Raw genomic sequence first — 72,089 nt, 5'->3', positions numbered from 1 at the left:
AGATTCCTGATCTTCCTAAAGCTGAAGTAGATGTTCTACCTGTCAATCCGATGAACGAACGTACACTGCTGATTTTCAAGTCCATGTCCAAGTATAAGGAATCGGATCCAATTAGAAAGCTTATTGGTCATCTCGATGTTCCGACTTACGAGGCACCGCAGAACAACAAATGGCGTCGAGATGCGAGTGATTCTGATGATGAAGAGCCAAGGTTAATCGCTTTGGCTAACACGCAGCTCGGGGCCAAGCACGGAATCAAAGCATCAAGCAAGAGATCTGCTGGCAGTTCTAGTGCTGCAGCACATGTTGAAGTTGATGTTAATGTTGCTGCGGAAGAAGTTCAGGGTGTATTCATCGAATCTGATGTCCGTAGTAATGTGGTTGGTTCTACGGCTGGTGGGACTGGTGGTACTGTAGTTGGTGAGACAGGCGGTAGTGCAGGTGGAGATGGTGGCCCTGCAAGTCAGTCAGGCGATGTTGCGACTGACAAAGGTAAAGGAAAGGCAGATGAGCCGAGGAGATTGGTGGATGAAAGTAGTTCGTCTTCTGAAGATGAAGGCGGTTCTGGTAATGGTGGTTCGTCTTCTGAGGATGATAATCCTCCTCCACCTGGGATGCGTAAGGTCTATGATAATCGCGGGAATCTCCGTGGTCTTGAACGAATAGAGAAGACGGCTAGAACCGGAGAATCTGACAAAGATGAGGATTATATCCCTGCCGCTCCTGGTTTGATTAGAAAAAGGAAAGCAAAAAGACAGGGTATTCGTGCTTCAAAGAAAACTGCTGGTGATGCTCCTATTCCTGTTTCTATTCAGCATTCAACGGCTCCAGAGCAACAGCTACCTCCTGTTAGTGATCAATTGACTGCATCAGAGATGCTGGAGTTGATGTCTTCTTCTCAGACGTCTTCTGGGACGCGCACGGTGACTGTTGATCAACAGCCGCCTGCAACTCCCGTCTCAGGTACACATGTCCGACCTCCTCTTGTTATTACTGGTCCAACAGGTGCTTCTGGTCAGGCTGGTCAGTCTGGCTCCTCAGGACCTGAGCCTTCGCGACCGACTCTGGCAGAGACTTTGTCTGTTTTATCTGAAGCTGAAAAGATTCAATTCCTGATCGAACAAGTCAGTGAATTGGGTTCCATAGTCGGTCGGCATACAAGAACGATTGAAGAGTATCGTGTGCAGCGAACACGGGATGTGGAGGCACACAACAAGTTAGTCTCAATTGTTGATGCCCAGAATCTTAAGATAAATGCACAGGCTTTAGAGATTGAAAGGTTGAAAGAAGCCAACAGGGCTCGTGATAGGGAGGTCGAGATAATGAAAAGGCATAGTACTGTGTTGGAGAATGAGGCAAAAGCACTAAGGCAGAAACATGAAGAGTTGTCAGATCGGTATAAAAATCGTGATGATAAATTAATAGAAGCCTTCAGGCCTGTCCACGCAAACTTCAAGAAGATTGATTACAAAGTAGGTACGCTGTGGAATGAAAGGTGCAATGCATTAGGCATCGTTCCCTCAAAGCGTGGAGATGACAAGGATGATGATGCAGCAAATCCGGATCAACCAGCTGCCTCAGGTTCCGGTGCAACTGCATCCGGTGCTGCAGGTGGGTCTGGCACATCTCAAGATGCTCCTACTGCTCCTTCAGCAGCTACTACTGGCCCATCTGAGCAGACCGAAACGCTAGAAACTTCGACAGGGCTTGAACATGTTAGTCTTGAACCAGAAGCGTTTGCAGATCTCCCTGAATCCTCAGCTATTCATCAGTATCATCCAGTCACGGGTGAACTGTTAGAAGAGGGAGAACATGTTACCGAAATGTCTGATGAGCGGGTACTGGCTCTGAAAGAGTTGGATGAAGTTGATGTGAACATGATTGATGCCACTCCATTGGTTCCGGACCAAACCGATTTCTCTACAATTGATGAAATCTTCATCGGTTAGGATCTGGAACGTCCTGTCTATGTTGGGCAAGATAATGAGGAGTTTAATGCTCTTGATGATGAGTATGTGGCAGAAAAGACAACAGAATTTGCCAATCTTTCTTCAGATTCTCCTACAGCTCAAGAAAACCGTGAGAAGACTGTGAACGAATGGCGAGCGGATTTCCTAGCTAGGAATCCTCCTCCGCTCGCTCTGTTGGATCAGGTTAATTACATGAGACTGGAAAAGAATCAGGCTCGGGGTCGTATTATTAGTTGGATGTTCATTAAGGAACTTCACTGCATGGTTGTGAAGCGAGAATGCGGTCTTCAGTACTTCAGGTCTCTTCTCAGCATTCTGTCACTTCCTTACTATGATGTTGCAGTTTTGGCTCAACTAAATGTTATTAATCGAGTCGAAGAAAAGATGGTGGATCTGTTTGCAAAGAAAATCACGTTGGAAAGAAGAAGGGGTTGGAAGGATCCGCTATACAAGCCGCAGTTTCCTCGATACGAGCAGATCAGATTTACACTTGATCCAGATACAAACACTGCTCGTTATCGACTGGTTTATGATCCTCCAAAGTTGATGAAGAAGATACCTTTGCTGAAAATGAAGACTGACTTTCTGGGAAACTTTTGTTGCTGGGTCTATGATGCGGATACTGGAGAAGCCGTGATCTTATTCCGAGATAGTCAAGAGAACTTTCGAATAATAGATCCGATGTGGATTACTAACATGTCCAGGTCGGATATTATTGTTCTTAAGGATCACGAGATCAACTACCTGGTTAGAGATCATGAACAAGCAATGAAGTTTCAGAAGACGGCCTTGTACTGCTTCAATCTACTGGTTAATGCGGGAAGTGCATGGTCATCGCATCACTTGACAGTTGAAAGGACGTCCGAGACTTAAAGACACGAAGATCGAGACAAAGCTACAGCCAAGGGGGAGTTTGTTGGTGCACTTGTGTCTGTACTTTGTCTGTATTTTGTAATGTTATAAAACGATGTCTTTTGTTAGTCTTGTTTACGTCTTTTGTGGTTTGTATATGTGTTTGAATGTAAGTTTGACCAAGTCAACCATCCTCCTGGTTTGACTTGGCCAAACAGTCAACACTTAGGTTGTAACATATGTTGTGTCGAAGGATGTCATCGAAGGATTGTTTATATCCTTCGATGACCTCGAAGGATAACCTTCGATGGATACAAATGGACCTCGAAGGATATACCATCCTTCGAGGTATATGTGGATCCTTCGGAAGGTTTCTGGTCGATAGATGATCTTTCGACCAGGCATTCTGATCCTTCGACATATCAATCTGTTATGGGTATATATACCCATGTATGGGTTTACTTCACAGGAAGACATAAGAAGACATCCGATAGAGTTGTATGTGAGTGAACCAAGTCTTGTAGAGAGTATTTTCAGTTTGGTCAAGGGCTGTAACCGTGTCCACTGAAATACAAGGGAAAACTTTGATATCTTGTGTGTCTACTCTTTCTCTTGTAGCTTGTGTTTCTCTTATAAACTATCGGTTTGCATTCTAGCTTGGATTCCGCACTTGCTAGAGTGTTAAACATAACAAGGATAAGGTTTAACCTCGACCTCCGGGGGACCTACAGATGCCCATTGGTCAACTAAAACAACATTTGTTGCTAAGTAGAGACAATTTTTCTTTATTCTTTAGGATGCAGAAACACCCATTAATTTGAATGAATATCCATGTACAGACAATGTTTTCTACAATATATAATGTGCCAATTCTAATAATCAATTTCACAGCCTAAACAAATGCCCATAGCAACTTGTTCTAAGTACTAAAGTCAAAGAGTTGAAGCACTAATACTTGATCAGGATCAGTTTTATATGAAAGGGTTTCTTTTTCTTCAGTTGCAGCTGGCAGCTATACTTCATTCAACAACTCATCATTTGTACCATCAATTTCACTAACTAATCTACTAATAGTGAATCCATCACATCCCTTAATATTAAAGTAGGACCCTCGTCAATGTCATAATTGATAAAAAAACAATTATAATTTTTAAAATAGAGAATTTATAGCCAAGCCATACCTCATTGAAAATCCTTACACAAGGTATCACTTACTCCCTTAACAATCTCTTCAGAAAAAAAAAACATCAAATAAAAAACTAATAAATAATAATCAAATATGAGCACTCCCTAGCACAACCCAGCCTCTTGAGATACAAAACAAGTCAGCAAAATAAAAGAAGAAAGTATACCTGGATGTCGCAAAACGCAAAAACCCCAAACACTGACGCCTACATGAAACTTCAATAATTCACTCATATACAGATGCATATTGTCGGGTGATCAACTTTTCAGTAATGCATTGCAACCTGTCTTTTAATGACTTCCAAGGTTAGTGTGCCTAGTATAAGAATGACATGATAAAACCGAGATATTGTCATACTAAATTAGTTGTGATTTGCAGCCATTGTTACACAATAACTTGAATTGGTCAAGAAAACAATCCGACTAATAAAACTACATGTCCCGAACTCATTTTGACCCATAACCCAGGCCCCACCAACAGTAACTTTCATGCATATAACTTATCACAAACATAACTAATGTGCATCCACCAATGTAGAGAATAACAGTTATTTATGATGACTGAGATAGCGTTCCAAAATCATGTCATAAACATAATGTCAAATGAGGCTCTGTTGATTTGCTTTTTCTTACCTTCATGAAGACCGGATTTTCCATACGCATCAAGCCATCAAGCATAACGTTAAATGAGGCTCTATCTGGTTCACAACCCACATGTTGCATAAGCGCAATTATTTCTGCAACACCACAAGGGAAACCTGCCCAACTAATGGGAAACCGTAAAGAACATGAAAAAAAACAAGTATTAATCACGTATTCATGCCAAGGAGACGTAAGTAGATCACAGAGTTGAACATAGCTTATAATATACATAACCAATGTGAAATCATGAAAAAATGCTGGAAGTGAATACATCTTTAATCTAAACTCTATTCTTAACACATTTGGTTCGCATGTTCCAATCTAAAATGGGATTTTATCAGTTACCACAACCACTATGAAGCCAACATCGACACCACCCCTCCACCGTTACACCTTTGCCACTGCCACCAACATCTTCACAACGTCCAGCCAACACCACCACCTAAACCACCAAGCATCGTGGGACTTCGAAGCCGAAATCAGAACAAAATGCACAAAATCCTTGTGAGAGAGAGAGAGAGAAGACACAAACATGCAATGGAATCAAAAATAAAACAAGGTGAAACTTTTACTAAGTTATGTACCAAGAACAGGGGAAAAAAAGCTTAAAATGTAACTTCTAGAATCTGATTCTCTTTGTGAACAACTAGATAACTAAAAACAAACTAAGAGAGCTTCCCACAACTTTTCTAAGGAAAGCATTCCGTCGAACACCTTCAAAGCAAACAATTATGTAACTCTTAAATTCCTTAAACAAATCCTTAATTAATACAAAACAATGTAGATTACATAAGAATCTCATAAACCTAAACAATGTACCAGAAATTCGAACAACGAAATACCTGAATTCAACCATGGTTGATTTACACTTCGACATAACCCTAAATTTCAGAAACAATAGTTATCAAGCCAATCAACCAATCACTCAAATTGTCCCTTCCTTGACTATATAACCCCTTCAGAATTATCCCAAACACACGCATATGGCTCATTTCACAGAATTCCTGCCCAAAGTTGTTCTAAACACCAAAAATCAGTACCTGAAACGCAGAACGCATGGAATAGCAAGAAATGTGAGCCCTAGAGATAATGAAAACGTGATAATTAATATATATAAGAATACCGTGTATTCTAACAATAACAAGAAGATGAGAAACAGATCAAGCAAAAACTACAGATCTACAACTTCTCAAATATCTAAAGCAACATACACTAATTCCAACTTTAGTTTCAACAAAAATCCAATCGTGAGGTCGGTAACTCTAAAGTGAATTCGACAATTGTAAGCATTATGTATGGATTTTCACAGCTAGCCTGGTAACCTACAAAAACATTTACCTTTTTTTGTGTGTTCTTGATACTTACTACACTATATACCCACAATAGCCCTAATTTGAAAAGAAGTATAATCCAGACACGTAATCAACACGGGAACCCAAATGTCAAAACCAAGAACCTAAAAATGTAGAGATATGGAAAATGCATGGAGGGGAGGAAGAATATGAGTTACATTAAAAAAACCCAAAACCTACAAGAACCCTAACGAAAAACTACAAAACCCCAAAACATACAGACGTGAAGAAGTATGGTTTGATTTTACACAGTTAGAAGTCATTTATTTGGAATAGACAGAATGAAACAAGAAGCATGCCCCAGAATGAAACAGACAGAAGTGTTCGATCCCCTTTGATTACCCCTTTGCATCAATGGAATTAGAACCTCAATTAAAAACAAATGTCGGGTAGCGAATATAATTTAGTCGAACGTAGCTTTTAAGTTGAGGGATAAAGGAAGCATATAAACTAACAGAACGAGAAAGATGGAGCACGTGGGGGATGAGAGAAGGCAGGAGATGGTGAAAGGGTAAGGGAAGAAGGTTTGAATTTTCAAATGCCTTAGGGTTTCTAGAGCTTGGGCCTCCAAATGGGAAATTATGATTATATTGTTCTCCGATTATTATAGTACTAATACTACTATTAATATTAATCACTTGTACATTAATGCATCATCTACTTGTACATTTTAATCTGTACGTTAATACTGACCAAGACAACTACTGAAACGTCGAAAAAAATGAGTAGGTCGTCACAGTACCTTTGGATTTTGTTAAAACATTATAGTTTATAAGATATGACAAAAATACATAAAAAGATATATAAGTTTGTTGCGAAGGTGGAAAGTGTAACTAATCATCCATAATTTTGTTAAAACCTCAAGGATTTAAGTGTAATAAGTTTAGGGGCTAAAAAAATAAATAGTGTTTAAAAGACCAAACTACCCTCATTTTAGGGGTCTTTCTATAAATAAAGGGGGGGGGGGGTTCTTATTTTTTGGGTATCTTAAAATGCCCCTCCCTTATGCATTATAATATAGTATAGATAAGTTATAAGTTTGGTCGTAAAAGCAACATGCCCTAAAGTTATATGAACCAATCAATCTCAACCTTTATCATGTCCAGTCCCTTTTATGATTATTTACTAGCCATCTGGTATCGATTACGGCTAGGGTTTTGTGTTGATTTCACCGGTGGGAGAGAGAGGTGAGAAGAGACAGAGGAGTTTAGGTGCGGCGGGGGTTTCCGGCGGGGTTTTGTGCTGACAAGACTGAAAGCTGGAAGCTCTGAGAAATTATTGATTCTTTTCACCTTAAATCCCTGAGGTTGCCTGTTCCATTGGCTGACAGCAAGGTGTGTTTCATATATGTTTGTTTACCTTATAATTGTAGGGTTTTAAAAAAAATCGTGTGACTTGGATAACTTTCAAACCATTACATTGGTTGGGGTGAAACGTCGCAACCCCTTGTGAAAGATTGCAACAGATGACAATTACAAGCGGTGCAGTTATACAGATTCATCAGTGGGAAAGTACAAACTGATTACCGAGTTGCAACTGATCCAAGTTGTGAAACTTGGATCAGTTGCCATTGATGACATTGGCAACCGAAGCTCAGTCGTTGCTGATGCATAGATGCTACTGATCACTTGCCACCGGTACTGATCAGTTGCCACTAAAATGATACTGATGATCAGTTCCAGTTGTTCATCAATCTCCAAGCCATTTTCCACTGATCAGGCATATCTGAAGTAAGAATTAGCCAATATAAAATCCAGTTATCGAAAATAGCTTAATGTTATAAAAAATCACCAACAATATTCAATTGGCATGTGTAGTCCTTGCTTTTAAAATGTGCTCATCAGGAGCGCATAATGCGCGATGCGCTGATCGCATCAGGTGATGCTATGCGTTGCGATTACATGATGCAAGGATGATGCGCTCAGGGGCGCAGCTTCAATAGGCGGGAGGGGGCGGCCGACCCCCCAAACTTTTCGCTCAGTAGTGGAGAGTATGTAGTTTTCGTATAGAAATTTTTGGGTATATATGTTTTTTTACCCCCTGTCTTATAGAAAATTTTGGGTATATACATTTAATGGGTTGTTGTTAGTTTGCAATGAACGGATTTGCTGGGAGCTGATCCTTTGGAATCCAACAACCAGTCGCTATAAGTTTTTCTCTGACGACTACTTTAATAATAGTCACGATCGAAACTCTGATAGAGGTGGAATGTATTTTGATGAATCCAATGATCTGAAAGTGCTTCACATCACATGTTACCGTAATGTGGTTACTGCTCGTGTTTACTCACGACGTCGTGAGTCATGGAGAATAATAAATATCTTGAGCGTAAATAATTATGGTTCAAGTAGTTATTCATGGTCTCACGGAATTTATTCCGGTAAAACCATATATTTCATGGTTTCAAATTATTGGTATCCACTAGGTGAGAGGAACATAGTTGCTTTCGATATTCTTTCTGAGACTTTCAGAATGCTTCGTTTTCCCGAGAGTATCGGAGTCAATCCTTGTCAAGGGCATTTTTTTGACCATTGTAAAGAAGCTGCATTTGATTGTTGTTGGAAAGTCTGCCGAGCTAACTGCTGATTTGCTCAAATATGAAGAAGAAGGCTGGATCAAGGTGTTTGCTTTCAATAATCCTCGTATAGTTGATTATGTAGAAAGGTGTAACACCACGTAAAAACGTGTCTAATTATGTATAGACATGTGTCCTGAACTTTAAACATGTGGAAAATTTAGTTTGAAGGACTGAAAATGTCAACATGCCAAACTTGAGCCTCTGATTGACACTACATGGATAATATATTCTTAATCGAAAGATTAATTGAATATAAGAAGCCGTTTGGGTATATATATGAAAGATAATAAAGCTACGGGAATTATACGTGTCAACATGTTAATTTTACCTCTGAGTGACCTTTTTAAACATTTCCCAAAAGCTTTATAAATTGTATAATACACCTTTATGAATGGCTATTAGAGAAGTTATAAACTTCGACTAATTGATGATAGTTTATGCAACAATTCAAGAATTTGAAATTCATATGCAATACCGACGAATCTTCATGTATGGCCAACTTCTATAAACTCCAAGGAGACACATTGCATGGCATGGTAATCTGAGTATACAGAACTGACGATATGGACTATTATACTAAATTATTGTTCAAGATTCGGTCATGGAAATACATGGTCAAGTGTATGAAAGTTTTAAAATTTTTGTCCTCTGGTCATCGGTTACGGACCGTATGGCCCTAGGCTTACGGTCCGCAAGGAGGTAACTGGGCGATGCAATTCAGGTTCGGTTACGGACAGCATTCATTCGGACTTACGGTCCGTAAGAGCTGAATACGGTCCGCAAGGCTATTAGCTTACGGTCCGTAAGCTCGTCGCTGGGCAGAATTTTTGGACAGATGTATGTTCAGCTGTTAAACCGACTCTAACTCATGTAATTCGAAACAAGGGACTTTTGGATGGTTTTTATAAACCACTAGGACACCTGGAGTGATCCTAGGTTGTCCAACAACAGCTGCAATGATCTAAGGACTTGGCAATTCACTATATAAGGGGTACTAGTGTTATGTTCTTGGCACATCATTTGCAACAACTTCTAAAGGACCTGCCTCTGGAGCTTGGAAACACTAGGAAAAGAATTTGAAGTGTAGAAAAGACAGCTTGGACCTGTAGTAAGCTCCTAATCACTTGCTTAATCACTTTAATTAGCTTAAGTAACTAGAAGTCAAACTTATCGTAATTTAGGTTTGACTTTCGTTTAAATCTTATATGGTCCAGCCACCGACCAAATTGAAAGTGGTTATGGAACCATTTTAGTGTAGGTGGTTAACCCTTAAAATGACACCTCCTAATTATCTCGTTTGACTAGTTAATTGTCGGGTCAAAGTAGTAGAATGTTTGCAAATGATTAAAATTAATAAAACAAAGATTCTAAATTATATTTTAACATTCTAATGACTTGGTAATTAATATCAAAACATGTTTTATCAATCCTAACCCGGCAATTAATAGTTTAAGGTCAGTTTATAACCAAAAGTCGCAAAAGCTTGACTTTTACTTTGACTTTCAGTTCTGGCCCATTTAAGCTTAATTATCCCATGTTTTAAGCTTCCATTAGGACCACATTACTTAGTAGTATAACCCTCTGGAGTTATATTGCATGGTGCCTAGTGGTTTGAATTATATGCACTTGGTCGTAATTATGCTTAATAATGCCATAAACGCCCTTTTTACCTACAACTGAGATTTTTAGCAATGTGAATGGACTAACACCTTTGCTACTGATATTTAGACATGTCCTGAAAATTTGACATCAGTTTGAGGTCTAGAATAGGAGTTATGCTCAATAGCGTAATTAATGAGCTTTTTATTATTTAAAAGGCGTAATTAGCATAAAGCCTATCTAAACCCGATTTTTGATACCAAACTTTTTACCTACTGATGTAAAATAATATTTTGGGATTTTTGAAGATTTTTATTTATTTTTAGTTGAGCATAATATAGGATTATAGCTTGAATTCGGTAATTGTCGGTTTTACCCTTTTTGTGCATAAAATGAGTTTTACATAACATTTTAATGCCAAACCTTTTTCTACTGATCCTATAAGATAAATAAAGTATTTTGAACTTTATAAACTGATCAAAAACTCAGATTTCCTATTTTAACCCAAATATCCCTTAAAATCGATTTTTATGCGTTTTTAGCACCTAGTATGGGTCAGAACTATTTTGGCATATAAAACTTATTACCCACTGATGTTTTTAGTTAACTTATGTAATTATACAGTAAGCCAAAGTTTTTAAACTCAGAAGTCTATTCTGACCTTTAAAGCCTATGTGAAATTACCAAAATGCACCTACGGTGCATAGATTACTTATATAAGATAAATTTCACATATATAAAATACCCTACTGTTATAACTCATAAAAAATACATATTTTTGTTAATTAGATCAGACCTGAAACTCAGTTTAATATTAAACTCTTTTATGGGCATTGAAATTACCAAAATGCCCTTATGGGACTTATTTTGGTTTAAACTACTTTTTGGGCATATATGTTAACATATTACTAATGTATTAACATATTTTGAGCATAATAACGATTAAGACCTGTATATAATTCATTTGGTTACCCGTTACGCGTTTGTGCGATCGGATCGGTTTACGTGACTAGTTTACGTAAAATAGCCGAAACGGGCTTAACCTTATCATTAAATTCTCAATTTCCAGAATGTATTTAGTTTACCCATATTATACAAGTATCCAAGCTTGTCGGGTCTAAATTACATTCTATTCCGGTCTCCGCTTAATCTAGCGTTTAGAACCGTAAGGTTTCCTTCTAGTTAGCCGGTCTAAGTCCTTGACTTAATTAAAGACCCGTTAGCATCCTAATAGGTTAATAAACCTTCTATACAGATTAAATAGCTTCCGGTAGAAGGTGCCTTCAAAAAGCTTTAGGAATTTTACTGCTAGCATCAGGTAAATACTTTTTACTTATTTTCCCTATACGGGCTTTGGGATACGGTATTTTAATAATACCGCTTGGTCGGGTATGAAATCATTTAATCGGATTGTGATTAATAAATTTACATAACCCGTTTTAATCTGTTTTGTTTGATAACATAAGCATTGGAGGTTAAATCGACCGTGTCCTGGATATCCTCGGCTCATTTCATTTGAGAATGGCCACGACATATGCACGGGGTGGTGGCATACACTTGACAGATGCAAATGCTAAATAATATATATAAACCCACATGTTGGGGATAACTCCTTTGTGGGTTCTATAAGTGGTGAGTCGGTTAATCACGACCGGCTTCCAACCGGCCCCAATTGTATGACAAACATATAAATCAGTATACAAGATTATCTTTAAATAATTGTCCCAAGTTATAAATGGTTTGTGCCATGTGCACTTATGTAACACCCCAACCCGGATAGGGCTGACGTGTCACTATCATAGATATCAAAAACCAAACGCAATCCATTTAACGAAGAAAAGTTGAATTGGAAAGATAAACAAAGTCTTGAAACAAACCAAGAATCCTAAGTTTTAATTAATTCAAAATGTTGAAATAAATAAAAGTCTTTATTCTTGAACCGCATTTTACTCTCATCATCACTAGTTCCCAACCTTTCCCGGATTACCTGTCAACAAAATAAGAAAGTACAACAAAGAAAACTACGGCTGAGCCAAAGGTTGCCCAGTAACGGAAAAATCAGATAGTACAAGTAAAGAAATGACATAAAGAAGAAATAAGAAATTTTTATAAACACAAAGCCAAAACTGACGCGTGAACAAAAACTGATCATAATCTGAGGCAGAACATATTCAGACATACAAAGCATACCAGGCAATATTATAAACATAACAGATCAGACACAGATATCAGAATACGTGACTACAAATAATAACAAACCAAGTCGCGTGAGGCGGAATCACCCACGAGCCTAAACAACCAAACAGGTACACAGCTAGCTAGTCCATGCACCTATGAAACGGTGAGTACGGTGTACACCCATTGTTCCATCTCCACAAACCAAACCAAACCAAACCAAACCAAACATGCCCGGGTGACAGAGTACAACAATTAAAGCTAACGAGAACATGCAACAATGATTACAACTGCTAAAGTCTATTGCATGCTACTATGAACTTCTCAAATAATAAATGTGAAATGAAGCAACTAACGGAAACAAACAAAATCCGTACTGCAAAGTAACGGATATGATAAAAAAAATACTCTGATGAGAAGACCAAGGAATCCGTACCTTGATTCAGCAAAGCAAAGCAAAAATCCAAAACCGTTTCCTCCTTAAATATATTGCCAACCTAGATCCCGTATATTTTATCTTGATTAGTTTTGTTAAAATTCATGTAAGCTAAAACATCGTTTATTGAATTTCCCGACGGCCGCAAACTAAACATTCCCAATAATAAAATATGTAAGATATCACATTGTGTTAAAATAATCCAACCAAATTTTACACAATCAAAATATGGATGTTAACCATTACTAATTTGTTCCTAAGAGAGGTTTTATAACATAATAATTATAAAATTTCATGTACACAGGAACACACATACTAAACACACACATACCATAACACACATGCACACAAGCACACCAACAATTCACATGCACTGTACATGTAAACTCACGTAAACACTAGCACACACATCACACTTCCACACACCCCATGCAACACATTCACACAACATCACATCATACCTAATTATATATATATATATATATATATATATATATATATATATATATTAATACACACATCATACAACACATTCACATATTCACACCTAATTATATGTATATAAATACATGCACATATCACGCAAAACATACAGACACACACACATCAATATACATACGCACACATTCAACTCACACACCCTATTTGCACATACACACGCTTTCACAGATGATGACACACAAACCCGATACTCTCGATCAACATTCTATCAAAATAACGTGCCGCCGGAAGTTCAAGAACCCAACCCATATCCCATGCTGAAGTTACCGGAACAGAAAACGAAAAACATTAAAGTTGGTCGCCTACCTCTCCTGATCGGAAGAACGAAACAACGGTGGTGGCGGTCCGTGATGACAGAAGGTGGCGAACGATGGTTGCGAGGACGACTAAAACGGCGTGATTGCGGGAGTATCCGGTAGAAAGGTGGTGATGACTGGTTCGCGATTCCGGTGGTTCAAATAGCAGCGACGGCTGGATTCTCACCGTAATGGTGGTTCAAAGGGGTGCAACGGCGAGTGGCGGCTGCCAAAAATTGTCGGAGTCGGTCAACAAAATTACGAACACAGTTTATAAAGGAGACGAAAGGTGATCTCGGTACCTATTCACAAAACGGCGAACACAAAAAGGCAGATGGTGGCGGTAGACGGAGGCGTACCGGCGGGTTGTGTGGCCTGGATCACCACGGTGAGTGGCTGCGGGGAGGTGGTTGTTCCGAGAAGGTTTTCTTGTGGGTTGAATTGGCTTTTGAGGTTTGGTAAAAAGAATGGCTATTGGTGAGGGAATACATATTGCCAAGATTATGTTGCCATAGTTGGAGATGCTAGAAAAAGGAAAACCGTGTGGCTCAATAATCGAAGATTGAGAATTTGAGTGCAAGTGATATGAATGTTTGACTAATTTATTATATTATCATATATCTTTCTCCTTATTTATATACCTCTATATATATATATATATATATATATATATATATATATATTTTGTTGGCTATCCAAAATAGACACAATGAATTCTAAACATGATGATTGCAATAATTTCCTGTACATACACATTTGTTTTAATAAGTTTAATGTTGTTATTATTGTTATTTTTTTTTACATTTTTTAACGGTTTTAGAATTTACAAGAATCGACTAATATTAGGATCACATAATATCCGACATTATAACATGTCATAACACATATTGTATTTATTATATTAGGGTTAGAAAAGTTTCGTATGTTACAATTCTACCACCCTAAAAAAATTTCGTCCTCGAAATTGCTAAGCACAAATAACACACGAAAAGCAAACATAGTGGACTCTGAACATCTTATAACCATATAAACAGGTTTCTGAGATGGCATATCACTGGATACCAAAACGGATCAGACAAAAGTTCAAACAACATAAAGTCAACGAACCCAAAATAGAACAATATAAAGTCAACTAACCGGGACTACGAAGAGCTAAGACACGAATAGATTCAGATACTGGGAGCGAACGGATTCGGATGGTGAGACTACATAACAAGTCTAACTAAATGATATGAAACGCATAACAGACTCTGTTCGAACTGGATAATGTAGGTATCATCAAAATGTATTCTAAACTAGTAACCTAGTCATCAAGTACTTAGCAATTAGTAGTGATATCACATATTGTTGCAAGAGTGTCAATTAGAGCATGCATATCACATTAACTAATACGTAATTAACCAGAAATCGTACCTGGGGTATTAGCTGCATCGTTAGCAGCGAGTCTGGCATTTCCCATAGTATTAGCTCTAGGGTTAAACTTAGGGCACTCTTTAACCAGGTGACCTGCATCTCCACAATTGAAACAGAGACGCTCCGCTCAGCGACAAACCCCGCTATGAGGTTTCCCACAAGTGGCACAAGGAGGGTCACGATATTGTGGCAGGTTTTGTTTGTCTTGCTGTATCTGATTGTCGTAATTCCTGTCAGAACGGTGCCTGCGGTCTCGAGTTTGATCATTGCCACCTTGAAAAGAAGAATTACTCTGGTCATCTTCCCTTGGTCGCTTACGATTATCATCCAACGTCCTCTGGCGATGTTTCTTATCATTATCCAAGTTTTTGACCGCATCAACAATCTCATTAATATCAGCGAAACGAAGATTCAGAATAAACTTCTTATCACGGTCACATATAGCCCACTTGAAAGTGTTGGTTTGCTGCTCTAGCGTACCTGCAGTCGAACCCAGAAAATTGACCAAACGACAGAAACGAGTTTTAAACTCCATAATTGGCTCATCGTCCCCCTGCATGATAGAGGAATACTCTCTTAGATATTCACTGCGATCAGCATCAGTGAAATACTGCTGATAGAACAATGTATGAAACTCATTCCAAGGAAGTGTGGTTGCATAATTATCTCCTCCACGAGCATTCTTCAAAGTATTCCACCACCTATGAGCATCGTCCTCCAATTTGTAACTAGCAAGCCTGACTTTGAATTCGTCATTCACACCCAACACTTCAAAATTTTTCTCGATATGAGCAATGCAGTTTTCCGCCTCGACGGGAGTAGCAGCGGTACTAAACGATTTTGGCTTTAACTTTTGGAAGCGATCAAGCCAATCATGAATGGCAACAGGAGGGTTAGCATTTCCGCCTTGAGGGCCGTTGTTGCTATTACCCCCTTGTGGTCCGTTGTTGTTATTACCTCCTGGTGGCCCGTTGTTGTTATTTTGTTGAAGCTGTTGCAACAAGTTAGGAACCAAACCCGCGATAGCCGTATTGACAGCGTTAGCAATGAGGGTCTCAATAGGGATGTCGTTATTCTCGTTACGTCGGTTGTTCACACTTCTTCTACGAGGCATCTGGAAGGAGATATGTGTGTGAGAGGAGAAAATTTCAAATTACGTGAAGAAAAAAGAGAGATATCCTAACCCGATGTCTACCCATTAACTCACACGTTTAATTATTAATGTTAAAGTTTTCTACAGGAAGGAGCCTGGGCTCTGATACCATAACTGTAACACCCCAACCCGGATAGGGCTGACGTGTCACTATCATAGATATCAAAAACCAAACGCAATCCATTTAACGAAGAAAAGTTGAATTGGAAAGATAAACAAAGTCTTAAAACAAACCAAGAATCCTAAGTTTTAATTAATTCAAAATGTTGAAATAAATAAAAGTCTTTATTCTTGAACCGCATTTTACTCTCATCATCACTAGTTCCCAACCTTTCCCGGATTACCTGTCAACAAAATAAGAAAGCACAACAAAGAAAACTACGGCTGAGCCAAAGGTTGTCCAGTAACGGAAAAATCAGATAGTACAAGTAAAGAAATGACATAAAGAAGAAATAAGAAATTTTTATAAACACAAAACCAAAACTGACGCTTGAACAAAAACTGATCATAATCTGAGGCAGAACATATTCAGACATACAAAGCATACCAGGCAATATTATAAACATAACAGATCAGACACAGATATCAGAATACGTGACTACAAATAATAACAAACCAAGTCGCGTGAGGCGGAATCACCCACGAGCCTAAACAACCAAACAGGTACACAGCTAGCTTGTCCATGCACCTATGAAACGGTGAGTACGTGTACACCCATTGTTCCATCTCCACAAACCAAACCAAACCAAACCAAACCGAACCAAACCGAACCAAACCAAACCAAACATGCTTGGGTGACAGAGTACAACAATTAAAGCTAACGAGAACATGCAACAATGATTACAACTGCTAAAGTCTATTGCATGCTACTATGAACTTCTCAAATAATAAATGCGAAATGAAGCAACTAACGGAAACAAACAAAATCCATACTGCAAAGTAACGGATATGATAAAAAAAATACTCTGATGAGAAGACCAAGGAATCCGTACCTTGATTCAGCAAAGCAAAGCAAAAATCCAAAACCGTTTCCACCTTAAATATATTGCCAACCTAGATCCCGTATATTTTATCTTGATTAGTTTTGTTAAAATTCATGTAAGCTAAAACATCGTTCATTGAATTTCCCGACGGCCGCAAACTAAACATTCCCAATAATAAAATATGTTTTTTTTTGGGGTTAATACTCACAACGGGTTCTTAATCGTCACAATCTATAAAATGTAAGATATCACATTTTGTAGTTTAATAATATAATCCAACCAAAATTTACACAATCAAAATATGGATTTTAACCATTACTAATCTGCTCCTAAGAGAGGTTTTATAACATAATAATTATAAAATTTCATGTACACAGGAACACACATACTAAACACACAAATACCAAAACACACATGCACACAAGCACACCAACAATTCAGATGCACTGTACATGTAAACTCACGTAAACACTAACACACACATCACACTTCCACACACCCCATGCAACACATTCACACAACATCACATCATACCTAATTATATATATATATATATATATATATATATATATATATATATATATATATATATATATTAATACACACATCATACAACACATTCACATATTCACACCTAATTATATGTATATAAATACATGCACATATCACGCAAAACATACAGACACACACACATCAATATACATACGCACACATTCAACTCACACACCCTATTTGCACATACACACGCTTTCACAGATGACGACACACACACCTGATACTCTCGATCAACGTTCTATCAAAATAACGTGCCGCCGAAAGTTCAAGAACCCAACCCATATCCCATGTTGAAGTTACCGGGACAGAAAACGAAAAACATTAAAGTTGGTCGCCTACCTCTCCTGATCGGAAGAACGAAACAACAGTGGTGGCGGTCCGTGATGACAGAAGGTGGCGAACGATGGTTGCGAGGACGACTAAAACGGCGTGATTGCGGGAGTATCTGGTAGAAAGGTGGTGATGACTGGTTCGCGATTCCGGTGGTTCAAATAGCAGCGACGGCTGGATTCTCACCGTAATGGTGGTTCAAAGGGGTGCAACAGCGAGTGGCGGCTGCCAAAAATTGTCGGAGTCGGTCAACAAAATTACGAACACAGTTTATAAAGGAGAAGAAAGGTGATCTCGGTACCTATTCGCAAAACGGCGGACACAAAAAGGTAGACGGTGGCGGTAGACGGAGGCGTACCGGTGGGTTGTGTGGCCTGGATCACCACGGTGAGTGGCTGCGGGGAGGTGGTTGTTCCGAGAAGGTTTTCTTGTGGGTTGAGTTGGCTTTTGAGGTTTGGTTAAAAAGAATGGCTATTGGTGAGGGAATACATATTGCCAAGATTATGTTGCCATAGTTGGAGATGCTAGAAAAAGGAAAACCGTGTGTCTCAATAATCGAAGATTGAGAATTTGAGTGCAAGTGATATGAATGTTTGACTAATTTATTATATTATCATATATCTTTCTCCTTATTTATATACCTCTATATATATATATATATATATATATATATATATATATATATATATTTTGTTGGCTATCCAAAATAGACACAATGAATTCTAAACATGATGATTGCAATAATTTCCTGTGCATACACATTTGTTTTAATAAGTTTAATGTTGTTATTATTGTTATTTTTTTTTCATTTTTTAACGGTTTTAGAATTTACAAGAATCGACTAATATTAGTATCACATAATATCCGACATTATAACATGTCATAATACATATCGTATTTATTATATTAGGGTTAGAAAAGTTTCGTATGTTACAACTTAAATCAATTTTCATAAATGTTTTCAAAAAGAGTCAGTTAAATTGTATTTACCAGTGTAAACTGACGTATTTTCTTAAAGACTGATTGACAGGTACCTCTCGTAATAGGCTGGAGCTATAGGGTGTCAATAGAGGATCTTGCAAATCCATAAGATACCTGAAGTCTGTTGTTTTTGTTTTCTTTGTACATTTATGATCCGCCTGTGGATCTTATTACATTCCAGTTTGTATATTCATAAACTCGAACACTCAGACAATATGGTTTGTAATAGTTTATTCACCAAGCCTTCCGCTGTGCTATAATATTGCATGTATTGACAATGATGATATCAACTATGTCACGATACTCCCCGCCGGGCCCACCGGTAATATGTGGAAATATCGGGGTGTGACAGGTTGGTATCAGAGCCAACATTGAGTCAATTAAACACTAACCTTTGTGTTTAATCTCAATGACACAATAAGCACATTCCTTAGACTCTCGAGTCTAGGCAAATGACCTAGGATTTATTCTTAACTTTTCTTTGCTGTTTATATTTTATTTTGTTTTGATTTCTTGTTTTGACAGGAAGTTCATCAAAAATGCCTCCCAGAGTTAGAGGAAGAGGAAAAAGACCCATGCGAGGGGGACCATCGGCAGCTGGACCATCTCACCGACGCACTCCGCCTGTGTCCCTTTCCAGCTCTGACTCTCATGATCTGTGGGGTCACTCCTTTGAGCCGGCGAGACATTCTGTCTCGTTAAGCTCTTCACCTTCTTTCCATCCATCTTTTGGGCCGCTTATCTCAGACGAGCCCCAACACTCGCACCACTCTTATCAATCCGATCACTCTCACGAGTCTCACCAATTGTACCACTCGTTGCATTCCCATTCGTTTCACCATTCGGATTCTATCTACTCGCCGGCGCAGTTCAATCCGAATGACTATGTTAACGACTTCCTTGGCTACAACCCTTTGGGCCCTGAGGACCATTTTTCTCAGGAAATGGAGATGGACGACGACCCAGATCCGGAGATGCAGACCGGAACATCGGGCCACCCAATAAGCATATCAAGTGGATCTCCATTTCAGGGATCACCATACCGTGGGCCCGATTCGTTTCAAGATAAAATGGCCACTTATGATTGGTACTTTACTCCATCATACCATAGCTCTCTAGCTCAACCTCCTTTGATTGAGCCCCAACTTCAAGCAGTTTCACCTCCACCACTTCCTGTTGAGGAGCCGCCTAAGCAGCCACCGCGGCCACCTTCCGAGCCTCCGAGGCGAAGGAGGAAAGCACGTATATCCGTGCGAGGAGGACCTCGTTTTAGTTCTCCTCAGGGTTCGAGTTCTTACCCTCCTATCCCAGAGGACCCCCAAATGGGTGGGCCATCGAACGCGGCACCGGAGATCGATCCTCCGCCAGCTTCTTATGCTCCACCTCAGCCGCCTATGGGTTTCGACAACCCTATCCCGACTTACCCAGGTTCCTCTTGGTACAACCCTTTTGAAAATCCATCGGGATATCCATCGGATTATGGGACTCATGACCCGTATCTTACAGCTGCGGAATATCATCATCCTTACCCTTCTTCTTACCCTCCAGTTTATCCAACTGGATACCCAGTTCAGGGTTATCAATACCCACCTTACCAGCAACCTCCTCCTCCCCAGCAGCAGCAGCAAACTCAGGAGATCCTGGAAAGGTTAGACAAGGTTGAACATGAGACTAGAAAAACCAAGAAGGAGCATAGTAGCTTCATGAAAGGCCTTGCAAACCTTATTAAAGGCAAGAAGAAGTAGGGAATTGTTAATTTTCTTGTATTCTCTTTAAATCAAGTCCTTACGAGGACATTATTTTATTTTCTGTACTAAAGTCCCTGTGTGGACTTATTTCCGATTTCAGTAGCCCCTGCATGGGCATTGTGTTTTTCTAAGACCCGTTTAGGGCACTTGTACTAGTTTTCATGTTTAGTGAAGTTTATCTTTGGTTTTTAAATATGTATTTTATTACATCATGTTATATCTTTTCAATTTATAATTGATCAGCTAAAGAAATTCTTAGAGGTATAACCTAGCCAAAATAATAACTGTCTATGATGGTATAACATTTTTAAGACAGTAAATCTCTGTTAACCTCTGAAAACATGTTAACATTCCTAGCTGTGCGGTATGAGAAACCACACAAGCTTCCAAATGTACTTGGGTTTTCCAAGTCACCTATATGCAGCCTAAATGATCAATGCGAATCATGGCTAATAAACATCAATATGATGTATACACCAAGACATCCATTAGAGATGTATGCTTATAAGCAAAGGTGTAATAATGACAATGAAAGTTCCATTTATAAACTTCTTGTCAAAAAGGCGATGAACTTTGTTCGACCCTTATAAGATCGTTGATCCAAGGGATCATTGATTATATTCTAATCGTCCCCGTGACAAGCTTTCTAAGCTATTTAAATGTCCTTTGAGACGAGCCTAATGTTAAATAAAATGTCCTTACGACACTGACAGTGTGAAAATTTTATTTCCCCTGTCTAATAAGTATAAAGAATATTATATTCTAGTGATTAATTACTTATTACTTAAAATGGTCTAAATGGTTTAATAATACCATGACCATCTAGTCATCAATGCGATGATCTAATGTGTGATTTAAATATGTTATTTATGTTTGATATAGTATTCAGAAATGCTGGCTCGGATGAAGCAAACAGTCATCCTGCAGAAGGCAACACCAGGATTAATATCACTGGTGCCGAACTACAAGCAATGATCACCGCAGCAGTTACTCAAGTGGTAGATGCTAAGTTTAAAGAGCCGAGTGTTGTTCGGTCTCAAACTCATTCGAGAACCCATTCTCAACCTCATACTCACAAGAAGAGTGAGTCTCAGCACTCATCTAACCAAGGTAGTGAACCCAAGAGGCAGATAGTCCTCGAGCCGACTCCTAGGTTCACCAAGGGTTGTACCTACAAGTATTTTGTCTCCTGTAAGCCGAGGGATTTTACAGGAGAAAAGGGAGTGATTGATTGTATGAAATAGTTGGACGAGATGGAGACTGTGATAGACATCAGCGGATGTGCTAAGGAGGATGTGGTTATGTTTGTATCACAATCTTTTAAGGGCGATGCCTTCACATGGTGGAAAGCTCTAGTGCAGTCCACTGGGAAGGTTCATTTGTACAATCTCTCTTGGGAGAAGTTTGTTGACTTGGTTAAGGACACCTATTGTCCTCAGCACGAAGTCGAGCGGATAGAGACTGGTTTCCTTACCTTAGTGATGAAAGATCTGGATTGTAGATCCTATGTGACTAGTTTCAATTCTATGTCGAGGCTTGTGCCATATCTAGTCACTCATGAGCCCAAACGCATTGCGCGTTTCATTGGTGGTTTGGCCCCTGAAGTAAAGGGGAATGTTAAGGCCTCTAAGCCAGCCACTTATAGATCTGTCGTGGATCTATCATTGTCCCTCACTTTGGATGTGGTGAGGAGTAGGGCGAAGAAGGCTACTGATGAAGGGAAAAGGAAAAGAGAGGATGACAAGTCTCCTCAATCGAACAAAAAGGGCAAGGGGAACTCTGGTTCCAAAAAGGGGCAGTCGAATGATAAGCCCAGATGCAAGACATGTCACAAGAGGCACTTTGGGAAGTGCAACCAGGATCCACAGGCCAAACCATGTGGGATTTGTAAGAAGAAAGGGCACAAGTCTGTTGAGTGCCGAAATATTAATGATGCAACCTGCTATGGTTGCAATGAAAAAGGGCACATCAAAACCAATTGCCCCATGAATGCAAAGAAGCCCGAGGAGGCAAAGAAAAACAACGCAAGAGTGTTCCAGATGAACGCGAGGGAAGCGGTGAACGACGAGAACGTTATAACAGGTACCTTCCTCATCAATAATAATTATGCTAGAGTCTTATTTGATTCTGGTGCTGCTAAGTCTTTTGTAGATCATAAGTTCTGTAAGATACTGAATTTACCAATTAAGACTCTAGACATAAAATATGAGGTAGAGCTTGCCGATGGTACCTTAGAAACGGCTTCAACTCTTCTTGATGGATGTTCTATATCCATTAAGAATTATTCTATCCCGCTATCCCTCTTGCCAATGAAATTGGCTGGTTTTGATATAGTTTTAGGCATGGATTGGTTGTCGCATAACCAAGCCCAAATTGCCTGTGATAAAAAGCTAGTTATTATCAAAACCCCTTCTGGTGAATCAGTCACTATTCAAGGAGATACAGAATATGGATTGCCTAGCAATGTGTCTATTCTTAAAGTGTCTCAGTCTTTGAAGAGTGGATGTGTCATTTACATGGCACAAGTGACTGTGAATGATCCAAAGCCGAGGATTGAAGACATTCCAATCATCTTAGAGTATCTTGATGTTTTTCCTGATGAATTACCTAGATTACCTCCTGAGAGGCAAGTAGAGTTCAGGATAGACATTCTTCCAGGATCTGCACCTATTGCACGAGCCCCTTATCGTTTAGCGCCTACAGAAATGAAAGAGCTCAGAACTCAATTGGACGACTTATTGGATAAAGGTTTCATTCAACCCAGATCTTCACCTTGGGGAGCTCCAATTTTATTTGTGAAAAAGAAAGATGGGTCAATGCGCTTATGCATTGATTACCGTGAACTGAATAAGGTAACGATCAAGAATCGTTATCCTTTACCCAGGATCGATGATTTATTTGATCAGCTTCAAGGGGCGAGTTATTTCTCAAAGATTGATTTGAGATCTGGGTATCATCAACTTAAAGTGAGGACTGAATATGTACCGAAGACAGCATTCAGAACAAGGTATGGACATTTTGAATTCATAGTGATGCCTTTCGGACTCACTAATGCGCCTGCAGCATTCATGGACCTCATGAATAGAGTCTGCAAACCATATCTAGATAAGTTTGTCATTGTCTTTATAGACGACATACTTATTTACTCTCGTAGCCAAGTTGAGAACGAAAAGCACCTTCGGTGTATCTTAGGATTGCTTTGGCAGGAGAAATTGTATGCTAAATTCTCCAAGTGCGAATTTTGGCTTCGCGAAGTCCAATTCCTTGGACATGTTGTTAGTAAGCATGGTATCCAAGTTGATCCCGCCAAGATAGAAGCTATCATGAATTGGGAAGCACCAAAGACACCTACAGAGATATGCAGCTTTCTGGGTTTAGCTGGATATTATAGAAGATTCATTGAGAACTTCTCAAGAATAGCTGCACCATTAACTTCCTTGACCCGTAAGAATGTGAAATTTGACTGGGGTCCAAAGAAACAGGAATCCTTTGAGATTCTAAAGCAAAGATTGAGCAATGCTCCGGTATTATCCTTACCAGAAGGAGTAGAAGAGTTTGTTATATATTGTGATGCTTCACACACCGACATGGGGTGTGTACTTATGCAGCGAGGCAAGGTGATCGCCTATGCATCACGACAACTAAAAGTGCATGAAAAGAATTACACCACCCATGATTTAGAATTGGGTGCCGTTGTATTTGCACTAAAGTTGTGGAGACATTATTTGTATGGAACAAAATGTGTGATCTACTCGGATCACAAAAGTCTCCAACACCTGTTCAATCAGAAAGAGCTCAATATGAGACAACGCCGTTGGATGGAAACTCTGAATGACTATGATTGTGAAATACGCTACCATCCAGGTAAAGCGAACATGGTCGCTGATGCTCTAAGCCAAAAGGAATGAGTTAAACCAATCAGGATCAATGCCAAGAGCATTGAGTTAAAGAATTGTCTGAATGAAAGACTATTAGCTGCACAGAAAGATGCTGTTTTGGAAGTTAACTTTCCAAATGAAAAGTTAGGTGTAATTGCTGAGCAGTTAACATCTGGGAAGGATGGAATCCTCGGAATGAATGGAAGAATCTGGGTTCCTATTCAAGGAGGACTTCGAGATGTAATCCTCCAGGAAGCCCACAACTCCAAGTACTCAGTTCACCCTGGAGGTGACAAGATGTATCAGGACTTGAAGACTAATTATTGGTGGATAGGTTTGAAGAAATCTATTGCCACACATGTAGCTAAGTGCCTGACATGTGCTCAGATTAAAGCTGAACATCAAAAGCCTTCAGGTCTACTTCAACAACTAGAACTCCCTACATGGAAGTGGGAGATGGTAACCATGAATTTCATAACCAAGTTACCCAAAACAAGGCATGGAAATGATACCATATGGGTTATTGTTGATAGACTGACTAAGTCAGCACACTTCTTACCCATTAAGGAGACTCATAGCTCCGATAAGTTAGCCTAGTTGTACGTAGATAAGATTGTGGCTCTTTATGGCGTACCGGTGTCTATTATCTCAGATAGAGATACTAGATACACATCTCATTTTTGGAAAAGTTTCCAACAATCTTTGGGCACACGTTTGAATTTTAGTACTGCTTACCATCCTCAGACTGATGGACAGAGTGAGCGTACAATTCAAACTTTGGAAGACATGCTTCGTGCATGTGTTATTGATTTAGGTGGTAGTTGGGATGACCACCTGCCATTGATCGAATTCTCCTATAATAATAGCTATCATACAAGCATTCAGGTTGCGCCTTTTGAGGCATTATATGGTAGGAAATGCAGAACGCCTGTTTGCTGGGCAGAGGTAGGAGAAGCTCAGTTATCAGGACCCGATATAGTCCTTGAAACGACGGACAAGATTGTCCAGATCTATGATCGCCTGAAGGCTGCCAGGGATAGGCAGAAAAGTTATGCGGATAAGAGGCGAAAACCTCTAAATTTTGAGGTAGGCGATAAAGTTTTACTAAAAGTATCACCCTGGAAGGGTGTGATGCGTTTTGGTAAAAAGGGCAAGTTAAGCCCTAGGTATATTGGACCATTTGAGATTGTTGAATGTGTCGGCAGTGTAGCTTATAAGCTAAACCTGCCAGAGGAGCTGAGTGGAATTCATAATGTATTCCACATTTGTAACCTGAAGAAATGCCTAGCCGATGAATCTCTAGCCATGTCCCATAAAGACGTGCAGATTGATGAAAGCTTAAGATTTGTTGAAAGACCTATATCAATCGAGGATCGACAGGTTAAAAGGCTCTGAAGAAAACATGTACCTATAGTAAAGGTCAAATGGGATGCTCGCAGAGGTCCCGAATATACATGGGAAGTCGAGTCCACTATGAGACAAAAGTACCCTCACTTATTCCAGTAAATCTCGGGGTCGAGATTTCTTTTAAGGGGGTGAGGATGTAACACCACGTAAAAACGTGTCCAATTATGTATAGACATGTGTCCTGAACTTTAAACATGTGGAAAATTTAGTTTGAAGGACTGAAAATGTCAACATGCCAAACTTGAGCCGCTGATTGACACTACGTGGATAATATATTCTTAATCGAAAGATTAATTGAATATAAGAAGCCGTTTGTGTATATATATGAAAGATAATAGAGCTACGGGAATTATACGTGTCAACATGTTAATTTTACCTCTGAGTGACCTTTTTAAACATTTCCCAAAAGCTTTATAAATTGTATAATACACCTTTATGAATGGCTATTAGAGAAGTTATAAACTTCGACTAATTGATGATAGTTCATGCAACAATTCAAGAATTTGAAATTCATATGCAATACCGACGAATCTTCATGTATGGCCAACTTCTATAAACTCCAAGGAGACACATTGCATGGCATGGTAATCTGAGTATACAGAACTGACCATATGGACTATTATACTAAATTATTGTTCAAGATTCGGTCATGGAAATGCATGGTCAAGTGTATGAAAGTTTTAAAATTTTTGTCCTCTGGTCATCGGTTACGGACCGTATGGCCCTAGGCTTACGGTCCGCAAGGAGGTAACTGGGCAATGCAATTCAGGTTCGGTTACGGACCGCATTCATTCGGACTTACGGTCCGTAAGAGCTGAATACGGTCCACAAGGCTATTAGCTTACGGTCCGTAAGCTCGTCGCTGGGCAGAATATTTGGACAGATGTATGTTCAGTTGTTAAACCGACTCTAACTCATGTAATTCGAAACAAGGGACTTTTGGATGGTTTTTATAAACCACTAGGACACCTCGAGTGATCCTAGGTTGTCCAACAATAGCGGCAATGATCTAAGGACTTGGCAATTCACTATATAAGGGGTACTAGTGTTATGTTCTTGGCACATCATTTGCAACAACTTCTAAAGGACCTGCCTCTGGAGCTTGCAAACACTAGGAGAAGAATTTGAAGTGTAGAAAAGACAGCTTGGACATGTAGTAAGCTCCTAATCACTTGCTTAATCACTTTAATCAGCTTAAGTACCTAGATGTCATACTTATCGTAATTTAGGTTTGACTTTCGTTTAAATCTTATATGGTCCAACCACTGACCAAATTGAAAGTGGTTATGGAACCATTTTAGTGTAAGTGGTTAACCCTTAAAATGGCACCTCCTAATTATCTCGTTTGACCAGTTAATTGTCGGGTCAAAGTAGTTTGTCAAACTGGACAGAATGTTTGCAAATGATTAAAATTAATAAAACAGAGGTTCTAAATTATATTTTAACATTCTAATGACTTGGTAATTAATATCAAAACATGTTTTATCAGTCCTAACCCGGCAATTAATAGTCTAAGGTCAGTTTATAACCGAAAGTCGCAAAAGCTTGACTTTGACTTTGACTTTCAGTTCTGACTCGTTTAAGCTTAATTCTCTCATGTTTTAAGCTTCCATTAGGACCACATTACTTAGTAGTATAACCCTCTAGAGTTATATTGCATGGTGCCTAGTGGTTTGAATTATATGCACTTGGTCGTAATTATGCTTAATAATGCCATAAACGTCCTTTTTACCTACAACTGAGATTTTAGCAATGTGAATGGACTAACACCTTTGCTACTGATATTTAGACATGTCCCGAAAATTTGACATCAGTTTGAGGTCTAGAATAGGAGTTATGCTCAATAGCGTAATTAAGGAGCTTTTTATTATTTAAAAGGCGTAATTAGCATAAAGCCTATCTAAACCCGATTTTTGATACCAAACTTTTTACCTACTGATATAAATAATATTTTGGGATTTTTGAAGATTTTTATTTATTTTTAGTTGAGCATAACATAGGATTATAGCTTGAATTCGGTAATTGTCGGTTTTACCCTTTTTGTGCATAAAATGAGTTTTACATAACATTTTAATGCCAAACCTTTTTCTACTGATCCTATAAGATAAATAAAGTATTTTAAACTTTATAAACTGATCAAAAACTCAGATTTCCTATTTTAACCCAAATACCCCTTAAAATCGATTTTTAAGCGTTTTTAGCACCTAGTATGGGTCAAAACTATTTTGGCATATAAAACCTATTACCCATTGATGTTTTAAGTTAATTTATATAATTATACAGTAAGCCAAAGTTTTTAAACTCAGAAGTCTATTCTGACCTTTAAAGCCTATGTGAAATTACCAAAATGCACCTACGGTGCATAGATTACTTATATAAGATAAATTTCACATATATAAAATACCCTACTGTTATAACTCATAAAAAATACATATTTTTGTTAATTAGATCAGACCTGAAACTCAGTTTAATATTAAACTCTTTTATGGGCATTGAAATTACCAAAATGCCCTTATGGGACTTATTTTGGTTTAAACTACTTTTTGGGCATATATGTTAACATCTTACTAATGTATTAACATATTTTGAGCATAATAACGATTAAGACCTGTATATAATTCATTTGGTTGCCCGTTACGCGTTTGTGCGATCGGATCGGTTTACGTGACTAGTTTACGTAAAATAGCCGAAACGGGCTTAACCTTATCATTAAATTCTCAATTTCCAGAATTTATTTAGTTTACCCATATTATACAAGTATCCAAGCTTGTCGGGTCTAAATCACATTCTATTCCGGTCTCCGCTTGATCTAGCGTTTAGAACCGTAAGGTTTCCTTCTATCTAGCCGGTCTAAGTCCTTGACTTAATTAAAGACCCGTTATCATCCTAATAGGTTAATAAACCTTCTATACAGATTAAATAGCTTCCGGTAGAAGGTGCCTTCAAAAAGCTTTAGGAATTTTACTGCTAGCATCAGGTAAATACTTTTAACTTATTTTCCCTATACGGGCTTGGGATACGGTATTATAATAATACCGCTTGGTCGGGTATGAAATCATTTAATCGGATTGTGATTAATAAATTTACATAACCCGTTTTAATCTGTTTTGTTTGATAACATAAGCATTGGGGATTAGATCGACCGTGTCCTGAATATTGTAACACCCTGAAAATATAAAACTTTATATTAGAATTATAAAGTTTAAATAAATGAGAATTTATCAACTAGGAATTTATAACCTAGTTAACTAACAAGTCTAAAAATAACTTACAATGGGGTTAAAACAACAAAACGTTATGTTAAATAAATTGAGGGGCCAATACTGTCAAAAACTGAGCTTAAATTACAAAAATAGTAAAAACAAAATCAAACCCCTCATTTGAGAGGTCTGATCGATCAGAACAACCACAGGGCGACACCCCCACTCTCAAACCCTAATTCACAAGAAAAGCCATAAATTGAAGGCCTAAATCAACTAGAAATCGAAATCTGAGCATAGAATCGTGATCATCTCGTCAAAGGGATCATAAGGTATGTCAAATTAGGTCATTTTGATTCAACCCAAATTCTTGCATATGATTGAAATTTGAATGTTGAACTTAATTAGGTGATTGTAAACATGAAATTGGGAGTGATATGGGGTTTGGGGACAAACCCTAGATGAATTCTTGTCAAATCTTTGCATGATGGTTGTATGGATCGAAATCACCATAGTGGGTGATTAATATGTTAGTAGAACTTGATAAACACTAGGATTAAGATTCTTGTCTAGTGTAAATTGAAATTTTGAGATAATCTCTAGAATTATTGATGTTAAAAATATGTATATGTTGTCAAATTGAAGTTAATTTGGATGATAATTTCAAGTCATGAAATTGGTTTAGATCATGTAGAAATTTGACCCGCTAGGTGTTTGATGAAACGCCTAAATTAGGGTCAAAATGTTAAAGGTTTGGTAAAATGCAGATTTGAATATGTTAAGAAAATGATGCGTTAAAACTTTTGAAAGAGTTCTAAACTTGTTATGAATTGAACTCTTTAGGCAAGGAATCCGGAACGTCGAGCGGACACGCCGGAGGGGATACACGTGGAAAAGGAGTGCTCTAAAGGTATGTGACATTGTCTCGTTAAATTCTGCATATTTATTTGGGTTTAGAGTATAAATAAAGTCGTAGATTAATAGATACGTTTGATGTGTCTTATAGTGACGAAGATCACTTGACCATCAAACGGGTCAAAATAAAGATCGAGATTTAGACTTGATTTGTTAATAAAGTGATAGTTTTCACTAAGTAGTCAAACAGGTCGAATTGATGTAATCAAAAGGACCATAGAGATAATAACTAGAAAGTCTTGCATTTTGAAAGGTGTTGGACTGCACCACAATTACGAATTTGCCCATGATACTTCTAGTTGTGAATCCGGGATATTGGGTCAAACTATAGAAGTAAGATGTAAATGTTGCTCGAAACGGAACATTTGGATTCCGTATGAAACAAGCTCTTAGTTCTATGGGAACACAAAGCCACGAATGGCGTAGATATGCCAAGGTCATAAGCCCGGGATATTGGGTAAGTATGCTAAGTGTATATAGAAACTAAAAAGTGGTACAATACAACCACTGTTAATGGGTTGAATAAACGAAACAGGGAAATCGGGGACAAATCGTGAGTATCTCGGTTTCCGTGATGTGAACTTTACATGGTTAGATCCGTAATTTTATTACGGACACATGGGAAAAAGAATCGGTAAAAACGGACTAGCAAGTAAAAAGTTATGAGAGTTTAAAGTTGGAAAATGGTCAATTTCCGGAGCTGGGCATAAGTGCAGGATTTTAACCTGCACCTGCTGGAAAACGGGTTCTTCCGCGCCACGCGGAAGATCCCTTTCGATCCCCCGCGACACGCGAACGCCGTCGCGACACGCGACGGCCTACATGTGTTCTTCCGCGACACACGGGAGGGCTATAACTGGGAAATAATATTTTATTTTATATTTTGACGCAGAATCTCGTTTATGCATTTCATTTAAATGTCAAAACTAACATTTTGATTGGTTTTGACTCTAGGTGATGATGGGAACTAGCCGGATGATGATCAAGCACGCTATTAAGAACCGAACACGCATTTTGAAAGCTTCCGCTTTAATATAACTTTATCTAGATACAGTTGATGATGTTAATGACTTGTTACTCTTGTTTTTGAAGTTTTAAACTAGTCGATAGTTGTCTAGTAATTGTCACTTGAAACTTTATTTTGTAGTTATGTAATTCAAGGTATCTTTCATATTAAAATTTTTAAAAATAAACGGGTGTTACAGATATCCTCGGCTCATTTCATTTGAGAATGGCCACGACCTATGCACGAGGTGTAGGCATACACTTGACAGATGCAAATGCTAAATAATATATATAAAGTCACATGTTGGGGATAACTCCTTTGTGGGTTCTATAAGTGGTGAGTCGGTTAATCACGACCGGCTTCCAACCGGCCCCAATTGTATGACAAACATATAAATCAGTATACAAGATTATCTTTAAATAATTGTCCCAAGTTATAAATGGTTTGTGCAATGTGCACTTAAATCAATTTTCATAAATGTTTTCAAAAAGAGTCAATTAAATTGTATCTACCAGTGTAAACTGACGTATTTTCTTAAAGACTGATTGACAGGTACCTCTCGTAATAGGCTGGAGCTATAGGGTGTCAATAGAGGATCTTGCAAATCCATAAGATACCTGAAGTCTGTTGTTTTTGTTTTCTTTGTACATTTATGATCCGCCTGTGGATCTTATTACATTCCAGTCTGTATATTCGTAAACTCGAACACTCAGACAATATGGTTTGTAATAGTTTATTCACCAAGCCTTCTGCTGTGCTATAATATTGTGTGTATTGACAATGATGATATCACCTACGTCACGTTACTCCCCGTCGGGCCCACCGGTAATATGTGGAAATATCGGGGTGTGACAATAGGCGCCGAAGTACTAATATAATTGAAAACAACAAATGGCTGATAACAAGCATTTGGGGGGATTGGTTGAAGTTGATCTGAGCAATGAAGTTTGAAATATCTCCAACATATTGACAACTACAATGGTCCGAAAGGAGCTTTATTTATCGAGACTACTGTTTCGCCCATCGATTAGAAATTATTATGCTGTATTTTACTGAATGGTGTTTTGTTTTTCGAACTTTCTTTATTATATAGTATTTTTATACTAATTTTGGGAGGAAGCAAATAGCTTTAGAATGACTCACATCTACAATCAAAGATAGGATTTAGACATATTTTATATAGTTAGCTCTTTTTGACACTTTCATATTTTATATAATTAGTTGGTTAAAATTATTAACCATGTTTGTTATTTAAATTAGAGCTAATTACATAGTTAGTCCTTGTGTTTTGCACAATAGTTTAAAATCACATTCTAGGGTACTAACTTATAATTTTGTAACGTTTGGAGGTATTAACGTTATTTGTAGGTTTAAAATCACATTCTATTAGTACCTAAATATGTTATTTTGTGCAAACCACAGGGACTAATTATGTTAATACCCTAGAAGTTAATACCCTAGAAGGTGATTTTAAACTATTAGTATATAAGTATGTTCTTTTGTGCAAACCACAGGGACTAACTATGTAATTAACTCTTTAAATTAATTAAATAAATATTTAGGGTTGAGAGTTTAAAAGCTTGTAATAGTGGCAAAGGTCTGTTTATCTTTTCAAAGCTCTGTTGTTGTGAACAGATGTTTGAAAATAAAACAACGGTTGATACATATGTTGACTTTAGTCAACAGATAGATGAAAACAGATGTTTGAAACCACCGTTGGGTTAAAACTGTGGTTTAAAACCACTGTTGGGTTAAAACAATGTTTTGTGGAGGTTGAAGGTGGTTGAAACGACTGTTGAGTTAAAACAGTGTTTTTTGGAGAAAGAACATGCTTGAATGCAAATGTTGTTTTGTTCACAAAGATTAATAAATCGTATATTTTTGTATTTTATATACTCTAAACTTTAAGTATTTACCGACTGACTTATCTATTTATAAATATAACCATATTCACCATTTATATATATTATGCGTGGTTTTCTAAAAGTTACCCGTGTTTACACACGGGTCTTACCACTAGTAACTATAATAGCAAAAAAATGTAATTGAGAAACGCAAAAGGTATAACTTAATGCGTGCAGGACACGAGAAACAATTTTTAAGGGGAGTGGGGTGGTCACAAGTAATGAAATTCCATCACTCACAAACATCCAATCATGTTCCGCCATGTCAGCAACCACTATTCTATCACTCACAAGCATTCTTTAGTTGCGGTGGTCATCACTAGTGATGGGATTCCAACGTACAAGTATTAATACACAATGTACAAGTCATACACATATAATCAACAATTGTTCAACGCGTGATATTATCAACGCGTTAAAAGTTCCACTCATTATTTTTGTGGGTGGCGACGGTGTGCTAATCTCCATCACTCGTGACACCCCCACTCCCCTAAAATGAAAATGTTGTGATTTTCCCTTATTTTGTGTGGTTGAAAGAAAGAAACGGATATGGTGAATACTGTACTAGGGGCATGTTTGGCTAAGCTTTTTAAACAAACTTATTGACTTGCTTTTTCAAAAAGACAATAAGTCAAAATATTGTTTGGTTAATTGAAAAGTCCTTTTTAAAACAACTTTTCACTAAAGAGAAAAAGTCATTTTTGAAAAGTCAGAAATTTGTGACTTTTTAGAGTTTTTCAACTCAATTACAAATTTACCCCTTACCAAACAACTTTTTTACCCTCTACCTAACAACTTTTCAATATAAGGAATGTCTTTTTTAGTAATTTTGGCTTTTCTCACCTAATAAGCTAATCCAAACATTTTTTAAAAACTATTTTTCAAAAAGTCACAAGTCATAAGTACTTTCCATAAAAAGTCTTTTTTGAGTTAAATAAGTTAGCCAAACATGCCCTACCTTTCTTACCAGTATAGCTTGCGATTCCTTGGAGCTCATCTTTTTCTATGCTATTCTTGTTCGGCCATCAAGATGTCGGAGATATTAGCTCTCATAACACACTTTGAACATCTCAAAATACAGCTGGAACCTATAAAATCAGCAACCAACAACTTTGCAGATGAAAATTGCATTGGCAAAGGAGGGTTCGGGAAAGTCTACAAAGGAGAACTCCTCCATCACAAGGGTCAGAGCATTGTTGCTATAAAGCGTTTAGATCGTAGATTTGGGCAAGGAAACCCAGAATTTTGGAATGAGATTATTATGCTTTATCAATACAAACATAAAAATATTGTGTCACTATTAGGGTTTTGTGACGAGAGTAATGAGAAGATTCTTGTATACGAGTATGCATCTAATGGAAGTCTAGACTTGTCTCTTAACAGTGATAACCTAACATGGATTCAACGTTTGAAGATTTGCATTGGGGCGGCACGTGGACTAGCGTACCTTCACAATCCAGGTAAGACGACCCAACAAAGAGCAGGGCCGTCTCCGAAAATTCAAAAAAAAATTTGGCCCTGTGCGAGATAAAAAATTTGGGCCTTGTTCGCAAATCCCCGTGTGTTCAAATAATCAAAGTCTAAACACTAATTTCTAAACATTCGCAAATCGGGGAAGCAAAATTTTAATATGCACGTCACATGTTTAAATAAAAATAGGGTTCAAGTATCATCTAAAATCGATATGACAATTAGCACACTTAGTTATAGGATCGTTAATAAATCCAAGCTTTATGTCATAAATAAATTAATACACCTAATATTAGTTTCGCACAATTGAGACAAACAAAAATAACTAACACTTTAATCCTTTCAACAAAATGAATTATGTAAACATATCCAAATTAGTTTGGCAACACAAACCCTAATAAAATAAATAAATCTACAAATTTTTGAAACTTACAAATTTAAACATGAGAATATGTAAAGTTTATTTTTATGTAACTTTTTAAATGAGAAATAAAATACTACAAATTCATGGAGAGAAAGTTTATACATTGCAGCTTGCAAATTCATGTGGGTCTATGGGGCCCTTCCCCATTTCCCTATTAGTCTATTACCCTATTAACAAGTTAATACAAATAACCCTTTAGCCCAAATAAAACATGATTGTCAAAAAAGAATATATGAGCGCACCAGTTCGGAATCGAACCCGGAAACTTTAGTTCCCTATGTAGTTGCCGCACCGCATCCAAGAAGCTACAGATATTATGTTTTTTACTTTTCTTAAACAAATTTATATACAATATCTATATAATTTTAAATAATTTTGGGCCCTTCAAGACTTTGGGCCCTATGCGGTGGCACCTCCCGCACAGGCCCAAAGCCGGCCCTGACAAAGAGTGTTGCACCGCGATATCAAAAGCTCCAACATTCTTTTAGACGAAAACTGGAACGCAAAGATCTCAGATTTAGGCCTGTCTAAATTGGGCCCTGCCAACCAACATATCACGTTTCTTGTCTCTGACCCTGTAGGCACGATCGGGTATTGGGATCCACTGTACATAGAGACGGGATATTTAACAAAAGAATCTGATGTTTACTCGTTCGGGGTCATGTTGTTTGAGATATTATGTGGGAGATTGTCTCTTTACAGCAAGAATGATAAACGTAGGCCATTAACAGGTCTGGTGAAAGAATACTACAAAAAGAACAAAATAAATGAACTCATATATACTAATATACAGGATGAAGTAAATGCTAAATCGTTGACGGCATTTACTACAATAGCTCATCAGTGTTTGAACACAAACTGTGAAAAACGTCCACTGATGACCGAGGTGGTAAGTATGCTTGAAAATGCGCTTGTTTATCAGGTAAGTCGTGTGTATCCTTCCACTAGTTCGTTCCAAGCAATTATTGTTAACTTTTGACCATTAAGTTGTGCACATCGCAGGCTAATGCTCAATGCAGTAAGGTTATGGATGGCGAGGAAAATACTATAATAGTTGATTCCTCTCACCTAAAAGCTCTAACGTTGCCGGATCGAAAGGCTTCCAACAAGGTGTGTTCCATATATCCTTTTTCGGCTTATATTCAATTATCATGTCCGGTTCCTTTTATGATTGTTTACTAGCCATATGGTATCGATCATTGCCTTCAGGTTATGCAGCTTATTTATACCAATTCGGGGTCAGGTTTAATTGTACTTTCTTCGAGTGGCCTTGTTAAACAGTGGCGCTGGCAAAAACAGGTATGTGATCCATTTGGGAAGGTATGAACATTTTATCATAAGTGTTGAATTCTGAGTTCTCTTTGTACATGTTTAGTCAACTGCATCTATCGTCCCCCAGTTGTGGTATCCTATTAGTGGGGTTCTAATGGCTAATCATTTAAATGAGAATACACCCGCTGAGGAATCAGTAGCATGCATTGCTTTGACAAAGAATGATTGTTATGTCTTGTCTGCATCTGGGGGTAATATCTCCCTGTTCGATATGATGACTTCCAAGGTATCTAAATCAATAGATAAATTTACTTTGTTATTCAATTCTGAAATATCAATATGAGATGCATAACTGGCAAATGGTTGACTGATATGGTCAAACTTCAGACTCGGAAAACTTTCATGTCCCCACCGCCTGCAGCCACATGCTTGGCTCTGCATCCCCAGGACAACAATACCCTTGCCATTGGAATGGAGGACTCTACAATAGAAATTTACAATATTAGGATTGATACGGTATCTATTTTTGCTTTTTAATTTGTACCCAAGTTGTGTTCGTCTTAACAGCATTTGCTCTTTACTTAACTATGCTTGTTGGCCCGAACTTGGATCTTGATCTCTAACGAGCGTGAATAACTTGAATAAACACACGTTTGAAATATACTTGATAACTGCCGAATTGATAACCGTCTGAATAGGGGAGTTTGGCAGCGGCTTTATAGGGATCAAGGGGTGTGTCTCTAATAGTCACAACGTTTCACAAGAGGTGTGACTGTTCGAAATAACCGCCATTCGGTTATGAGGACACACCGGTTCGCTAATCGGCCCAAACTCCCTTTTCCATATCCGGCTTCTAATCGGGCTGCATATATACAATCTGTTCGACCCAACTGATGGCCTACGGCCCAAACTAAATACATAAACATAACCTATTGTTCGACCCATTACTAAATAACATAAAAACAAATAAACATAAAACAGGCCCGAGGCCCATGTTCTTGACTCGGATGTTTCTTGCTTACCGAAACAAACTTCATTCTCCCCCTTAAGCAAGAAATATCCGAGCTCTTCGATCCGTTTACTCCTTGCGGTTGTTGGTGACTTCGATCTTCACCACCACGTCATCATCACTTGAATCTTCGATCCATCCGCAATTGCTCGAGCTCTCGGCCATTCCAACTTTCTCTCTTGCACGCTCCTTCTTGATGTTCCAGTGACTATCAAGTCATCAACGTAGACTCCAACTATTAGTGTAGAGGCTTCACTTGTTCTTGTATAGATTGCGCTTTCTAAAGTACACTTCTTGAAGTTAAGTGACTTTAGGGTTTGATCTAATTTCGTATTCCAAGCTCTTGGTGCTTGTCTCAATCCATACAGTGCTTTTGATAGTCTGTAAACCTTTCCTTCATTTCCTGGCTTTATAAATCCTTCTGGTTGTGATACATAGACTTCCTCTTTGAGGTCTCCGTGTAAGAATGCAGATTTCACATCTAGATGATGTACCTCCCAACCTTGATATGCTGCTAAAGCCAACATTAGTCGTACCGTCTCCATACGTGCTACTGGTGCAAAGACTTCGTCAAAGTCTATTCCATGTTGCTGAACATATCCCTTTGCAACTAGCCTTGCTTTGTGTCTGACAATATTTCCATTTGCATCTTTCTTAGTCTTGAATACCCACTTTAAGCCTATTGCCTTGTGATCTCTTGGCAATTCCGTCAAGCTCCAAGTGTTATTCTTGTTTATCGAGTCTAACTCAGCCTTCATTGCTTCAATCCACTTTCTGTCACTAGATGCTTCCTTGTAATTCCTTGGTTCTTCTTCAGCGAGTAATAATTCATGTGGATCTAACTGAATTTCTTCTGTTTCGTCATACAGTTCTTCGAGACTTCTTAGTCTTACTGGAGTATTGCTGATATTTCCTGTTGTACTTTCAGAAGTGGATGGACCTCCATTTTGTATGTTGCTTGAATTTCCTGCTGAGTTCTGATTGTATGAATATGCTGGCGGTGTTACATAGGAGTCTTGTTCTTCTGTCTGATCTACTCCTGAATCGTCATGATGTGGCCCGCTACTGCCTGGTCCGCTACTGCCTGGACTACTTGGCTCATTTTCTTCTAACTCTGGTGGTATGTCATCTTCATGAATGACAAAGTTCGTCCATTCGGGATTCCCTGAATCTACCGTTTCCATATAACTATCCCAGTTCCATGGTTGACCTTCCATGAACTTTACATCTCTACTGACACATATCTTGTTCTTTGCTGGATCATATAATCTATACGCCTTTGATCCTTCTTCTATTCCAAGATAAACCATAGGTGCGCTTCTATCGTCTAACTTCTTTTGTTGAAGTGGTAATACCTTAGCGTAAGCAGTGCAGCCAAAGACTTTCAAATGTTCTAGATTTGGCTTCCTTCCTTTCAGTGCTTCAAATGGTGTCTTATTCACCAGGGCTTTTGTCGGAACCCTGTTTAGTACGTATATCGCGTGTCGTACCGCTTCACCCCAAAAATTCTGTGGTATGTTCATTGCCTTTAACATACTGCGAGTAGTGGATAACATCGTCCTGTTTCGCCTTTCTACTACTCCATTTTGCTGTGGGGAGTATGGTGCTGTAAGCTGTCTTGCTATGCCATTTGTTTTGCAATACTTGTTGAATTCAGCCGATGTGAATTCACCTCCTCTATCCGTCCTTAGCATTTTTAACTTGGTCTGCGCTTCCTTTTCCACCTTTTCTTTGAACTCCTTGAATGTTTCGAATGCTTGATCCTTGGAAGTTAGTAAATATGCCCACATGTAGCGAGTACAGTCGTCTACAAGTAAGAATATATACTTCTTCCCAGCATGTGTTGGTGGAGTTATAGGACCACACAAATCTCCATAGACTAAGTCCAGAGGTTTTAAAGATCTGAACTTTGCCTGATTTGGAAATGGTGCCCTACTATGCTTTCCTAATAAGCATGCGTCACAGACTTGACTAGCATGACTTATTTGGGGAACTCCATGTACCAAGTTCTTACGAGTCATTTCCTTAATAGCGTCGAAGTGTAAATGGCCTAACCTCGCGTGCCATAACCATGCTATGTCTTCCGTCTTTGATAGTAAGCAGATTGGTTTTCCTGTTTTCAGTTTGACCTTGTACAGCCTGTTCTTCAATCTTTTGACTCGCATTAGTAGCTTTCTGTTTCGATCTCGGATAGTCAGTAAGTCTCCGTCCATAACCACTTTGCAACCAGTTTCTGTAAGTTGTCCGAGGCTCAATATATTGGTCTTCAGACTTGGAATGTAGTATACTTGTGAAACAATCTTTTGTTCTTGATTCATACATTCCAGTAGTATTGAACCTTTGCCTTTAATTTCTACGTGTGACCCATCACCAAAACGTACTTGCCCTGTCACCGTTTCATCTAATTCCTTGAAGTGACTTCGCACTCCTGTCATGTGGTTGCTGGCACCGTTGTCTAAGTACCATAGGTTTTCGTTTCCTGAGGCATAACTTGCCGGTTTTATCTGTTCCTCGTTTAGCAGAGCCCTTTCTTGAACATTTTCTTCTTGTATTGTCATCAACAATACGGGTGCTTCGTCTTCCTCGACGAGGTTTGAATGCTCTTGCACATCGTCTTTCTCAGAACAATCCTTCTTGTAGTGTCCAAACTTTTGACACTTGAAACATTGGATCTTACTTAAGTCGGTTCTTGCAAACTTCCTCCAGTTTCTTGAATTTCCATTTCTAGGCCTTGATGTAGATCCTTCGTTTCTGGGACTTTGCCTATTTCCGTTGTTTCGCCAATTTCCACGCGTCTGGTTAAACCTACCACGACCGCGGTTTCCAAATTGCCTTCCTCTGTTGTTATCCTGATGTGTAAACATAAGCCTATCTTGGCTTTCCCCTTGATTTCCTTTCTTTAACTTGAGACGTTCTTCATACGTCTTTAGTCTTCCGACCGCTTCTTGTAGCGTCATAGTTTCTAGATCAGAGTATTGTTCCATAGAGGCAACGATTTGAGTAAACCTATCTGGTACGCCATTTAGGAGTTTGCGTACTAGAGTCGGTTGACTCATAGTCGTTCCTACTTCTGTTGCTCGGGTAACGATACTATTGATCTTTGCGGTGAATGAATCAATAGTGTCGTCATCCTTCATTTGCAACATCTCAAATTCTGACATTAGCGTGTGCATACGCGCCTTTTGTACCCGATCTACGCCAACGTGTCTAATCCTTAGATTTTCCCAAATCTCCTTTGCAGTCTTACAACTTGCAACTTGCAATACAACGTCCTCTGGTATTGCTTGAAACAAATATGCAATGGCAGATTTATCTTTCTTGGTGTCTACCGTTGCATTTTCTGCCGGTTCAATCGTTTCCCACAAACCATTCGCTTCAAGAATCGTCTTGATACGAATAGCCCAAACCGTATAGTTTGTTGGTTTCAGTATCGGACACTGAAACTGGGAAAGAGAATTTCCATTTATCTGATTTTGCCCGGATGTTCCTGACATATCTTCTTTCCGAATAATCTTCACTTTTACTAAACTTTCCTTTTGGTTTCAATATATCTTAACAACCCCGATTCCCCGAATCGTGTAATAACCAAAACAACCAAATCAAACTAATTCGCACTATAACCCCGGAATCAAAACAAACGAACCCTAGATTCCTAACCGTTCGGTTCAACCGACTTCCTAGAACCGAAAATAAATTCTGAAATTGAAACTTTGCGAATTTAAACGAAATTGAAACCTGATCGCGAATTCCCTGCGATGCCTTGCGATTCCCACGCCTAGAGCCTGATGCTCTGATACCACTTTGTTGGCCCGAACTTGGATCTTGATCTCTAACGAGCGTGAATAACTTGAATAAACACACGTTTGAAATATACTTGATAACTGCCGAATTGATAACCGTCTGAATAGGGGAGTTTGGCAGCGGCTTTATAGGGATCAAGGGGTGTGTCTCTAATAGTCACAACGTTTCACAAGAGGTGTGACTGTTCGAAATAACCGCCATTCGGTTATGAGGACACACCGGTTCGCTAATCGGCCCAAACTCCCTTTTCCATATCCGGCTTCTAATCGGGCTGCATATATACAATCTGTTCGACCCAACTGATGGCCTACGGCCCAAACTAAATACATAAACATAACCTATTGTTCGACCCATTACTAAATAACATAAAAACAAATAAACATAAAACAGGCCCGAGGCCCATGTTCTTGACTCGGATGTTTCTTGCTTACCGAAACAAACTTCAATGCTATGCTAGTTTCTTGTTTAACATCTTTCTCTCTTTTTGTTTTTCCTTTTTCTACTGAATTCCTATGTTCTTCGTCGAAGGGGAAAATGTCATGTTATCTTACACCTGGTTGTTTTAATAGAGGTTATTCACGCTCGAAGGTCACCGGAAACGTATTACAGGACTTGCGTTTTCGCACGCTTTAAACTCACTGGTATCATCTGGAGCTGATGCTAAGGTCAGACAAGTGATGGATGAAATAGTAAATTCACTGTTTTCGTTACCCGTTGGCTGATATGATATTTGTATGTTGTGACTGGATTGCAGCTATGTATGTGGGATATTAAGTGCTGGGAAAAGCTGAAATCAAGAAGATTACAACCGCCTGATGGCTATCCATCCTCTTTGGTTGGAGATACTAAAGTTCAATACCATAATGACCAACACCGTCTCCTAGTAGTACATGAAAGTCAAATTGCTATCTATGATCCCAAACTGAAATGCTTGAAATTGGTATATAGTTTGACTGTCATGAAATTATTAAATTCTCATCTTCTGTACAATGATAATACCGAGGAATTCCACCTTTATAATAAGCAGATTATATCTTAGTTCAATTAAATTAAATTCTGTTGCAGTGGTCTCCAAGAGAATCTCTCTCTGCTCCGCTTTCAAGTGCAGTATACTCATGTGACAGCCTACTAATATTCACCGGATTTTTGGATGGTGCTGTTAATGTTTTTGATGCAGAGAGTTTGACGCTTCGATGTCGGATACCATGTTATGCCTATATTTCGCCATCGATTTCTATGTATGCAACAAAAAAGGAACTTTAAAAAATGGTTATGCAGTCCCAGATCAATGATAAACTAATATATTTTGGGCAATTTTGCATCCGTTCGACTCCTTTGACCCGTTTCTTTTTTGTCCTTATATATTGATTTATCAGTTTGACCCATTAGTGATATAGCATAACCCAAATCAACCAGTTAGTAAGTATATGGGTCGAAATTATCAATTCTAATGATGTAGTTTGTTTTGGCAGTAGCAACAGCACCGCATATCCTATGGTTATTGCACCACATCCGTCTGATCCTAACCAATTTTCTCTTGGAATGAATGACGGTTCAGTTCATGTGATTGAACCAGCAAATGCAGATTCAAATTGGGGTGGCTCAACACCTCAAGAAGAGGGTACTGTAGCATCATCCAGTTCTTCAAATTCAGCATTGAATAGTCAACCATTAGAATCCGTCGAGACGATGGTAAAGAATGTGAGAATATTGCTTGTTGATGATTTTTGAACCAAAACACACCATTACCATAGTAATGTAACTTTTAGATTCCATTATAAGATGTTAAACACTTCGTGGATGCTCTAGTGTACGTGCAGTAACCATGATTTTAACTTGTATTCTTATGTATGTGTAATTGGCCACATTGCAGGCTAGTGCGGAAAAGAGTAAGGTTGTGGATGGCGCTGACAAGACTGAAAGCTCTCAGAAATAATTGATTCTTTTCACCTTAAATCCCTGAGGTTGCCTGTTCCATTGGCTGACAGCAAGGTGTGTTTCATATATGTTTGTTTGCCTTATAATTGTAGGGTTTTTAAAAAAAAAAATCGTGTGACTTGGATAACTTTCAAACCATTGCATTGGTTGGGGTGAAACGTCGCAACCCCTTGTGAAAGATTGCAACAGATGACAACTACAAGCGGTGCAGTTATACTTATACAGATGCATCAGTGGGAAAGTACAAACTGATCACCGAGTTGCAACTGATCCAAGTTGTGACAGCTTGATCAGTTGCCACTGATGACATTGGCAACCGAAGCTCAGTCGTTGCCGATGCACAGTTGCTACTGATCACTTGCCACCAGTACTGATCAGTTGCCACTAAAATGATACTGATGATCAGTTCCAGTTGCTCATCAATCTCCTAGCCATTTTCCACTGATCAGGCATATCTGAAGTAAGAATTAGCCAATATAAAATCCAGTTATCGAAAATAGCTTAATCTAATAAAAAATCACCAACAATATTCAATTGTCATGTGTAGTCCTTGGTTTTAAAATGCGCTCTGCGCGACGCGCTGATCACATCAGGTGATGCGATGCGTTGCGATTACATGATGCAAGGATGATGCGCTCGCATGATGCTCACATTTTTTCTGAAATCAACCACTATAGAGTAAAATTGTAGAATGAGCTGATGAAGTTGTTAAGTGAGTTCCTACATAGATTACTTGTACCTTTTGCATATACTACTTGTACACATAAGAGTTCTAAGGCTTATTTTGGTTATATTGAACTTCTCTGACAGTACTAGAACTATTTTTTTTGTATTTATTTATTTGAATCTCTAAATTTTTAGTGTTTAAGATTAACAAGTTAAAATATATCCAATACATAATTTTTGAAATAACAAACGCCTCGCATACTTGATGCACACGCATCACGCATTACGCATCGCACATCGGCTTTTGGGATCAAAACACATCGGAGCACATCACACATTTTAAAACCAAGGTCTATTAATTCCCATTTGTTTTTTGTTTATTAGTCATTTAATACCAGTTAGTATCTTCAGGTTATGCAGCTTATATATACAAATTCTGGGTCAGGTTTACTTGTGCTTGCTTCCAGTGGCATTCATAAACTGTGGAAGTGGCAACAAAAGGTATGTAATCCATCTGGGAAGGTATGAACATTTCTGATTTTAACATTTGACCAAAATGTATTGAATTCTGATTTATCTTGTACATGTCCAGTCAACTGCATCTATCGTCCCCCGGTTGTGGCATCCTGTAAATGGGGCTGTAATGTTTAATGATGTAAATGAGAGTAAACCCACTGAAGAGTCGGCGTCATGCATTGCTTTGTCAAAGAATGATGCTTATGTCTTGTCTGCCTCTGGTGGGAAAGTCTCCCTGTTCAACATGATGACCTTCAAGGTATCAGAAAGTGACAATCTTATGTTAACAGTTTTTTTCGTTTTTCTCCAAAATCATCTTAGTTTACATCTGATTGTTTTACTAGACCAAAATCAGGCTTAAAGGTCACCAGAAACAGATTACTGGACTTGCATTTTCAGAGGCTTTAAACTCACTGGCCTCGTCTGGAGCTGATGCTCAGGCAAGTGATCAATGAAGTAGTAAGTTGTCTGTTTTCCTTTGAAGTTGGCTAATGACATATTTGTATGTTTGCAGCTATGTATCTGGAATATTGATGGATGGGGGAAGTTGAAATCAAGAAGCTTACAATCGCCACCCGGCTATACATCCTCACTGGTAGGAGATACTAAAGTTCAATACCATAAGTATCAACTCAACCTCCTAGTTGTACATGAAAGTCATATTGCTATATATGACCCTGATTTGGTATGTTTGAAATTGGTAAGTAGTAGGACTCGCAGATGACGGGAGTAAAGAAATTTGCCGTTCAAAAAAAAAAGTAGGACTCGCACCTTTTCTAATATTAGGGTGCATTTGGTTCACTGTTTCCTTTTTTCGAAAGAATTGGAATTCGCTAAAAAGAATTTGATTCCATCAAAGGAATTTGAATTTGTAATGAATTTGGGTGACGACACAATAATAAAGGAACAAAAATCTCTCACTATGGCCACCACCCACCGGTCACACCACCTTCGATGACACCGCACTACACCGCCATCCCCACCACCTTGGCACCGCCACCACCACCCTGACCACGCACCTCGACTGCAACTGGTTAGTGGTTACTGCCGCTCCTGCCACAGCCACCCCGCTGACCCATTCACTGCGACTGTGACCGTGTAACCGTGTTCGGGGTGACCGGTTGTGGCGGGGAGTAAACGATAGTGGTGGAAGGAGGCGGAGTGGCGAGGTGGGTGATGGCTGGGTGGGTGTTGTAGGGTAGCCGATGGGGCAGGGAGGGAGTGGCGGATGCAACGAAAGTGAGTGGTCGGAGATTCCATTTACTTTGGTTGCAGTCTTTCACATTTGAAAGGATGTTGAATTCCTTTAAATGTAGGAATTTGAGAAAATAAATTTCAACCAAACACAATAAGAATGAATTTGAGATTCCAATTCCAATAAATTATGGAAACCAAACACATTAAAAAATGAAATTCTAACTCAAATTCAACTGAATTCTGTGAACCAAACGCACCCTTAGGGTGTAGGTTCTTTAATCATGAGATGAAATTCTCATCTGAAGTCTAATGACAATATTGAGTTGATACCTTTTTGTGATTGGATATTATCTTAGTTCAATTAAATTTAATACTCTTGCAGTGGTCTCCTAGAGAACCTCTATCTGCTCCAATTTCAAGTGCCACATACTCATCTGACGGCCTACTAATATTCACCGGATTTTCAGATGGTGCTCTTGGCGTTTTTGATGCAGAGAGTTTGAGCCTTCGGTTTCATGTATCACCTTCTGCCTACATTTCACCATCAGTTTCCAGGTATCCAATATTCTGCCTATTCGACTCATTTGACCCGTTCCTTTCATCCTTATATATTTTGATTTACCCATTTGGTGATAAAACATAACCCAAATGAAGCAATTTGTATGTAAATAAATGGGCTGAAATTGTAACCTCTAATGATGTGTTTTGTTTTGGCAGCAGCAACAACACTGCATATCCTTTGGTTATTGCAGCACATCCATATGATTGTAACCAATTTGCTCTTGGAATGAGTGATGGTTCAGTTCAAGTCATTGAGTTCGGCGATGCAGATCCCAAGTCCGGCAGTTCGGCACCTCAAGAAATCGATACCTTAGCATCATCCAATGCTTCAAATTTATCGTTGAACAGTCAACAATTAGAAACGGTCCAGACGATGGTACAGAATATGAGAATATAAGCTTGTTGATGATGATGTTTTACCCAAATCACACCATAAGCATAGTAATGTAAGTTTCAGATTACATTTTTGTTTTTCCTTGATAAAGAAAGAAATATGAGGTGGCTTGCTACCTCAACCATTTCATCCAGATGTTTTCATTGAATTTCTGTGTTAAAATGAAGTTCTTAAATGTTCAAAGCCTCGTGCTGGGCCTATTTGGCCCCCCGAACTTTTCGCTCAGTAGTGTCCGGTAGGTAGTTTTCGTATAGAATATTTTAGGTATATACGTTTTCGACCCCCTGGTTTTATAATTTTTTTAGGTATATACGTTTTTGACCTCTCAGTCGGAAATCTCAAGCTTCGCCACTGACAGTTATAATGTTCTTTTAAAAGCTTAATCAGTTAAGTATTTATACAAATACTATTTCCGGGTCTAATTGAGTTTATAAATCAAAGACATTTGACTAAACAGAACATACAACCATCTTGTTTTAATTAATTTTGATCGACTATAACTTCACTGCAGAACATACAAACACATATCCCAATCAAGTTACTTTCTTTGAATGATAATCTCGACTCAAATTTTGAAATTTACCCTATATTAATTCACAAGTTTTGTTTGTGTGACATTTTTACTATTCAATTTTATACATTTCAATTTGTCCACTTGTCTACTCAAAACTAAACCCCCCAAAAACCTAACCCCCCCCCCCCCCACACACACACACCCACCCACCCAAGCTAAAATCTAAAAACTAAACCATAAAGCTAAACCCCCAAAAAACTTAAAAATCTAAAAAAAAACAATTTTTTAATGCGTTAGACTTGATTAGTGACTATATAGCTCAGTTGTTTTGTTTAGGGTTTGATGAGAGATGATTTAGTGTTTGTGGCTTGTGGATTGGTGAGAGAGAGAGTTTGAGGGTGGTTTGGGAGGAAGAGGGTGGGATGCAGAGGAAAACTGCACAAAAACCACCAGTTATACAGAAATGTCATTCCACTTGCGACTTTACTACATGAAATTGTTACTAGCAAATATAGGAAAACTGTACTTGTATTGCTCACTATGGTCTAAAACATAAATGCTAGGTGAACACGACTGTGTACTCCATTTGTGAACCTTTTTTCTATGATAAGTTAATCTTTCCTCCTTGCTGAGTTATTTTATTGTTTAAGTTTAGATGTGATCGTGTTGTTCTCTTGCTGAGTTTAGTCTTTATATTTAGTGATGACTTCACTGAAATAGGGTGCTTTTGCAAGTATAGTGGAAAGGAAAAATGACAAGTAAGCATCCTGAACACTATTCTGAGATTTATAAATATTTATTGTAGACTTACTGAATGATATATTAATACACTATATTTCCAGCTCGTAAAAGTCCAAGAATATTAAGGATTAAAGCAAAAAGTTTTTCAAACACAAAATCAAATCCAGACATACTTGATGACAGGGTTCTGAACACAGTGAAGAAACATGTAAGTAACAAAGTTATTTTAGATCAAATAATTACTTGAATAACAAATTGAAAGCAAACAATAAATTTTGTCGACATTTGGTTACAGATTCTGAATTGTCAGTGAATGTGGATCGAGAATTATGTATGACAAATGCATTTTCGTAGATCATTAAACAAATAAAATAAAGTTGTGGTTAAATTCTTTGATTTCAACAGAAAGATCAAGGAATTTGAAGGTGGTTTTAAGAAGACATAGGGATGAGATGCTAAAAGAACTACTTGTTGGTTTATAATAAAACACATGATGAAGTTAAATGTTTACACTTGTGTAAATAGTCCTAGTTAATATTGAATTTGTGTAATTAAGACACTTACACATGTGTAAATAGTCCTAGTTAATATTGAATTTGTGTAATTAAGACACTTACACATGTGTAAATAAGCTGTTTACACATATGTAAGCAAGCTGTTTATACATATTTTTAACTGCTTTCTATTGTTTTAACATAAGCAAAAAAGGAAAAACAAATGGTGAAAAAGGTTGCTGAAAAACAGCCAAATAAACTCCAAGTTGCCACATGTGAAGGTATGTAACATAAAAAAATATATAATAAAGTTTACATATGTGTATAAATCATCTTGGTTAGTGTTGAAGTTGAATGATTAATAAATTTACACGTGTAAATAAGATGTTTACATGTGTAAGTAATCCGTACGAATGTGTAAATCATCTTGGTTAGCATTGAATTAGAGTGATCAATCAATTTACACGTGTAAGTAATCTGTTTACGAATGTGTAAATCATCTTGGTTAGCATTGAATTTGAGTGATTAATCAATTTACACATGTGTAAATAAGATGTTTACACATGTGTAAGTAACCTGTTTACGAATGTGTAAATCGTCTCGGTTAGCATTGAATTAGGGTGATCAATCAATTTACACATGTGTAAGTGATTTGTTTATGAATGTGTAAATCATCTTGGTTAGCATTGAATTTGAGTGATCAAAGTATAAATAAGATGTTTATACATGTGTAAGTAATATGTCTACACATGTGTAAATCATCTTGGTTAGTAATGAATTTGAATGATTAATCAATTTACACATGTGAAAATCATCTTGGTTAGTAGCAAATTTGAGTGATTAATCAATTTACACGTGTAAGTAACCTAAGTTAATGATTGGTGATTAAGATGTTTACAAAAACTGATACTAATGCATATTACTTAAGAACGTGGTTTGAAATATTTTTGCGTATAATTTGAAACAGGAGGCAAAAAGAGAAAAAGAAAAGAAGCTAAACCGAAAAAGACAACAAAACAAAAAAATCAAAAGACGACTGAAGCGGGTACGAAGAAAGGGAAGACAAAAAATGTCAGGGACCCTTTGCTTTTTAGCATAAGAACAAGTCGTCTCGAAGAAAGTTGCACGAATGTGTATAATCTTTGAATGAAAAACAAAGAAAGATAGTCTGCAAAATGGGATTTGGCAAAATGTTATCATTAAAGATCGATACAATCCCAGGAAGCTTAGCATACTTTGTGGTTGACCATTTCGATCCCAACAAAATGGAAATAAGATTTGGAAGGATTGCTATCAAGGTAGATGAAGAAGCGATACACCAATTCCTAGGTCTTCAAATCGTGGTTTTGATGTGTTACCCTTTAAGCCACCCAAAGAGAACAACACAACACTTGGAAAAGCTTATTAAAAGGCATAATGACAAGTTGACGATTAAAGTGAAAAATATTTTCGAAAAGATAACTTTCGGAGATGATAAAGAGGGTTTTATGTTTAAGCCTGATTTCATTGTATTGTTTGTTAACACAATGGTCGAATGTCATTTTAACGGATTATGCAAAGCTGGAATCGTTGACATACTGAATGAAGATATGGACTTCTCAAAGATAGATTGGTGCAAATAAATTGTTCACATTATCAAAAGATGTAAAGATGGGTGGGTACAAAGGGACATGTCTTGCTACTTTTGCGGCGCACTAACTATTTTAACGGTATACCTTCATTCTTATACATTTTATATTTAACATTGTACTTTGATAAAAGCAGTAATGAGTATTTGAAAACTGTTTTGTAGCTCTTATATGTAGATAGTGTGACATGTAAAGGAATTAATGAAGAGCGAACAATTTCACGACTAGAATATTGGACGACGCAAAGGCTGCAGCTGAGAGAAGACATGGAGATTGAACAAGGGGGGTTTGGAAGAGGAGATTTCAGGGGGTTATTTGTTGCTGATGCTGAGGCAAGTGAAGAAACTAACTTGGAGAAAACAGAAACAGAAGAAAGTGAAGACAATGGACCAGGTTTGCCAGATCCAAACAACTTGGAGGTATTTGACACAACTGAGTAATAGATGAAATGTACATGTTAGAAGCTTAAAGCATGTAAGTTAGCTGGTTTACACATGTGTAAACCAGGATAAAATAATTTGATAATTAGAAACAAATAGGATCATAATTGGATCATTTGACTACATCAACAACAAATGATATATAATGTGGCCTTGATTCCAAATAATTTTAGTTTGATTTTAGTCATAGTTATTTTTGTTTGTTTTTGTTTCTTATTTACACACTTTCAATTGAGAATTTACACATGTGTAAAACAGAAACTTACACACGTGTAAAACATGTGCTTTTTGTTTATAATGGCATGTAAAACAAATGATTTGAATATTTTTTACATTTATCTCTTTGAGCAGACACATTTAAGAGAGGTTGGTACACATTACTACTGGATTGAAATGAACAAGGTCAAATTTAAGAAGGCAGTGGAAAAGGTGTTGGCAAACTTCCCAAAAAGAGAGGAAGTAAAATATTTTGTAGAAAGTTACAAGGAAAAGCTCAAAAAGTTTTTCTATTAGAAAGAAGATGAAACAACACCGCCACCACCAACAACAACAAATGACGAACCTCTTGAACTAACTATACCAAAAGGAACTGAAGCTCAAACACCTATACAAAAGGTTGATATCGATGGAACAGAAGACAAATGCAACTCAAATCAGATAGTATCCAGTCAACCAGGTTTCAGTTTAGGAATAAGCCTTATACAAGTTCCATTTGAAGAAAACTACACATAAGTGGATGTTGAAAAGCAAAATGCGAAGGATATAACAGAAAGACCGCATAGAATCAAACATCCAACATATGCATCAAAATCTCCGTATTTGGTAAGAGTAGTTGATATTTGCAAACCATTAACCAAAGAAGAGTTGAAGATCTAGGATTATTTGATGGAAGGTTCAGAAAAACAACAACTGTAAGCATTTTATCGGTTCTAAAATACGCCAGATAGAATATTCTATATCAAGTTTTAACATCACATTGTGAAACTTTGGATATAGGATTCAAGAAGACAACCCTGAAAAGGAATGTGATGGTGATACGTAAAAAGATGCATGCACATTATGTCAGGAAGCAATGGAGATTGAAACTGATTTTGGGTATGCATAATCAATTAAAGACTATAAAGAAGCAATTTAATTATGCATATATGTGTTGTAATATTGGCTTTGGGAGTCTTTCAAAAAAAATAGGAACACTATAAAGAAGCAATTTAATTACGGATATATGTGTTGTATGTTGGCTTTGGGAGTCTTTCAGAAAAAAAAAAAAAGAAATTTTCCTTTTTAACCCTAAAGTTTTATTGTTTGACAATTTAAGTTTAAACTTCTAATCTTTGTTTCCTTTTTAACCCAAAAGTTTTTATCTTTGACAATTTACCCTAAAGTTTTATTCTTTGACAATTTAAGTTTAAAATTTTTAATCTTTGTTTCCTTTTTAACCCTAAGTTTTAATCTTTGACCATTTAAGTTTAAAGTTTTAATCTTTAGTAATTTAACCCCTTTGATTAATTTGATTTTTTACTTCTAATTTAACAGTTTTCATCTATTGCGATTTAACCACTTTGATTTTTTTACTTATGTGTTGTAATCTTGGCTTTGGGGGTTTTTCAAAGAAAAAATGGTTATGCATATGATTGTTGTAACCTTGGCTTTCGGGGTTTTTCAAAAAAAAAAAAATTGATTTTTTTTACTTTTCACCCAAAAAGTATTTCATAAATTACTTTTAAGCCAAAACTATTTGTTTTTTTACTTTTAACACAAAACTTTTTATCTTTTGCAATCTATAATCAACTTTGGTCCTTTATATATAGTTTTCATTTTCCGCAATTTTTCCGCTTTATGCTACGTTCTAAATTTTGTGACTTAACAAATCGCACCGTGCGTCTTTGGTTTAGGGTTTTTACGTTTCGTTCTAAATTTTGCAAGTTAACACGACGCAACGTGCGTGTGTGGGTGAACGTTTTTACATCGTCTATTTTTTTCCGTTTGACAGGTTCAACATAACATGCGCGTCCTAAATCGACTTAGTTATAAATAAAGAATCCCCGCCTCATTGCGGCGGGTCGTAATTCTAGTTTTAATCAATTTTTGTTATTTGAATATGCTATTATATTAGTAATTATAATAAAGCTATATGTATACTTTTTCGATGGATATGTTATGACAGGGATGATGTAACAAAAAAGTTTCTGTTAAGATCTTTAGAACCAGGTCAGAGATTGCAAAGCAATGTCATAGACTGTTAGGCTGCAGTTTTGAATCATGATGAAGAATTTTGAAGCCCAGGTTCAGATAAGAGACTTTTTTTTTTTGTGATACAAATGTAATGGTAAGTTAAAATTTTTTACTCATTTTGTATAACATTAGCTTAAACCAAGAAAATAGTTTAGAATAATAATACTTTTGTCGACACAAAGTATAGGTATTCTTGAACATGAAAAAAATGGATAAAGCTGGATGACCGAATGTGATTGCATCAAGCATGAAGGAGTTGTTAAAAGGATTGCAAGATAAACTTGATTTAAAGACTTTTAGAGTGGTGTTAATTTCGATCGCTGAGAATGGCCACTACTACCTTATCTGTTTCGATTTGAAAAATTCAGCAATTGAAGTAATTGACAACATTGATAAAACCAAAAGCTTTGTTGGTCTACAAGATGATGATGAATACGATAAAAAAGATACCGTGCTGAAAGTATAAGTTTTTTTTACATGTTCAATAGTTAGAGAGACGGTAATTACTCTCTAACTATTGAACATGTAACTAAGACTTACCACTTTCAGCACGGTATCTTTTTTATCGTATTCATCATCATCTTGTAGACCAACAAAGCTTTTGGTTTTAACAATGTTGTCAATTACTTCAATTGCTGAATTTTTCAAATCGAAACTGATAATGTAGTAGTAGTCATTCTCAGCGATGAGAATTAACACCACTCTAAAAGTCTTTAAATTAGGTTTATCTTGCAATCCCTTTAACAACTCCTTCATGCTTGATGCAATCACATCTAGTCACCCATCTTCATCCATTTTTCATGTTCAAGAATACATATACTTTGTGTGAACAAAAGTATTATTATTCTAAACTATTTTCTTGGTTTAAACTAATGTTATACAAAACGAGTAAAAACTTTTAACTTACCATCACATTTGTATGACAAAAAAGTTTCTTATCTGAACCTGGGCTTCAAAATTCTTCATCATGACTCAAAACTGCAACCCAGCCGTCTATGACATTGCTTAGCAATCTCTGACCTGGTTCTAAAGATCCTAACATAAACTTTTTTGTTACATTTCCAAAAACACTCTCGAACACATCATCCCTGTCATAACAAATCCATCGAAAAAGTACACATATAGCTTTAATATAATTACTAATATAATAGCATATTCAAATAATCAAAATTGATTAAAATTGATTATGCATACCCGAAATCAGTTTCAATCTTCATTGCTTCTGTAGGATCGGTTTGACGACCGTTCGATTGCGTAACGTTCGTTTCACGTGCGGAATCCGTGAACGAACGAGACCGAACACACGATAGCGTACATTTAACGTGATTCCATTGATAACTTGACAAGATCGATACACGAATCACGGATTTACAGCTTTCTCTCTCTACTTTCTCTCTCTAGAAAGTCTTCTCTCTAAATCTCTAACTCAAAGTCTTCCAAGCATCTTCCAAAGTCTCTCTAAAAATATGACATAACTACCTATTTATATGGTCAAGGCTACTTAGTGAGAATTCCCACTAATTACAAGTTTGCCACCTTGCCATTTCTCACTAGATATGACATAATACGCTTGATTTCTTCTCGACTTTTCACTACGACTCGGATTAACCGGATTGACGAAGGCGATAGACAAAATATGCATCAACAATCTCCCCCTTGGATATTGCTGTAGTCAATCTCGTAGTGAAAATCATAACGACTTGTCTTTCTCTCTCTCTAAGACTCGAACCAAGATGTAGTCGACAGACAACTGCACCAACAGACTCCCCCTTGAATGTTGACGGAATCTTCAGTGAGAGTCTTCAACATAACATTCTCGGATATAGTTCGGTCTTCTTCAAGAATTCTGCCTGGATCCAACTTTCTTTGGCTATAACCTTCATCAGACTTCCCCTATTACTCTGCTAGGATAGTTGTCTGGGATTTTGTTACCACCATCGAAATTATCTCCTGGCTTCTCTCTGTTCAGCTCATCATCTGCATCATCTCAAACACTCTATCACAAACAAATAAAGTTGTGATTCAACTTAATGAATCAACAAATCATTTGATACCGTTTTCTATTAACCACTGCTTCACAAATTTGAAACATTTCAATTACTGATTCAATCCTACTGAATCATTTTAAACATTTCAAACGATTTAACCAACCTGTCTGTTCATCAAGTTTAGCCTTTGAGATTTCGAAAATCAGCTCTTCACCATCAGTTGTCGAAAATCTTTTTGGATTTTTTAAAATATGAAACATAAATGCAAAAACAGAAATTTAAATGCAAAACAAATATATTTTTTTGTGAGTTTGTGCAAGAGGATCATATCAGTTTTTGAGACATAACACAAGCACCGTTAAGCTTTTAATCGTTTTAAGTTCTAAACGATTCACGTAGATTGACGATATAATTGTCCTCTTAAATTTTCATACAATTTTCAATCTATTCAGGATACTATTTAGGTATTTTATGAACTTAGTTCAATTCATGTGTCCCACCTCTTGAATATACTCCCGTATCCAGAATCCCAATATTCAGTCTTACAGGTATGAACACTACAATGATGTCTGTACATAAATTAGGGGAAAGATGCGAGAACTGAGGGATCTCAGGTCAGAACTTCCGTTCAGCAGAGAGATATCAGCTTCGACTTAGCAGTGTGTCCCCTTTAGAGGATCTTTTCAGCTACAACAGATGATTATCAATTTTATTGTCTAATCAACTGAGGGCTTTATGCTATATTTCAAGCATTTTGTGGAAAGTATTAGCCAAGGACTAGGTCAGAACTACCGTTCAGCAGAAGTCCCGGAATAATACCCCAGACATCATAGAGTATAAACACCTAGTATATCAGAATACGAGACCTTTCAAACGAGATTTCAGGGGTTACCTATATATCCAAGTAGTGTTCCCCACGAATTTCACAAGTTTGAAATTTTAGGTTTATATCCCGAATAAATCTACTAAATGTACAAAAACCTATCGTCACATCATCAGTGAGACCGTTTATCACATTTTACATTACATTTCTTTAGCATGCTGTGATAGTCCACTGATTTACAATCATTTCCTCTTTTTCACAACAAAACTCATTTTTAAATTTTTAATGTTTTTGACATTTTCAAATTTTCTAATTTTTTAAAAATTTTTCTCCCCCTAAAATCAAAATATGTTTCAATTTTGATTTTCTGGGAAAATTTGAAACAAACTGTACAAAATTGACAACCTGATGAGAATCACTTCAATTCTCTATCCACCTGGCATAAACAATCAGAACTCCCCCTCACAACAAACTATTTTCCCATTGTGATTTCAAAACACTTAAGTTTGTTTTAATCAAAATGGCTTTTCCAGAAAACTTAGTTTGTTTACCAAACAGTTTAGGTACGGGGTTACTTCATCATCTTGTTTTCTACACAAAAGTAGGAAAATCCAAGTACAAGTTAATGTCCTTGATTTACCATATGCAGTCCAGAATCCTCTGTACCACTTGTAAAACATTCACAAACACAACCAAACCTCTTTATCGTTTGCATGATTGACGTTACCGAATAAAATTCAAGAAAGATGCCGAGTCATGATCCACGATACCATCTTGGGATCTCCAGCAATTCCTGCAAAATCTTCAAACACAGATTTAAAAAGATGCCGATTCATGCTCCACTCTTACAAACCTGGGAGCTCCGGCAAGTCAGGTTTTTTTTCTATTTGAAAAGTTTCACCCAAGCCTGACCAGCCTTGGGTGATTTTGAATTCTTGTTCAACAATGGTGGAAAATTTTTCTCATCCATTGTTAAACTAGAATTCTCGACTTTTACCTCAACACATGGCTCCTCTGGCTTTACCATTCCAGAATCATTGCCTGATTGTGGCTTGTCTGACTTTAATAAGTCAGATTCATCGCCGACATGTGGCTCCTTTGTTTTCGAAGAAACAAATTCATCGCCAGGAAGTGAAAACTTCACTTTCTTCTTTTTCTTCTCCTCTTTTGTCCCCAGATTTGTATCTGATGAATTCTTCTTCGATCTGTCGGGTGAACCCGAGGACAAAATCTTTTCGAGATATTCTCTCGCTTTCTTTCTCTTTTTCCTCAGTCGATCTTTCTGCCCCTGAGAAAGCTTCACTTTTGTTTCTTGAACTTTAGGTTCTTTGACCTTCTGTTTTCTGACGTTTTGGCCCGGAGCTTTCAATTCTCTGGGCTTGACAACGACTGGTTTCTTCTTTGCCATTTTCTGAGAATTGGCCCTCAATCTTTCATGCGATCTCCTTGGGCAATCTCTGGCAATGTGACCTTTGATATTGCAATTGTAGCACCTCCTGGTCTCATAACTCCAGTATTGGCAGTTAACAGCAATATGCCCCTGATATCCACAGCTGTAGCACACCCTGTTATCATACCAGTTACCATTTTCACACCAAACGCTCAGATCATAGCATTGTCTGGCTTGGTGATATTCCTTCCTCAAATGTGCTGGTTTTGACGCTTTAGCAATGTAGTTCGTCCTGCACACAACAAATTTTGAATTATCATTTTCTATTTTTTGTAATTTTTTCTTTTGATTGGATGATCGTACTGATGAGTTTTTTCTTTCATTTTTAAAGTTTTGATTCTGTTTTACAATCTTCTTCACAGGTTTTTGCTTAGAGCATTCACCTTTTTCAGTTGATTGCAGAACAGTTTTCTGAAATTTTTCTTTCAACTTTAAAAACAATTTTTGTTTTTCTTTCTTAACATTTTCATCATCAGACTCTGTCACAGACTCATCTGCTGAATAAAAATTCTCATTTTCTTCATCAGTTTTATCATCACAATCTTTGACTTTGACTTTGTCAAAGTTTGTAGCCTTTTCACTCATCGGAACTGAATTGATCGGTTTTGGACAAGGAATATTCAACTTGTCAGATTTAGTCGCAAAACTGATCAATTTCTTCTCAAGTTTATCTATCTTGGTCCTGGAATTCTTAGCTTCTTCCTCAAGCTGAGATATTCTCTCAAGATGAGACTTGATGGAATTGTCACTCTCAACCTTCAAACTTTCAAGAACAGACTTTTCATTTATCAAAATTTTGATCTGTTCATGAAATTTTGATTCATTTGCTTTCAGGTTTTTGTTTTCAAGCTTTATCCAGAAATCCTCATCTTCTGACGATTTCTTTTTGCTTTCAAGCTCTTTTACCAACTCTTTGATTCTCTTTTGAGCGCTTTCACCTTCTTTTTCAAGTTCGACAATCTTCTGAAGATGAGAATTTATCATCTTTTGTTTTTCAATGTTGTTTTTACTAAACACATTTTTCCCATCTTCAAGAATTTTCACTTGCCCCTCAAATTCTTGATTTTTCAAAGTCAAACTGTTAAAATCAATCAACAGTTTGTCGTTTTCGGCTTTCAACTTCTCACAATCTTTTTCCAAAGAAAGAATTTGTTTTTCAGCAACGTGCTTCTCATCTTTCAACTTTTTGACTTCAAATGCCAAACTTTCTATGTCTCTCTCAAGTTTGTCATTGTCAGTCTTAAAGTTATCGCATGTTGAGCACATTGTTTCATTATTCACCGATTTTTCAGCTTTTGGAGTTTCTTCTTCCTTTGCTATCAATGTACCTGCACAAAACAATTTAACGAAATCAAAAGGGTTTCCATTATTATCAATATAACAACCTCGTTTGAAATCATATTTCAGCACATGTTTTGCCCTGACACATTTAGCAACTCTTTTGTGTATTTCCTCAATCACATCAGAATCCAGATCTATCATGTTAACCTCCAAAACCTTGATCATTTCTTCCTTTTTCTTTCTGGTTTCAAGTTCATGAGCTTTAAGTTTGCTGATGAATTTGTTTAGATGTAATTTTGAAAACTTTGAATCTTTTCTCAAATTTTCAAAACATTCACTCCACTCGACAGGTAATGCATCTGCAAACTTTTCTATCTTTTCACTATTTGATAGAAATATCTCATGTTCTTTTAGATATTCAAGTAAGACTCCATATCGTTTTTCAAGATCTTCCAACGTTTCATCTTTCAGACATACGAAATATTTGAACCTTTTTGCCCATCCATCTTTGCTCACTTTTCTATAACCCTCATCTTGATATCCGTTGTGCCAATCATTAAATCTTTCGAAATAATAGTTCTCCTGTTCATCAAACACCTTTGCCATTTTTCAACCTTATGTTTGTCGAAGATTCGTAAACCCGTTCCAAGAATGTACACTGTTAACTCAAATGCCCCTCTCAATTTTTTATCACATGGGTTCCTTAAACAAATTTGGCTGTTTTAAAAAATGGGCGGTGAGAATGTGTGATGATAGAATCTCAATGGGTGGTGGGTCAACAAAACGTTGATTGGGCCTTAAATGCAAAGTGGGGCGGTGGAAATGGGCTATGTGATTGGTCTTTTGGGCGGTTGGGTGTGCAAATCAAAAACACACTTGATTAAAAGTTGATTTGGCGGTGCACAATAACACACGTTTAACCAGGTTGATTTGACGGTGGGTTTTATGAGGACAAAAATGTGGGTTGCAGTTAAGGGCGGCAAACGTGATAAGGTAACAACAACTTGTAGTGGGTCGGTGATACAATACACAATTGACAACACCCTGTCAACAACCTGCAAGTGCAGAACGTTCACGTGAAGAAGATGACTTATGAGCGGACCACAACCTGACAAATACGCGGTTCAGACAGTATTTTCGAGCGACCCAGACGATAGTGACACAAAAGCGGTTCAGGTCAGAAATTTCGAGCGAACCAGACCCTAACCTATGAGCGATCCAGACTCTAACCTATGAGCGGTCCAGACATTCATTTCAAGCGAACCAGATATCAAAAGCGTTCCTTTGAGCGGTCCAGACACGTAACTTCGAGCGGTTCAGAAATTTTGACGTTCAAGCGGTTCAGCCTGTTCGTATAAGCGAACCAGACATGCAGATCTGCAACTTTGACGCAAAGACGAACAGAAAACTCGCAATAACTCCTAAACGGCTCGGAATTTCGAGCTGAAAATTGGTAGGGTTGTAGATCGGGTCTATATGCACAACATATCCAAAAATCAGACGAAACGGACCGTATTTACCTGTTCAATTTAACGTTTTTCAGAAAAGAACGAGTAGAATAAGAAAAATCGACGAAATTGGATCTGAATCTGCTTTGAAACGGCTGAAATCAGTACGAAAACAACGTGTTTGATCAAGCAATCGAACTCCTAGCTCTGATACCACTTGTAGGATCGGTTTGACGACCGTTCGATTGCGTAACGTTCGTTTCACGTGCGGAATCCGTGAACGAACGAGACCGAACACACGATAGCGTACATTTAACGTGATTCCATTGATAACTTGACAAGATCGATACACGAATCACGGATTTACAGCTTTCTCTCTCTACTTTCTCTCTCTAGAAAGTCTTCTCTCTAAATCTCTAACTCAAAGTCTTCCAAGCATCTTCCAAAGTCTCTCTAAAAATATGACATAACTACCTATTTATATGGTCAAGGCTACTTAGTGAGAATTCCCACTAATTACAAGTTTGCCACCTTGCCATTTCTCACTAGATATGACATAATACGCTTGATTTCTTCTCGACTTTTCACTACGACTCGGATTAACCGGATTGACGAAGGCGATAGACAAAATATGCATCAACAGCTTCCTGACATAATGCGCATGCATCTTTTTCCGTATCACCATCACATTCCTTTTCAGGGTTGTCTTCTTGAATCCTATATCTAAAGTTTCACAATGTGATGTTAAAACCTGATATAAAATATTCAATCTGGCATATTTTTGAACTGATAAAATGCTTACAGTTGTTGTTTTTCTGAACCTTCCATCAAATAATCCCAGATCTTCAACTCTTCTTTGGTTAATGGTTTGCAAATATCAACTACTGTTATCAAATACGGAGATTTTGATGCATATGTTGGATGTTTGATTCTATGCGGTCTTTCTATTACATCCTCCGCATTTTGCTTTTCAGCATCCACTTCTGTGTAGTTTTCTTCAAATGGAACTTGTATAGGGCTTATTCCTAAACTGAAACTTGGTTGACTCGATACTATCTGATTTGAGTTGCATTTGTCTTCTGTTCCATCGATATCAACCTTTTGTATAGATGTTTGAGCTTCGGTTTCTTTTGGTACAGTTAGTTCAAGAGGTTGATCATTTGTTGTTGTTGTTGGTGGTGGTGGCCGTGTTGTTTGATCTTCTTTTTAATTGAAAAACTTTTTGAGCTTCTCCTTGTAACTTTCTCCAAAATAGTTTACTCCCTCCCTTTCTTGGAAGTTTGCTAACACCTTTTCCACTGCCTTCTTAAATTTGTCCTTGTTCGTTTCAATCCAGTAGTAATGTGTACCAACCTCTCTTAAATGTGTCTTGTCAAAGTGATAAATGTAAAAAATACTCAAGTCATTTGTTTTACATGCCATTATAAACAAAAAACACATGTTTTACACGTGTGTAAGTTTCTGTTTTACACATGTGTAAATTCTCAGTTGAAAGTGTTTAAATAAGAAACATTAACTATGACTGAAATCAAACTAAAATTATTTGGAATCAAGGCCAAATTATATATCTTTTGTTGTTGATGATGTCAAGTGATCGAATTATGATCCTATTTGTTTCTAATTATCAAATTATTTTATCCTGGTTTACACATGTCATTCTGTTTTACACGTGTAAGTTTCTATTTTAAACACTTACACATGTGTAAACCAGCTAACTTACATGCTTTAAGCTTCTAACATGTACATTTCATCTATCACTCAGTTGTGTCAAATACCTCCAAGATGTTTGGATCTGTCAAACCTGGTCCACTTTCTTCACTTGCCTCAGCCTCAGAACTTCCTTCAGCAATAAATAACCCCTTGAAATCTCCTCTTCCAAACCCCCTTGTTCAATCTCCATGTTTTCTCTCAGCTGCAGCCTTTGCGTCGTCCAATATTCTAGTGGCGAAACTATTCGTTCTTCATTAATTCCTTTACATGTCACATTATCTATATATAAGAGCTGCAAAACAGTTTTCAGATACTCATCACTGCTTTTATCAAAGTACAATGTTAAATATAAAATGTATAAGAATGAAGTTATACCGTTAAAATAGTTAGTGTGTCATGAAAGTAGCTAGAAATGTCTCTTTGTACCCACCCATCTTTACATCTTTTGATAATGTGAATAATATATTTGCACCAATCTATCTTTGAGAAGTCCATATCTTCATTAAGTATGTCAACGATTCCAGCTTTGCATAATCCGTTAAAATGACATTCAACCGTTGTGTTAACAAGACAATGAAATCAAGCTTAAACATAAAACCCTCTTTATCCTCTCCGAAAGTTATCTTTTTGACAATATTTTTCGCCTTAATCATCAACCTGTCATTATGCCTTTTTATAAGCTTTTCCAAGTGTTGTGTTCTCTTTGGTTGGCTTAAGGTGTGACAAATCAAAACCACTATTTGGAAGACCTAGCAATTGGTGTATCGCTTCTTCATCTACCTTGATAGCAATCCTTCCAAATCATATTTCCATTTTGTTGGGATCGAAATGGTCAACCACAAAGTATGCTAAGTTTCCTGGGTTTGTATCGATCTTTAATGACAGCAGATATGTTCCAAATGCAACATATAAATTGTGTCAAATAAGGATGCTAAGTTTCTGTTCGATTTGAGTTCATTCAGTACTTCAAATGTTGAAGTCATCTTAGATTCACCATCCTCATTATGGATGAATTTGAGTCGTGACGAAGTGTGAACTGTGGGAGCCTTGGCTTTCCAACCTAGTTCCACCACCTCATTTGCACGAAGTGTCTGTAACTTGATTTATTTCGTACTTTTTTTTGTATTTAAAGTCTGATCCGAACCCTTATCACCTCAGAATATTCACACCTTTGTTTACCCACTGTAGGGTAACCATGGTGTATCGACTCTCATCTATTTGGCTCTTGGTTTAGGGGACAACTATGCAAAACCGTGAGTATACTCGATCCCATTTTCAATTTTATACACTTTAGGAGCAACGTGTACAATTATACAAAAACACACAATCACTATAAACTTGTTACAAATCACATTCTATCCGCTCTTAACATGAGACTTGTTCTATTCTTGTTAACCTCGCATGCTATGTATACTTGTGTCTATATGCTCATTAACTTTGCAAGCCTACCTTAACAATTATAGCGCTAAAGGACTAACTCCCCTCCCGTATTCTAGTGGTATTGTTAAGTAAACTATGTTACACCATCTTCGTTTCGACGATGTTTGGTAATCACGATTGCGTTAAACTCTGGTTTGACATATTACTTACACTTGTGTAGTATGTTAGTAACAGTATATGCATTTCATCATGTTGGATATGAGCAAACTCTTTCACTATTATGCTATGTTATCAAACTTGTATACTCGTCAACTTTTTGTTGATCATTATTTTAATACATGTTGCAGGTCACTAGCTGATGATATGAAGAAAACTTATTTAGGGTGGATTTAGATACACGCCTTAAAGATGAACTATTATTTTGTTTCATGATTTGTGTTTGAAAACTTGGTGTAGTTTATTTGGACAATGTATTTCATTTTAGCACTTATGAAATTTGAATCATTTAATTAATGTCACAATTAGTGTTATGATGTCTCGAGTAATCTTGTTTTCGTCTCATTCCGATGTTTCCGCCATCGATTAGGGTGTGACAGATTGGTATCAGAGCCATAACTATAGGGAATTAGGAAAATTGATATGCTTTTTACATAGTCTATAGTTTAGGAACATTTCTTGTTTGTGATTAAAACTACTTGCATTCTCCCTTATTTGCTTTTTATCTATTTCTTGGTCTCAAATATACATGCATTTCCTAAGGCTAAGGCAAACACAATACACATGTGAAGACTTAAGACACTCTTATCCCACAATCGAAATGACTCACCAAAATACGGGTGATTCCCGCATTTGGTGACGACTTTCATTCCACCTTACATGTTATTTTACACGAAGTTTCACCATCAAGTCGGGAGTGATATCCATATCATGATGGAAATTTCCATTTCATATTCTAGTGGATCCTTATCGACAACTCGAGATTTTATCTTGATCCGTTCGATAAGTACCAACCACATTAGGGTACGATGTTACCAAGTTAGGGGTGAAACCCGCATCTTGATAACTAGTCCCACCCTTCGATTTTTAATCTCGCCAAAGTCTCGAAATCCTTAATTGATTAGGAACATATAGTGACTGGAAGGGTGAATACTGCTAACCGCTCGTCGGTGAGAGTATTCTACCTATTAGGCGAAAGCATGCTTTCACCAAGTCAAGAGGATTTCGATCACTATGGAAAAGTGTTAGTCTCCTTCCGATACATTCCACGTTTTACATTGAATATCTTTTATGTTCTATCCATTTTAATGTGTTTTACATTTGATACGCTATTCATTTCAACGTTTGAGACACAAATCGTACTTCCCTCGCAATCTCAAACATAATTCTTCATGAACAAATTAAATTTACAATTCTTTTATCAATATTTGTGATTATACAATGTGAATTCTTGTTATGCTTATATGAACTACTTGAAACATTTACATGCTACATGACACATTACATGATACAAACTAAAATTTTTCCAAAACATTATGATCAAGTCTCACTCTTCCCTCTGTTTTGAACTTCTAGATGTCTTCCATTGGTCTCTCCAACTCCAACAGAGGATCCAAGGCTAACTCCAACAAGAAGATACTCGCATTCATGGCTAAGCAGATGGCTCATGTGATACCTGATATCGTGAGCAAGGTTACCTCAACCAATACCCCCAACTCCTCAGTCGATTCTAAGGTTGACCAACCTAAGCCTGTTTCGTTCAACTACAAGCACTTCGCTGCTTGCAACCCTTAACTGGAAACGATGGTGTTACTAAGATGCTCGAGTGGTTCGATAGCATCAAAGTGACATTCATCAACAGTGAATGTCCTGAGAACCTTAAAACCCGAAGCGCTACCGGCGTCTTCCAGGCAAGAACCCTTGAATAGTGGACGAATGAGCGTAACATCCGCTCCAATGAGGATGCATACGTCCTCACTTGGGCTGAAGTTAAGGAGCTAATGATGACTGAGTTATGCCCCCCCCCCCACGAGCAAAAGAAGCTTGAGGAACAGTTCTAGCACCTCAAGCAGAACGGTGATGATAGCCTTGGTTACACTACTCATTTCAAGCTGTTGAGTATTATTGTACCCCATCTGGTTTCAACTCCTGAGCGTGCTATCAGGAAATACTTGCAAGGTCTACCCTCTACTATTCGCGACACCATTGAAGCCATAAGAACTGACACCATAGAGCTAGTCTATCGCCTAGCTGCCAGCCTTAACAACAACCGTTTGAGAGATAAACAAACCACAACTCCCATCACTACCAAATCAGTGAACCAAGCTACTACTGAACCCAATCCCAAAGAACCCAAAACCTAGTCGCGTAACAACAAGAGCAAGAAACGCAAGTTTCAAAGCCAGAGTTGCAACGCGATTACACCTGATGCTAACCCAAATGCTCCACAAGAACCCACCAGAAAGCCTTACACCGGGACCCATCCCAAGTGTAACACTTGCCATTACCATCATCCTGCCAACATTGCATGCCGCGAATTCACCAATTGCAATCGGTTTGGGCATGTAGCTGCCATATGCCGCAGTGGTCCTACGCCACAAGGTAACCAAGCTCAGCAACCACCACAAAGCCAAAACCGTCAAACTCCTGTCAATAATGTTCGAGCCTGCTATAAGTGTGAAGACGCCACTCACCTACGACCCTAATGCCCTCAAATCAATCAGGAGCAGCAACAGCAAGCACCTTGTGGTCGTCCATTCAACATCAACGCGAATCAAGCTCAAAACGACAATGAAGTCATGAATGGTACGTTTCTCGTAAATGACTTATATGCTTATTTACTATTTGATACTGGTGCTGACAAAAGTTTTGTGTCCGTTGAATTTGAATAAATGTCAAATTGTACATGCTCTAAACTCCAATGTCATTCACTGTCAAGGTTGCCAATGGCAAGTCTATCACCGTTGATTCTGTTCTTCGCGATTGTTTCCTCACTCTTAATGATCATGTGTTTCCTATCGATCTCATAGCCATGCAATTGGGTAGCTTTGATATCATAGTAGGCATGGATTGGCTTCGTAAGAACCATGCTGAAATCGCTTGTCATGAGAAATTCGTTCGATTGCCTCTTCCTTCTGGTGACACTTTACACGTTTATGGCGATAGACCTTCAAAAGGACTCAAACTCATGTCATTCACAAAAGCGAACAAGTACTTACGTAAGCAGTACTTTGTCTTTTTAGCCCACGTTGTTGAAGAAAAGGGCAAGGGAAAAGACATAAGTGATGTTCCAGTGGTGCGTGATTTTCCTGATGTTTTTCCCGAAGACCTACCTGGTCCTCCTCCTACTCGTTACGTCGACTTTCGCATTGACCTCATCCCTGGTGCTACCCTTTTGCTAAAGCTCCTTACCGTCTTGCACCTTTCGAAATGCAAGAGTTGTCAAGCTAACTTCAAGAGTTGCTTGATAAAGTTTCATACGCCCAAGCACTTCTCCTTGGGGTGTTCCTGTTCTTTTCGTCAAGAAGAAGGATGGTTCGTTTCAAATGTGTATCGCTTATCGTGAGCTTAACAAACTCACCGTAAAAAACCGTTACCCTCCTCCTAGAGATGACGTTTTTGATCAACTCCAAGGCGCATCGTGCTTTTCCAAAATCGACCTTCATTCTGGCTATCATCAACTTTGAGTTCTCGAAGAGGACATCCCTAAAACCGCGTTTCGTACTAGATATAGTCACTATGAGTTCATGGTCATGCCTTTTGGTTTGACCAATGCACCTGTGGTCTTCATGGAGTGTAAACCCTACTTGGATCGTTTCGTGATCGTATTCATCGACGACATCCTTATCTATTCGAAAACCAAGCCGAACACGAGCGTCATTTGCATTTAATCCTAGAACTTCTACATGCCGAGCAACTATCGCCAAATTCTCCAAGTGTAAATTTTGGATAAAAGAAGTTCAATTCCTTGGACACGTCGTGAGTGAAAAAGGTATTCATGTTGATCCCTCAAAGATCGATGTTGTCAAGAATTGGATCGCACAGAAATCTACATCTAAAATCCGTTCATTTCTCAGATTGGCGGGCTACTACCGCCAATTCATCTCGAACTTTTTGAAAATCACCGTTCCCCTCACCTTGTTAACTCAAAAAGCTAAACCTTTTGTTTGGGGTCCCGAACAAGAGGAGTCTTTCCAAATGCTGAAGGACTTGCTTTGCAATGCTCCTATTCTCACCCTTCCCGATGGTAACGATGATTTCGTGGTGTATTGCGATGCATCTAACCGAGGTCTTGGTTGTGTTCTCATGCAACGAGATAAGGTTATCGCGTATGCTTCAAGACAGCTGAAAATACATGAGAAAGACTACACTACGGATGACCTAGAACTTGGCGCAGTTGTTTTGCGTTAAAGATCTGGCGACACTACCTATATGGTACCAAATGTGTGGTCTTCACCGACCATAAGAGCCGACAACATATCTTTAAGCAAAAAGAACTAAACATGCGTCAACGTCGCTGGGTAGAATTGCTTAACGACTACGACTGTGAAATTCGCTACCACCCTGGTAAGGCGAATGTCGTGGCCAACGCACTCAGTCGAAAGACTCATGTTAATAGCATTCGTTGTTCCCAAATCTTAAGCGAAATACGTGACCGTATTCGTGAAGCCTAATATTCATCTGGCAACGAGGAGAACATGTACAACAAGATGAAGTGTGGTGCAGAAAACCAACTAGTAACTAAATCTGATGGAATCCTCTACTACCTCGATCATGTCTGGATACCAAACCGTAATGAACTTCGTGAACTCATAATGAAGGAGGCACACAAATCACGATACTCTATTCATCCCGGCGCCGACAAGATGTACCATGATCTTCGTACATCCTATTGGTGGCCTAGTATGAAGAAGGATATCGCCACCTTTGTTTCAAAGTGTCTCACGTGCTCGAAAGTCAAAGCTGAACATCAACATCCCTCTGATTTACTCAAACAAACAGAAATCCCAGTTTGGAAAAGGGATAGCATTGCCATGTATTTCATAACCAAACTCCCTCGAACTCCTTCTAGTCACGATAGCATATGGGTGATCATCGACCGTTTGACCAAATCCGCTCACTTCCTCACCATTCGTGAAGATTATAAAGTTGAGAAATTAGCTCGTATCTACATGGATGAAGTCATTTGTCGTCATGGTATTCCCATTGACATCATTTTACACCGTGATGGTCATTTCACTTCTCGTCTTTGGCAAACGTTCCAAACCGCTATGGGTACTCACCTTAATCTTAGTACGGCCTTTCATCCTCAAACGGATGGACAGACCGAACGTACCATCCAAACCCTCGAGGACATGCTTCGCTCTTGTGTAATAGACTTTGGTGGAAATTGGGATGTACATTTACCGTTGATAGAGTTCTCGTACAACAACAGCTACCACTCAAGTATTCAAATGGCCCCTTTTGAAGCATTATATGGTCGCAAGTGTCGTTTACCTATTTGTTGGCACGAAATTGGAAACGCACAAATCACTGGCCTTGAGCTTATACAAGAGACAACAGATAAGATTCTACAAATCTGCGACAATCTTCTCAAGGCTAGAAGCAAACAAAAGAGCTACGCAGATAAGCATCGCAAACCGTTAAAGTTTAATGTCGGTGATCAAGTACTCCTCAAGGTATCCCCTTGGAAGGGAGTTATTTGTTTTGGTAAGAAAGGAAAGCTTGCTCCATGTTTTGTAGGTCCTTTCAAGATACTCGATGTCACACCCTGTCTTTTGCGGAAGCGTATGATGTGTGACTGGTTTAATATCATTGCATTCAATCGTAATAAACAAGCACATGATCAAAACGATGTTCATCCATTCAGAAAATTTGAGTATTACAAACACTGGTTATTCAAGTTTTCAAAACACAACCTTCGACAAGGTTACAAACCAACAAAAGATGATGACATCTACACTTGTAGTCTACTTCTAGTTACGACACCCACACCCAAGATCCATCCTGTTACTTGAAATACATGTAATTTTGGAAAACATCAACAAAAGTTGAGCGAGTTCATGCGTCTTGTTTGTGCACTGTAATTCTTGTAAATCTTTTGAGAGACTCCTTTGTAAACATGTATGAAAAGCGTGTAAGAACATAATTGTTTTACAATGACTTTAAGGCATGTGAGGACATAGGAAGCACTCGTAATGGCTTATACCCTTGTCGATTTTCCTCGAATGTGTCGATTAACCTCGACTGTGTCAATTTACCTTGACTGTGTCGATTACCCTCGAGTGTGTCGATTAACCTCGACTGTGTCGATTAACCTCGACTGTGTCGATTAACCTCGACTGTGTCGATTAACCTCGACTGTGTCGATTAACCTCGACTGGGACTCCGAAGCACTACTAGGTACTAGTTGTGACCATGAGTGGGGTTCGGCCGTACCCGTTAGATCTAACCCTCGTCCCTAATTAAGTATTAATGGCATTTCAATATCTAGTTTATGCTCACATGATCTAGTATTTCATAGGCATTTCATACCGTTCAAGTATTCGTAACATGTATTTCACCCCCGAGAGTTATAAAACCAAAAACAGTTAAAGAAAAGGGGGGAGCATGAACTCACTGTTTTGCGTCTTCGATACTCATAACTCAAATCTCGTCAGCAAACACGACTACCTACAATGTGCTAGGGTCTATTAGACGAGCGGGCCATGCCTTGCCTTAGTATTCATGTTTTGAGTTACGTTTCCTTTATGTCTTTAACATCATCCAAAGTTATAATACTCCTCAAGTATTTATTTTCGTATTTCCTTCCCAAGGATGGGAGTATTTCACACATGTGTATTTGTATTCTCGTATTTGCAGTTTCCAAAATAATATATTTTCAAGTCTTACTTCAGAAAATATGTTTAAATTTGTTTTGTCTCAGAAATTATGTATCTTCTAAATATTCTAAGAAAATATATTGTTACTTCCAAAATAATATATTTCTTTTTTTGTCGAAAATATGACACACTTTGTAATAAAAATCCAAAATCATATTTTCACTTCTTTCGTTTCCAAAATAATGTTTACCAAAAATATATTGTAACGGTATTTTCCGGAATATTTCATAAATTATGTTTTTGCGTTCGGTTTCACAATATTAAGTATGTAACTTATATTTTATTCCTTGTGATTTTTGGTATTATTTTGGAGTTGTAAATTCCATGGTATTTGTAAGTTATATTATTTTACCCTAAAATAATATAACTAGTCCACAAAATATATAAATATTCACACAAGTGTCTTAATATAAAATATATATTCTAAATATATATTTATCCATTTTTATTCATAAAAACCAACCTCCAATACTTGTATTTTTGTTACAAAAATTATGGCAAAGTTTATATTGAAAATCATAGTTAAAAATACACTAGTAAACATTTGTTTAGAAAATATTTTCTAAGTGTTTGAATTTTTAGAAAATTTCGCCGTAGTTTCCTTTGAAAATGGAGGTGTCCATGCTATTTTAGCATATCATTTTCTTTTCGAAAAATCATTCAAACAATCAACAATCAACTTCACAAAAACGTGCAGTAACTTGGTAAGGTGTTTAGTGGGTTTAGTTATCCTCCAAAATATATTTACTTCTTGTTAAACCTCATTCTTGGAAGTTTTAGAAGTTTACAACTTGTAAACATGTTTTACAAAAATGTTTATTTATAACCTCTTCTTGTTTCTCTAGCATTTCTACACTTGTTTTTCCACTAAATATAGTGTAGGTTTAAGTAAAAGCTATGATCTTTCAAAAATCACCTTTTAAACTTGGTTTTCTTGGAAAATCATTCATACATCTTAGATTTATAAGTTCACTAGCTTACTTTGTTTATTGTTTTTCAAGAAATCATTTTTTTTATCAAGTTCATGTGTTTACTAGAAGATGATCATCCTATGTTATTACATGATCATCCTCCCACTTGCTAGATTATGTTTTTAATCACCATCTAGCAAGCTCCACATGATGATTAACATCATCATCTCAAGAAATCAACAAACAAACATCATTCATGCACTAAACAACATCATATCATCCATTTTTCATCATATGTAAGCTTTATGTTCAAGATTCAAGCTCAAGTCTTTTAGTGTTCTTGTGTTAATCAACATAATATAACTTTTAACCACTAAAAATGGAAGTAAACAAGAGTTAAAAAGAATCTTACTACTAGCTTTAAGCTAGGGAAGAATCAAGATGAAAATGGAGTGGATAAAAGCAAGCTAAAGAGGTCCTTCAAGTTTCGTTGCTTCCCACCTTCCTAATTAAGCTTGAATCACCTTAGGTTATGCTTAGAATTTGTTGGAATGGATTGAAAATGAAAGTTGTGTGAGATGGAGGATGGGCCGTAGGTATGGGAGAGGAGATGGAGAAGTTGTGGTGAATGGTAAGTGTTAGAATGTTTAAGGTTATGATCTTGTGGATTTTTATAAAGGCTTCCAACATAAGGATAGAATATAGCATCTTTGTATGGAATATTCCCAACACAAGATCAAAAGAAATCAAATAAAATCAACAAAAATCAATGTGCTAATCTTTTAAGATTTTGTAGGATCTTCATAATCTTTATAGGATCTTCATAATCTTTATGGGATCTTCATAATCTTTATAGGATCTTCATAAAATCTAAGGAGAATCATGGAGGATTTACAAGATCAATAGAAGATTATGGTGGGGCCATGTGACCGTCCACTCATATATGGGGAGGGGGTCTAATTGTAACTTTAGATGGTAAGTAGGTTGATTAGTTGGAGGTTAAGTGTAAAGTCTAGTGTTTTAAGTGTATGATACATTATATAGTGTGTTAGGGTGTTCGGGGATCATAACTAGCTCAAAAATAATAAAACAATGCTTCTAGCAATATTTTAGTGTTCCAGGTAATGTCCGGTTGTTCGGTTAGATACCAGTTCGTTAAAGTGTCAAGTTATTCCGTTTAGTAATCTTTAAGTACCTTCTTTTGACACTTTTAATTCCCGACACTTAGGAAAGCATATAGGACCATTTTGCCATATTTTTGCATGTAATAATCTCGTTAAATGCTAATTTTTGCTGATTTGTGCAGAATTCTGCACTTTATGTGGGTTTTAGGCACCTTCCGGCACTTTGTCCATCACTTAGGCATGCAGTTTTGTGGTCCTTACTTCCCTATACACTATACTAGTGTAATACGTCATCTCTGGCTCATACTGGGCCTCAAAATAGTGTCTGTCTATGTACTGAACTTCGTCACCATTTTTAGTTTGTCTGATAATGGTGCCAATTCTGTTCTGTGTATCATTAGAACGATCTCGTGTTGCATGTATCAACGAATAAAGTCTTGCAACATGAAATGCCATTGTATGTATATAACAGTAATCAAAAATTCATATGTCTTGTAAACTAGATCATGCACAATTATTTAAGCATAAATTACTATTCAATTAGTGTACGGAATGTTCGGAAAAGTGACGGTTGTCACAGTCTCCCCTCGTTAAAAGAATTTCGTCCCGAAATTCAAGCGATGACATCGGTCGCTGGGGAGTTGTGAATCAAATGTGGTCACTTAGGTTCAAGATTTGTCTTTATGTTCCCATGTACTCTGGGTCATGATATGAATTCTACTGTACTCAAGTAAATCAAT

General features: G+C 37.6%; 3 protein-coding genes across 6 annotated transcripts; all 3 read left to right on the top strand.

Moving 5' to 3' along the window:
* Window positions 1-18,487: 18,487 nt before the first annotated feature.
* LOC110901548 (leucine-rich repeat extensin-like protein 5) lies at window positions 18,488-21,993 on the top strand. Its single transcript, XM_022148368.1, has 3 exons — window positions 18,488-18,497; window positions 19,527-20,732; window positions 21,632-21,993. The coding sequence occupies exons 1-3, from the start codon at window positions 18,488-18,490 to the stop codon at window positions 21,991-21,993; spliced, it is 1,578 nt and encodes a 525-aa protein (XP_022004060.1).
* Window positions 21,994-34,014: 12,021 nt separating this feature from the next.
* LOC110899090 (protein TOPLESS-RELATED PROTEIN 2) lies at window positions 34,015-44,140 on the top strand. The gene is made up of 12 exons (XM_022145964.2): window positions 34,015-34,532; window positions 35,395-35,875; window positions 35,956-36,063; window positions 36,163-36,252; window positions 36,329-36,511; window positions 36,613-36,741; window positions 41,605-41,700; window positions 41,790-41,975; window positions 42,101-42,273; window positions 42,508-42,727; window positions 42,909-43,027; window positions 44,051-44,140. Exons 1-11 carry the CDS (start codon window positions 34,090-34,092, stop codon window positions 42,969-42,971), a joined length of 2,172 nt encoding a protein of 723 aa, XP_022001656.2. The 5' UTR covers window positions 34,015-34,089; the 3' UTR covers window positions 42,972-43,027; window positions 44,051-44,140.
* On the top strand, window positions 43,698-51,364 carry LOC110899091 (protein TOPLESS-RELATED PROTEIN 2). 4 transcript variants are annotated; one of them, XR_004875701.1, is made up of 12 exons: window positions 43,701-44,140; window positions 44,232-44,414; window positions 44,500-44,595; window positions 44,670-44,855; window positions 45,735-45,907; window positions 46,070-46,359; window positions 47,522-47,579; window positions 47,664-47,770; window positions 49,024-49,765; window positions 49,862-50,103; window positions 50,476-51,035; window positions 51,121-51,364. XR_004875701.1 is itself a non-coding variant. In XM_022145965.2 (6 exons), exons 1-6 carry the CDS (start codon window positions 44,054-44,056, stop codon window positions 46,308-46,310), a joined length of 987 nt encoding a protein of 328 aa, XP_022001657.1. In that variant the 5' UTR covers window positions 43,698-44,053; the 3' UTR covers window positions 46,311-46,440. The 4 variants fall into 4 exon arrangements, 1 of the variants encoding a protein (XP_022001657.1); XR_004875699.1 differs by lacking the exons at window positions 49,024-49,765; window positions 49,862-50,103; window positions 50,476-51,035; window positions 51,121-51,364 and adding an exon at window positions 47,858-48,384 and having other exon boundaries at window positions 43,698-44,161; XR_004875700.1 differs by lacking the exons at window positions 49,024-49,765; window positions 49,862-50,103; window positions 50,476-51,035; window positions 51,121-51,364 and adding an exon at window positions 47,968-48,380 and having other exon boundaries at window positions 43,698-44,161.
* The last annotated feature ends 20,725 nt before the right edge of the window (window positions 51,365-72,089 follow it).

Source organism: Helianthus annuus, chromosome 13 (assembly GCF_002127325.2).
Source record: "Helianthus annuus cultivar XRQ/B chromosome 13, HanXRQr2.0-SUNRISE, whole genome shotgun sequence".
Lineage (NCBI taxonomy): Eukaryota > Viridiplantae > Streptophyta > Magnoliopsida > Asterales > Asteraceae > Helianthus > Helianthus annuus.
The sequence above is the reverse complement of the archived record's forward strand: the minus strand, read 5'-3'. Positions and strand labels throughout refer to the sequence as shown.

Bases quoted from the DNA above. Each gene is read 5' to 3' on its own strand.
- LOC110901548 (XM_022148368.1), top strand. The intron at 20,733-21,631 runs GCAAGAAGAAGT...TGTTTGATATAG, and splicing joins CCTTGCAAACCTTATTAAAG to TATTCAGAAATGCTGGCTCG.
- LOC110899090 (XM_022145964.2), top strand. From the start codon at position 34,090: ATGTCGGAGATATTAGCTCTCATAACACACTTTGAACATCTCAAAATA. The intron at 35,876-35,955 runs GTAAGTCGTGTG...TGCACATCGCAG, and splicing joins AAAATGCGCTTGTTTATCAG to GCTAATGCTCAATGCAGTAA. The intron at 41,701-41,789 runs GTCAGACAAGTG...ACTGGATTGCAG, and splicing joins CATCTGGAGCTGATGCTAAG to CTATGTATGTGGGATATTAA.
- LOC110899091 (XM_022145965.2), top strand. From the start codon at position 44,054: ATGCAGCTTATATATACAAATTCTGGGTCAGGTTTACTTGTGCTTGCT. The intron at 44,162-44,231 runs GTATGAACATTT...GTACATGTCCAG, and splicing joins TATGTAATCCATCTGGGAAG to TCAACTGCATCTATCGTCCC. The intron at 44,856-45,734 runs GTAAGTAGTAGG...ATACTCTTGCAG, and splicing joins ATTTGGTATGTTTGAAATTG to TGGTCTCCTAGAGAACCTCT.